Source organism: Toxorhynchites rutilus, chromosome 2 (assembly GCF_029784135.1).
Source record: "Toxorhynchites rutilus septentrionalis strain SRP chromosome 2, ASM2978413v1, whole genome shotgun sequence".
In the NCBI taxonomy this organism is placed as follows: Eukaryota; Metazoa; Arthropoda; class Insecta; order Diptera; family Culicidae; genus Toxorhynchites; species Toxorhynchites rutilus.
Genome location: NC_073745.1, coordinates 121668861 through 121735962, shown reverse-complemented (window position 1 = coordinate 121735962; position 67102 = coordinate 121668861). Strand labels below are relative to the sequence as shown.

Here is a 67102-nt window from a genome sequence, read left to right as displayed (position 1 = left end):
TCTAATCTACCAAACAAGCAAAACACTTTCCGTTTCATTCTTTGCCGCCACACGATCGTGCGAAAAATTTAATGGTGTGGGAGGTTGGTGTAATCTGATGGATTAGCATTATCAAATGTTACTTTGTGTTGCTCCCGTCTTACTTCGCAAAAAAAATAGTCGTTAGTGCTTTTCGTTAAAATCTTGTGAAAAAAATCAACTAAATTGTTTAACGATGCGTGACACACGACACGTTTTCGTGTGCAAACTTACTGTGGCAAAACTACAAAAATAGCGAAAAACAAACAGATTTACATTACTGCCACCTTAAATGCGATTTGACACTAGGAGTTATTATTTTTGAAAACACCTTGAACTGAGGTGCGGACGCGAAGTGAATAATATTACACTGTAATACTTCGGGTATATTCATCGGAATAGAATCAATATGAGAAAAAATCGATAAAGTGTTAAGCTCAACTTATCATATACGTGATATGACGTGCTCCCGTCAAATGGTTAGCGTCACAATTTTCATACGATCTTAAATCGATTTTCAGAAGAATTTTCGAAATATTGAATTTTTTAGAGTGCGTCGGTTTTAATCCCACTACCTGACAAATTTCATTAACATAATGTCAACATTTGGATAGCTTTTGAGGAGGTCAAATTCGATATTTAGAAAATCGATCTATTCCTCTCCGATTTCCGATTTTTCGGATCGTTTCTTTTTATTACAAAAAATCGCGAAAATTGATCTTTTTTTTATCTTTCCAATCTTTTTAATTGTATAAAAAAATGTAAATTTGTTTTTTAGTAAACCTTGATTTCAATCGCACCAAAACAACTTGACAAATTCCATAAATCATGGATCCCTTTCAAGGTTGTCAAATTAGTCAACTTAGTAAAAGCAGTTTGTAAGGTTGGTCATCACAAAACAAATGGTCACATGTTATATTTACACCATCACATTTACTAGACTGACAGTGAAAATTGTGACGAGATGGATGGTGACATCAGGTCCAGCTGAAGCGTTCTTTTCTAGTACTGGGTATTTCGACTAAATGCCAGATGTATGACACGGTTGAATTCAACGGGATTATTGTCAGCGTAGCTGGATGAATATCAGTTGTTAAATTTCTAATCGTTTTCAATTAATTTATTTAATTAAATAATTCCATGACGGTTTAAGACGAATGCCCTAAAAACTACTTTTTTTTCTGGGCTTTCAAGTTTTTCTGGGACCTGTATTCTGAGAATCAAAATGAAATGCCTTTGATATTTGAATAGAAATGTGAAATGTTTCATCCATGTTTAAATAAAATACATTTAAAATTTTTATGATCTATGTCTTTGAAGAAAATCTTCAAAGAGAAATTATGATCATGGTTTGTCCGAAAAATGATCATGGTTTGTCCGGTTTCAGAAATCACTATTTTTGAATGAAAAAATTCGAATTTTCAGGTAGATGTTGCATTTCTCGTTGATTGAGTTTACTGTCATCATATTGATCCATTCGGGGGTCTCCGTAGCCACATTGGTTGCGCGTTCGCTTAGTAAGCGATCGATCGTGAGTTCAAAACTCAGGACCCTCATTGACCATCTTTGTGTTGTTACAGAATAGCTTCGTCCACGCAACAATCATCAGCGATGGAGATCGATCCACGGTCGAAATAAGATCGATTCATCCATACAACTGCTCTGCTCTGCAAGACACATCGGGCTGCTGTTCTATAAATAACTCAACAATGATCAATCAACTGTCTCCGCTGTCCGGTTGTCCAACTGGATAATGGAAGAACAGACAGAATACTCTTACGCCTAAATGGCTTCTGTGTGAATGTACCATATGTAATGGTATAGAAGGAATACTGGCGAACGGCAACTGTGTAATGTGCTAATTATAGATATGATAACCATATGACATGTACACGATTAAAATTCGGCTCTGTTACAGCTGAAATGCTAATGAGCCTTAAAATAAATAAATGGGATAAAAAAAAAATTGATCCATTCATAATTAGAGCTTTCTTCAGAATATTCCCGTTTCTTGGTTTTTTTTCTGGGGTAATCCAACGCTTTTCTTGGTCTTCTAAACATAAGTTTGCGAAGCACTAGCCTTTTTAGCTACGAAACGTTTGAATTTCGTTTCGCAGTCAACATTTTACCATTATTATCGTTAGTAAGTATAGCCATACAATTGTCATTCTGTTCAAACCTATTGAAGATCCGTGGTGGCTTCCAGTTTTTGTAATTCGTTGTCATAGGTTCTTGCATTCTATGCTTTTAATTTTAACCTTCATATAAAGGGTGTGTCACATCAAATTGCATCACGGAAAAAACGCTGTAGAAATTTAATTTTTAGGAATTATATCTTCAGCTTTTGCTCATAATCAGATAAAAGTGTATATATCACGTTGGCCATGCTTCACTGTCAATTTTTCGTAAATTTGGAAAAATGTCGTCGAACGAAAAAGAGCGTCGTGAATTAATCCTGCGCACTCATTTCGAGAATCCGGAGTTGTCACATCGGGACATCGGTAAGATGCTGGGAATCGTCCAATCCACGGTCAGCAGAGTACTAAAACGATACTTCGAGAACCTAACCATCGACCGGAAGGTGAAGAACGGCAAAAATGGATGCTCCGTCAGTGAAAAAGATCACAAGCGCGTAGTTAAGCAGTTTAGACGTGATCCGAGAAGTTCGGTCCGGGATGTCGCCAATAAGCTGAATTTGTCAAGATCATTCGTCCAGCGGACCAAGCAGCGGGAGGGCTTGCGTACATACAAGGTTCAGAAGGCTCCTAACCGCGACGAAAGGCAAAACATGGTGGGGATGACGCGAGCCCGGAAGCTGTACACCGAAATACTGACGAAGCCGCATTGCCTGGTAATGGCCGCAATGCTGGTACGTCAAAGCGGACTTTCGTCAGCTGCCGGGCCTATTGTTCTTCTCCGCAGAGGACAAATTCAGCGTTCCGGAGGAGATTTGCAAGCATAAACTATCCAAGTTTGCCAAAAAGTACATGGTGTGGCAAGCGATCCGCTCTTGCGGAAAGCGGAGCGCCCCTTTCGTGATGACCGGCACGGTAAACGGGCAGGTTTACCTTGAGGAGTGCCTACAGAAGAGCTTACTACCACTATTGAAGCAGCACGAGGGCCCGACCATCTTCTGGCCGGATCTCGCTTCGTGCCACTATTCAAAGGACGTGTTGGAGTGGTACGAAGCCAACGGGGTCACCTTCGTGCCAAAGGAAATGAACCCGCCCAACGCGCCGGAGCTTCGCCCAATAGAGAAATATTGGGCGATTATGAAGCAGGCCCTCCGGAAGAACCCAAAAGTTGTCAAATCGGAGGCGGACTTCAAGAGAAAATGGATTTCTGTTAAAAAAAAACTACAACCTGACGTTGTACAGAACCTTATGGACGGGGTAAAGAGGAAGGTGCGAGTATACGGGCTTAGGCTCGAAGTATGAATAAAAAGAAAATGCCAAAAGTTGTTTAATAGTTTTTATTTTACTGTCTAAAATTTTCAAAAGGATCGGTCTACTGGGCGAATTTCTACAGCGTTTTTTCCGTGATGCAATTTGATGTGACACACCCTTTACTCGCGCATAGGTCTGACAAACCGAGCATCAATGAGGTGGTTGAATTAAATGACTATTTGTACTGAATGAAGTTAAAGAAAAAATATTTTCTGGAGTTTTTCTCGCTCAATTATATCTTTTTCTTTGAATAAATACCACCAACGCCTAAAAATACACAATATCACAGAGACGCGCACAGTCCAGAGTACACAAATTACGATTTTTCGTGCAAGTATAGGAGTGTTAAACAGTGCATTCACACTGCGAAACTCTTTGTTAATCAATAGCAAATTAAAGGGAGTGGTAGTGACTTTTACTTTGACGTTCAATATTATTGTGCAATATATTGTGTTAAGCGAATTATTCCTTATCCGTTCAGTTCGCAAAGTTTTTCGTATTATTTTCTGTTTTGTATGTTATCTATTGCTAAACAAAAAAAAATGGATGAATAAACGATCATTTCAATCGGATATTCTAGTCTAGAGATACGAATCTCGGACGTTTTTTCGAGCTCCGTAAAATAATACAAAGAATATTTTCACCATCCATTATATCATTATTTATTCATCTATCTTTTAAAAATAAAACAAAAATTGAACGGATAAAAATATTCATTACTAGAATAGTTAAGAGCTGATGGAGTGAGGGGGTTCAAAAAAAGTTGGTTACCTGAAACAAAAAATATAGAACAGATTGTGAATCAGTAAAGATGCCACTATCGCATGAACCTCGGACAAGTCAATAACATTTTTTGGACAAAATGGCGGCCTTTTGAAAAACAAAATGCGGTTTAAACCCTTTTTTTTTAATAGTAAAAATTAAAAAAAAATATTTGTTAGAGGTTCATGCGTTAGAGAAACGCATGCAGATTGTATTGATATAAATCAGTTCAGTAGAACTTGAGATATTGTGTACGCCAGTTTAAAAAAAAATGTTTCGAGAAAACATTCGAACATTCGCGTTCGAAGTTCATTGTTATGGCCATACCAGGTTAGATACCGCATCACTAAAATGGCTTTAACTCGGTAAATAATAGGATTTTCGATAAGTCGTGGTGATGTGTTACGACAGGATCAAAGCAGACGGTTGCATTTACTGGCTGGAGAATAACAGAGGGGTAGGGCTTGCGACCCAATATTTATTTTTTATTCAAGCTTCAAGCTTGTATTGAGCAAAACCGTTGTTTGTGCCAACAAAATTAGAAAAGACGAGGAAAGCAGACAACAGCTCGCTAGCTAGAGCGTGTGTTCGCTTCGTTGACTTATTTTTCATATTCCCCTTGGATATAATGATATACACTATGAATAACTCCGTTTGTTTTCGTAATAGTATTGATGTATTAAAATTGTACCTCGCTGTTACTCTAGTTGCTCCTCTGGCCGATACAGCTTGACGAGCACAAATTCGGCCAATCAAAAAGGTGGTATTTAGTGCATTGAGATAATGATTTACATTTCACAATTATTCAATTGTTTATCTAAAAAAGTAATTTTCTTCATTATGATAGAAGCCTAGAAATATTTCTAATCAGTTGATGCAAACAACTTTGCGATCTACTGTACGATAGAATTTAGATTAAGTAAAACTTAGGAACTTAAGAATTAGATATACAATAGATTTTGAGCTGATTATAAGCCACAAGCAGCCCGATCTTCACAAAAATACCTTGTTTTATTGTCCTAAATTACGTTCCAGTAATTAGGACATAAGTGTCGTACTGGTCGGAACTATTTTAATTTGAAAGAGCAGTGACACATAACTTGTAAGGTTATAAAAAATAAACATGATTTTTTTTTTTTGACGCTAGAGATTTATGATCAAAGCGAAACGACCTATACTGCAGCGCTTTTGTCTGTCTTCATCGATTATGCCAAGGCATAAATGGAGTTTTCTTTTGTTTACAACGTGATAATTATAAAATGTGTAAAAGGTGGCTCTGTTATCTTTAACAACAATTTTAACAATTCTATCATCATAATCTTCAACTTTGCCGATCAGAGCAAAACTCCACTAAATTAGGAAACCTGATGGAATCGATAAAATTTATCTCATGAATAGATCTGCAGATATTTGGTCACGAACGGTCAGAACGCTTGAACCAATAAGCAAAACGAAGAATTAAACGATACAATGCGTTTTTTTATATTATATATACTGTTAGTTAAAAAATAGAACGACAACACAACTCTTGTGCATAAAAAAAACAAAACAGCATGAAACGTGTGGTTGAAACCTACTGGACCACAGTGTGTGGTTCTATATGCCCACGGCGTCATCTTTGGAATGTAGATGCAGTGAACGTTCTGAGTCTTTCTGGAGCACCTCTTGTCATTCAAGGTTGCCTGTTCTAATGTCTTGTTCGGTAACAGGTCGTAGTGATTTATTTTATCAATGTTCAGATCAATACGGATACCTGTACTAGCATGAATCGAGCCGTACGATACCGAATGTATACGAACGGATTGAGCAGATAAAACCAAAATGGAATCATCCAAACAAAAATGCTGATAACGTGCGTAACCCAGATTCGATTAACTCATCGTACTCATTATCGATGTAAGTGGATCGAATTTCGCTGCTATTAAATTAAGGTGGTTTTTGATATAGACATTTCTGTATCAAGTTTAAAGTGTGAATTTGCATAACAACAGAGTGCACGGCCTGTGCGATTACGCGGCGAAGTATATAGGGATGACTGGTGTATTTAACGGGGGGCGTGGAGGGGATTTATTTTGCGATCTTTCCGAAGCGGGCTTCTCACGCTTTCTTGCATACCCCATGTTTACCCGCGTTTAATTTGTACTTGAAGCTGGTCAGGAATTGCAATCCAACTGAATGGCCAATATTTTGCATTTATATGGTCGTGACCGAATACCCATTGCAGCACACCGCTTGCGTACTAAATCCGGCCACGCGACCGGCGGTGGACAATGTTCGTCTCTTCCAAATTAATGGACTCGTCTTATTTTGAATGCGTATCGACTAATGAGGCTACAGCTGGCACTGGTAGGATCGTTTAGGATTTAAACACTTTGACGCTTCAACGAGTCGTTGCTATATTTAGTGTTACCATGTTGGCTGGCCCTCAGAATAAATTATTGCTACATTGTGACGATTAGTCCCGGATATTATGCATCAGGAAAGATTATCAGTGGAGAAGGATAATGATTTCATGAAAATAGAAAATATCCGACGATTGTATAACCCTCATTTTTGTTCGAACTTTACGTTTACTTCAAACTTCGTTCAAACTTCATCGTTTTTAACTAGTATACTCTGTTCAACTTCTATAAGACCACCTTGAATATATTTCGTTGTAACACAAACGATAAGAATTTGAACAAGATATTTTCATACATTGTTGAATGCTTAGAATAAAGTATATTTAACGTCAATTTCGTTCGAAAAAGTCGTTAGTTTATTAATTGGGCTTTAACATGAAATTTCAAGCTGCCCAGTTTCTAGAAAACCTTTCCAAAAGTAATATCAATGAAAAATTCAAAACAATCGGCGGATTTACATGTCAATAATTAGTGACCTTGCCATTTTGATTAATAACCTGAAAATTCGTTTTGGCATACTATTTATCAAAGTCTGCAGAACGGGTTTCTCGATATTTTCCCATGTCTCACAAATCGCGGTCTTGAGCTCATCAACCGTGGTGTACCGCTTTCCCTCAGCATAGATTCTGCGTACTAGAATCCCCCAAATATTTTCAACAGGATTCAAGTCTGGAGAGCGAGCCGGCCAGTCTAATAAGTCAAGTTATTGGTCCTCAATTCATTGCTTAGTTTCCTTGCTGGTATGACTAGTGGCACTGTCTTGCTGAAAAGAGTTTTTTTTTGCGACGATATCTACGCTAAAATGCAATCCTTTTTATTCATTTTGGAAGATGTATAGGCTATCTTAAGTTTTCTGGTTGCACAGAATCCCGCCCAAACCATGCACGAGCCTTCACCAAAGTTCATGGTTGAAAAATTCCTCCTTCCATAAACCACGCCAGTACCCGTTGCAACCATCAGGACCATCCAAATTGAACTGTTTTTCGTCACTGAAGTCAACCTAGCAAAAAAGTTATAGGAAGTTGTGTTCATGACACGACCGCATTGTTGACGTAGAACTACGCTGTGGTTTAATTCAAGTCGCTTGTTTATAACTGCGGATATTATTTTATAATGTAACGAAAATTTTGGAATAACCATTCTATCAGTTTAGTCGCTCAGAAATGTTTTTTTTATTGTAGAATCATTTGATGATAATTGATTGATGATTCATTATTGTGCTCGCTGAACAATACTTTGCTCGAGATAAGCGCAGCTGTCATCCTTAGTGGAGAAAGTTTTGCTACTGGCAAGCGAAACCAAATCACATACAAAATTCCAGAACGACATTTACTTTCTTGGTGACTAAATAAACGAATAAACTCTATCTGTTAATCTCAACAACCTTGAAAAGAATAGCACTGCTTCATTATGATCAAAATTAGCGCAAATGCAATCCTAGTTGAAAGCAGCTTTGCGACTTGTACGCGAACCCAAATAAATTATTAACTTAATTAAACTTCTTGAATAACTTGGTATTATTAATATTGGTATAATTTTTTGGTGCACAACCTTAACACCTGCTTCACCATAGCGTCAGTTCAATGCATTGATGACAGAAAACAAACAATATTAACTGCTTGGAAAAAGGCTGAATATTTGCCTCAGCAGAGATTCATTACGAATTCCCTAGCGTAAATATTTCCCTCCCGCTATCTTACCTCCTTGTTTATATTTATCATTACGACTGCATAATTTGCCACACAAAACAATCGGCAATCATAGCATCAAAAAAATGGCGATTGTTGCATCGTTACAGGGCCAATGCACACGGGAGCAAGTACAAACGGGGTTTCAGCGTAGCAAAGATGCACTATGTTTCCGTACGGGTTATGAAGCACGCACGTACGCATACAAATATCCATGTATCGATGGCTTGAAGCAACTAAATATACACACACTTATCTCCGTTTTGCGCTCTTCTCAACAGAAGCCTGTTAATATTGCCAGTCTAGATTAGCTTAGCTACCATCCTTTGTGGAGAGAGTTTTCCTACCGTCATGCGAAACCAAATCACTGACAAAATTCCAGAACATTTATTTTCTTGGTGAGTTGACGATAGCCTAGCTTGATGATTCCCCACACAATTGTGTAGCTCAGAACCTTAATGCAATGGCGTCAGTTTGATGCAATGATTGCAATGCTAGAGACATCAGCGAGTGAGTAATTTGGTCGCGTCCACAGCTCATTCCAAAACGAAGACATGTGATGACGCAAAATAAGTAAGAACAAGCGAATGTCATTGCTTTGAATACAGAACGATACTTAAAGTTTGCCTTCCTTCCTTGCTTGAGACTTTAAACTTCTTCAGTTCATTCGTCTCTATCTTTCAAAAAGACCCTTGGAAAACTTTACTTTATCCATCACATTACTCCTCCCCCAGCAACAATATTGTTCAGTCGATTTCCTCACGAAGAATGAATGTTTGCCTCAGCGAAATCCACTGTTTATACTCTTGGCAAATATTCTCCTTCGAGCTTCTACTTCTTCTTTGTTCGCCGAGACATTACATCTTACGATTTCACCTTCGTTTCTCGTCGATAAGTTGCTCGTTATTGACAGCTATGTTCGGGAAAGCATACAAATGGACAGAACAAATGTATGAGGAAATGGGAATTCTTCCAATTTTCATCAATTTAAACCATATACAGACTATGAGATTGTAATGTATAGCATATCAAACAAATCTTGAAGAATTTCCGATTCGTTTGGTATGTAAATCGCCAAAATCCGTTCGCGGCAAAAATAGTTATTAACGTTAACTTTATTTCATAAAAACGTGATCTGTTTTCTGATTTGGCACCCTTAATGAAAGACGTAGTTCTACGTCAAAAATGCCGTCTTACATTGAAGAACGTTTTATTATGAGATATAAAAAAATGTATTCTTTTGAAAACATTCTTTGTCATAACATACCATGTCCCACTGTTGGTTTATGTGAGCTCTGGCAAAACTCAGACGACTTTCTATCTGAGATGGTATAAGATTAGGAGCTTTAACCATTTTAGCCCTCTTTATGCAAGGACTTTTTACCGAAACTTGACAAATTGTCTCCCGGGAAACATTTAAATTCAAAGATTAATTTATTTACATAAGCGATTTTAATGTATTCGAAGATGTTCTAACTATTTCCCGCTTATCCCGGCCAGAGAGCTTCGATTTACGTGGAGCTCTCTTCTTTTTCTTGTCGTATCTTTCAAGATTTGCCAAATAATTGAGCACAACTAGATGGGATCATCCAATCTTACGAGCAATTTCTCTGATACCAACAATTTCTTGGTGAAATGCATTGATTTGTCCTTTCCTCACTCCGTGAGTACTTTTCCTTTCGGCGTTTTCCAGATTTATTGATCATAACAACTAAAACAGCGGAAGATTTAACAGGTCTCACACAAACTTGACACTTGAGAATGCAGAAACATTTGTTCATATGTGAATCATGCAGTGTACGGTAGTTACCAAGACACTAGAATGTAAATTGGAGCGTTGTTTGTTTACAATGACACAAAGTAGCAAGATCTTTCCCTGGTCCTATAGAAGTTGGACAGAGTGTACTTCTCTTAGTCGGCAAGCGGTATTAACGCATAAATCCTTGCACTACAAACGTAACGATCTCGTTTTTGAAATTTTATTCATACACTCCAGAAATGATGTGATGCAAAAATACAGAAGCTCTTTCCACCAGACGACATGAAAATCGACGCGGTGCCTCCACCGAATAAAATTGCATCACTGTGTGCGATATCTTAATATCCATTCATTTCTTTGTATCAAGCAAAACAGCTGTGGGAAAGACTGCAGAGCTGGAGCGAGACTAGGACTAGAATAATGATGATCTTGGGTTGAATTATAAATGCTTTGAAATCTATCAGTTTATTCGCTTCTAGCCTTGACAAAGGCCAATTTGGAAAACTAAACCGAACTCTCTGCCTTGAGAAAACCCATTTGGAAAGCCTCGCTGCCGTCCGATCGCTAGCTGAATGACTGGTGGATCGTGAATTCTGTGAAATAGCAAATAGCTTGTTTACACTCGATAAATTGAAACCGAGCGGAGCCTACATTGAAATATTTTCTCTATCCACATTGTCCATAGAATTAACGCTGCATTTACTACTTCTATTTTATAAAAACGTGTCCTGTTTTCTGATTAGGCACCATTACTGAAAGAAGTAGTCCTGCGTTAATAAATGAGATTTGTTTCTTAGGCTTACGTTTCTTATGGATTCTTATGGACTCGGAAATTACTGAACCGATCGACGTGAAAATTTGTATGTAAGCGTTCTTGGGGCCGGGGAAGGTTTTTATGATAGTTCGAGATCCCTCCCCTCTCTCTAAGAGGGGGCTGCCATACAAATGAAACACATTTTTTTTCATAACTCGAGAATTAATCAACCAAAGGAAACGAAATTTGGAATATGAACGTTTTAGGATGCAATAAATGTATCTATGGTGGTTTGAATTTCCTCTCCACTCGCTAAAGGGAGGAGGAGGCTGAATAACCCAAGAACTAATCAAGCAAATGAAATCGAACTTGGCATATAGAGGTTTAAGGGATCGATAAACGTTTCTCTGGTGGTTCGACACTCCTCCCCCCTTTCTAGGGGCTGCCATACAAATGAAACACAAATTTCTGCATAACTTGATAATAAATCAGGCAAATGGAACCAAATTTGGCATGTGAAGGTTTTGTTGTGCAATAATTGTTTCTATGGTGGTTAGACACCCCTTCCCAGCTCTTTAAGGGAAGGCTGCCATACAAATGAAAAAAAAAATGCATAACTCAAGAACTAATCAAGCGAACGGAGTCAAATTTGGCATGTGGAGGATTTAGGGGGCAATAATTGTTTCTATGGTGGTTTGACAATCCTACCCCTCTCTAAAAAGAAGGGGGGCTGAATAACTCGAGAATTAATCAAACAAATGGAATCAAACTTGGCATATAAATGTTTTAGAGATCGATAAATGTTTCTATGGTGGTTCGACGCTTCTCCTCCCTTTCTAAAGAGGGACTGCTATACAAATGGAACACAAATTTTTGCAGAACTCAACAACTAATCAAGCAAATTGAACCATGTTTGACATATGGAGGTTTTATGGAGCAATAAATGTTTCTTCTCCCCCTCTCTAAAGGAACGTAACTGCATGACTCGAAAGCTAATCAACAAATGAAGCCAAATTTGGGATGTGAGGGTTTTTTTTTGGTACGAGATTTTTTTCTATGATGGTATGACACCCCTCCCTCGTCTGGGAGGGAGTCCTATGAAAATATTAAACATATTTCAACCAAACATGACAATTGAAAATTTTCCGTAAACTCTGAAGGATAATGGGAGAATTCGGAGAATTTAATTCCCATATGTTCTGCAATTATATAGTGCCAAGAGTTTTTAGTCCATTTGATATTTGCGCTAACGAAATTGATCTTTGTTTGAAACTGGAAATGGATTTTCAGGTGATAAAACGCACTCATAGGACTTCTTCTATCCCCTTCCAACTCACCGGAACTAAGGTCCATCGGAAAATACCGGGCTTTTATAAAGCAGGCACTACGGAAGCATTCCAAGGAAATTCAAATCAGAGGAAGACATGAAGAAAAAGTGGGTTTCCGTACAGAATAAGCTGCAAACGTAAGGTGCGAGCATATGGTATTGAACTTGAATGAATATGCCGAAAGCTTACTAATGAATTATATTTTATTATTTGAAAATATGAAAAAGATCGGTCAACTAGGTAATTTTCTACAGTGTTTTTTCCGTAATGCAATTTGATGTGGGACACCCATTAGTTTAAAATAAAGTAACATCAGATGGGCCATCCAGAAGAGCTTGCAGGGCCACATGTGATCCGCGGGCCGTTAGTTGAATATGACTGTTCTAAATGATAAAAGATGTTACCGTTTAGAAATTAAGTAGTAATAAATTAGTTTATAAAAATAAATAAACATAAATAGGTTAAATTAGAATGTGAAATGTTAGAATTACTCTAGTACATAAGTAAGGTACAATCACACACACACACACACACACTTATACACACTAAATACACAAACCTGGAGTTGAGCGATATACCATAGAACCACAATAGCTGAAATACACATGTATAAGTTTCGAGAAGAGACATACGACGTAAGAGCTTTGGGAAAAGCAAAGCACTACTGGGTCTATAAGAAAAACTCTTTTTCCAACGCACGATGGTCATAGAAAAGTGTCGATACTTTTCTAATTCAAAATAAATTGAAAGCACTTGGAAACTGCAGTTCATACAGAGCAGACCGATAAATCAGGTAAAGAGCATTTTATGATAGAAAAGTTGGACCCAGTGGTAAATTGTGCTTTCCTACCCCAAACAGGACCCAATAACATCGGCACCAATTCAAATAGATTGGCAACAATTGGTGTCATCACTAAGCCAGCGATCAACGAGAGAATAGAAGTTGAGTCGCCAACTCGTTGGAAACTCTACGCGCAACACAGCTCTGGTACCCAACTTGTGACGACGGTCGCCAACACAGTCACAAGTATCCTTCGCTCGATTCTTGCCTGCCAGCCTCGACATACTTCACACGAACACGAACACTGTAAAGGTGGAAACAGAATGCCGCGTTGTGCGTTGCTTTTCATCAGCTGTCATTGCTTGCGTTTTGTACTTAAACATTCGCCCGACGCAGTCTGTTGATTTGCAGTCACAATCTAGCATTCGCGTCACCACTTTTCATGTAAATAAAAACAAAATAAAATTCGTATGAAAATCTTGTTCTTGTTGTGTCCACGGATTAGTTGAATGTTTTTAAAAACAACACATTGGCATATCCGCGCTGGTAGAATTGAGCTTCGTTTACTAGTTTAGGGGAGCGTGAAAGGATAGCTGATTTTCAGTCGAAATGAACACGTTTTCAAAATTAAAATTATGAATGAAAATTAGCTTTTCCATATCAAACTAGTATTCTAAATGAAATGAAAAACATTTTTGTTTGCAGGTGATGAAAATGTTTTATACGAAAATTGTTTATGAAGACAACTCTATATTATGATGAAAAAATTCAGCAACAATGTTGGAATTGTTTAGCCATATGGTTGAATGAAAGTCAGAAATACGTGTTCCAAGTACTCAAATAACATGATATGAAAACTTTCATTCAAATTTTAGAATTTAAAAACCGGTTTCGTGTCTTCTAATCTGATAGAGATTACGCTAACGAGTTTGGGATCCAAATTATAATTTGAAGTTAATTTGATTAATTTAAAGTTACCACCAGACGTCGACACCATGCCACTGTCATCGCGAATTCGGCGCAAGCAGTTTAGAACAAATGTTAGAGTTTAGTACAACGATGCTAATGACGCAACGCATTATTTTGTTCGACTAAATGGAAACACACATATTTAAAATGAAGTGTCAAAGTACAATTGTCGCAACGGGACGCATAGCGCGGCATTCTGGCCCCACCTTAAATTAAAAAAAATTGAAAAAAGGAAAGTCTAGTGTGTATTTAATGGCGAAAAGATTCCTTGATTTGTACACGGATGTAGATTAAGCCGACCTTGAGCCTTCGTGTTTCGAGCTCGAGCTAGCCAGCCAAAAGAGGTCTTGAGAGCCCACTCTCAATGGTCCCCGCGGCTTAGATCAGGGAAAAAAAGCATAAATTCACTTTTTGTTTTCTAAGTAATTCAATATATGGAATCAGGGTAGACATTCGTTTAGTCGCTTCGTAAAATTTCAATAAAAGAAAATTTGTGCGGCAAATTTCGAGTCCAATCGGTAGCTAATATTTAGTATGTCCACCTTCATTTCGGATCACTTTGAAAACTTGATTTGGCATCGAGTCAGACAGCTTATTCAAGAAGCGGAATGTCCTTCTCGGCAAACCATGCCTTCGATTGCTTGGAACCGTGGATCTATGCATAATCCTGCTGAAAAAACGACATCCTCAGTAGCGTTATTCTCAATATGGTCAATCAAAATGTCCTCCAGTAATTGAAGATACTTCTCGGAATTCATTCGGGTGAAAATGGGAAGCTTGCTGTGATAGGAAACGGCTCCCCACACAGTCAAACTTCCGCCCCCAAAGTTTCGCTGCGATCTCACGGCATGCCGTTGACTTAAATTTTACCAATAACAACTGTAACAGTCTGGACCATCCAAATTGAACTTTTTTCGCCGGAAAATACAACATTTCTTCATTCTAGTTTTCATTCCATGTATTGCCGGGCGAAAATGAGATGATGATGATGGTCCCGCCTCTTTCCCCTATAGAGGTTTGAGCAAGACGAGTTATCTAAAAGATAATTTATTTTTCTCAGCATTGAAACCAGTTTAACAAAAGAAAGCGAACTGATTTTATTTACAGATATAAATTCGTATACAGTATTGCAATGTCAAATTTCAAGCCGATACCCAGTCGTGTCCGCCACAGAGCCGATACGGTCCCGACCAGACTCTTGCAGCCAATTGGTCCACCAAAGCACAAGTCCAACCGCCAGCCTTGTTTTGGATTGACAATGAATATCCTCATCCAGAGAAGTCGAGAAATTTTCATTTACGAAAAAATCCTAGACCGGCTCTTAAAAAAAAACTTTTACTGTATATCCTTTATATCTGTAAAACGCGCGCGGCGCTCAAACTTTAGTAGACTACTTTTTTTTTAACTAATACAATACAAATACAAAATACAAAAACAACAAAAAATAAAAATAGTCTATCATCACCAAGATCATGATAGACATAATAGAGACGAATACAAATTGAAAACAAAAAAATATAACATAAATCAAAAATTGTTCAAAATTGTATAAACAATATAATCCGTTTAAAAAAACTTCGTCAGGTTGAACATATTAAAAACAAAAAAAATAATCAAGAAAACTGTTCACATTAAGATATCGGTTCGTATAAAACGTTGTCAGTCAAAAAATATTTGTCATAAAAAAATTGAAAAAAAAAAACTTTCGGCTGTTAGGAAAACACAGCCTTAACGTGTGAAATACAGTTTCTCTTAAATTCCGCTAGTGTTGTTGCACGTTTAATATGTGTTGGCATCGAGTTGAAAAAATTTACTCCTTTAAAATATAGAGAATTTTGTGAAGCACATTTTAAGAAAAGTGGAGTTCTTATTTCCCGTTTCTAGTATTATATCTATGAAAGTCACCTCCTCTTTCAACTCGATCACACCAATATCGAGGCAGCAAACCGTTAACTACTTTAAAAATGAACACCATAGTTAAATAAACAATTCTTTGCTTCACAGATAACCATTGCAAAGCGTCCAGCATCAAATATTAGGAAGTGAACCTGTTGCATTGTAAAATCGAACGCATTATTTTATTCTGCAAGCGCTGTAATCTCGATATTTATGTTTCATTGGCCAAAAACTAATTTTACTGCAAATAGTTAAATCGTTTCTTACTCGACACAAGATTCCATACTTCTTGGCAATTTTCTTCATGATATTGTCAATGTGAGTATTGCTTATGGGTGGCGGTCAGCAATGGTTCTACTTATGGGTGGCGGTCAGTTTCGGCTTCTCTTGAAGTTTCTTCCACATGATGTTTGGTGACTCATTCAAGATGCGCGCAATATGCCTCTTCGTTAATGGAACAACCGATTCTGCTTTAATGTATGAGCAGGACATCGTTTCCTGGTTGCTTCGTGTCTTATTCGACCTTTAAGACGCAAAGTAACTTTGGTGGTTCCATTTGTTGGTCGTTATATCTCATATTTCTGGCACTATTTGAAGAAATTCCATACCACTTTCTCAGATAGACCAATTTTTATTACGATCGAGCGCATAGAAAACTCTTGTTCACTAAATATCTTTATTATTTTCCGCCCCTCTTCAATCAATAGAATACCTTTCGCCATTCCTTTAAATTCTACGTAAATCACAAATCCGACCAACTTCTTACGTTGCACATCTTATATTTATCTTGTAAATTGAACATTCCCAAGTATTTTTGTTCAAAATACACAGATAAAGGCTTGCTGATTATGCGAAAACTCGATTTTATGCCCTGCGGCTAAACGTATGTCTCGGGAAAAAACGACGTTTGAATGTTTATATCCACCGATGCCGCCTTGTGTGTGTGGGATTGTGACGCACGTTCTTTCAATAAAAGTGACTTAAATATACTATCACTACAGCAAATAAGTATCCCGATAAAAAGAACATTCCTAGTTGTTTTGTAAGTGTTTCAAGTTTTTTTCAAGTGCGGCTAAACGAATTCTTATCACTGTAGAAGTCAGAGAAGTAACAAAGAGTAAACATGAGTTTAAACACATCTATTAAATTGTTCACGAAAGTGGGTGTTTAGGTCCAATGGGATTGTTGTCTTCGGTATAGTTTTTCCTTCGCTTACTTGCTCGCTTAAAAACACCAACCTAACTGAATTTAAACTGCAGTTCTATTTACGTTTGCACGTTTCTAATGGAAAAACCGATTTTAGGTTATGGATGTTCTCGACAAATGGAATATGAGCTAAAAAAAACAGCGTCTGAAAATTTATTAGTTTATTAGTTTTAACATTTTAGTGCAATAGCACCCCAGATAATTGAAAAAGAACTATTAAAACATTTTCTTAGGCGTTGAAAAACAATAGTGGCAATAAAAAAACGCAGCTGTTTTTATTATAAAGCATATTTTGAAGATGTACTTTTCTTAATTTAATTTTTTAATTATTTTAGAAATCATCATCGATTGAACAATATTTGAATCGAATTTTTCAAAGGTAAGGAGTATGTACATGTTGCAGAAGTTTTTGATGATAGTGTTTGGAAAACAACAACTAAAATTGACTTTTAGCTAGAATTCCTCAGACTGTTCAACATTTGAAAAATGGTCAACAATTAACTGAATAGAATATCACATTCTTTCACATTGTTTGTTCTATTATACTGAAGATAGTTGAAAATAAAGCAATTCACATGCAGACTGGCTTTATCAAACGGTACTACTAGAGCCAATCTACAATATGAATACTATAGGGTTCAATCTTTTAGATAACTAATAAACATTGCTTCTCGTAACGAATTTATTATATTTCAGTTTGCGATCGCAATCCAATTTTGTATCTATGAAGATTAGGAAGTGTTGTACACATATTTCCGAAACCACATCATATTGGAGTCCTATCTGATAACGGATCGAAATGGGACCCCAGCATTCGATAACCCATAACTCCTATTTTTGTCTGAATTCTACACATTGTTCCCGCCCTGTCACGGCTTTTGCCCAGAAATGGATAATGGATTCATTGGCGCGAGTTGATGGCGGCAAAAGCCTATAATAATCATAATTTCGCTGCTGCCACACTTATGCCGCCTCGTGCTTTGCGTGCACAATATAGGTGGAAAAAAGTTTAAAATGAACTATTTAAAGTGGACTGATCCAAATTGCAGCCAACAAAGGAAATGTCATTATTGGATTGAATTCCCAAAGAACCGTGGAATGTTGTATAACTTGGCCGTATGGGTTTGACAATCGGTAGTCGACTTAGCGGTATATATGTCAGTGAGGCATTATGTTGGTTCAACTTAAGGGCTTGAATTGATATCCATGGAACACGTGTGAGGGTTGTGCTTTAATTTGTGAAACATGTAGATTCTAGCTCATGATTCTCGCGTTGTGAATTTCTACAGCTTAAATTTTGGTCTGATTGGTTTGTCACGTGCCTTTGAGTGAGACATTTCATACAATTCTCATTTGACCTCACCAATGAACGACCAAGCTTACCAAGAATATTGCCAATTGCATACCTCATATCGATCGTTTCACATGGGGAACATTATTAACATAATCCGGCAGTTTCCTAGGTGAATAATGCACATCTGTCGTAACATGTTCCGCGTAGTGCTAAGCGCTCGTTGTGTGTCCAATGCCCATGCGCTAGAATTTTAAACTGGCAAATTACTGAAACCGCGTGGATGGTGATTAATGAAAATTACTATATAACCGCCCCAAATGGTAGACTCGATTCAGCTGCCCACTCCCTGGAACGGGAAAAAAGTAACAACAACCCGGTATCAACAATAAGCAATTTTAAATCAATATCCCCTGAGACTATTTCGATGACTAAACATGTGAATATGTTGAACATGCAGAAGAATGAAAACAGTTTACCATGCCCCGAAGGAAACAGTTGCAAAGCGGGTGAAGGCAAAGGCGAAGAGAACCACAGAAGCAGGAGCAAATAATTAAATGTAGAAGGGTAGAAGTTTTTTTTAAGAATATCATTCTGCAAACGAATCGCTGGAAGGATTTCCTTTTTAACATACGATTGTAGGACAAAGGTCCGTGATAACATTCAATCCCAAAACACAGTATGATGTGAGCATTCTATTACTTGGCCACGTCGAATTGTTCAAATTCGACATTCTTCTTTCTACTTCCATTTGGCTCAGTTTTTTAAATCTAAATATATCGTAACGAAAAGATATTTTTTATTCCAAAAAACAAAACTAACAACAGACTCAATTGTCTCCATAAATTTTCCAATACCTACGACTACTATCGATTGCGTACAAATAAACTAACGCAATCTCCTAAAACGATCAGCGGCAAGTCCGCATAGCATTCGCTTGACACATTTCGCAGACAACCCGTGGTAAATTGATTTTCTACATTCTAGAGCAAACAAACTAGCCTTGATGCTCCACTATCATTTCACTTCCAGGCCGAAATTTGTTTATCATAAAAATAAAATATTTTCTTTGCCATAAACTTTCCGTTTTGCTTTACGACCCGCTGACACGCAAGCATAACCGCATGGTTAATCATTTTTCGTGTGGCCAAAAATGAACCAGCCAAAAACCTGGAAGCCCACAGGACAAGATACGTTGATGTGCAATGTACCATCTACCAGCCATCGGCAAAAAATAATGCAAATGTCTTCTAGGGAGGCACGAATTCCGTTACGCTGGGAGCATAATTGGCGAACACGCTAGCTCTGTTGTCAAGGAGTTGTTACCTCCGACGAGGATAGTTCAGTTCGTCCCGTTTAAGGAAACTATCGAAGTGAGATGCTATAAAAGAGGGTACCGATTCCCTGCTAGTCCTTTAGTTGACGGAAATCGCGCGGTGTGTTAAGATCGAAAAATCGTGGAATCCGGTGGTGTTTTTAAGTGATTTGAGAAACATAAAAAAAGCAGAATCGTTGGAAGAACGATGAAAACTGGATATGGATTGTCCACTGGCGACTCACTTGGATATCTTGGATACTCGGCGAAGCCTTACTCATCTTTGCCATATAGTGGAACCACAAGCAAAGGACATACGTCGTTGACGAGTGGTTTAAAATCTTCGAAATACAGCAACGATAAAGATGCAATTTCTTCACGTGTGAGAAAACCGAAAACGAGGCAAGGATGAGAACATGTGGTTTGTTGTGACTTAAACTCACCCTAACTAACTAACCTTTTGCCCACGGGATTTAGGATTATTCTATTTGCAAACCGGATAATTCTGACCAGCTTCTTACTATATGCCATTCGATAGCTTGGCTCTAACGGATTACCTGCATCTAGGAAAGTAATCTGTAAAATGGTTCACGGGTTTAAAACAAATGGATAATACCTTATTTATAGTTTTAATGTGATCATTGCATTCCGTATTCCGAGAGATGAACAATTTGTGCAAAGTTATTTTGAGAGGGTCATTTTTCAAATTTTTATTTCTGACGACTAGCGCGTGATTCGTAACATATGTCAAAGTAAAAATCATGCACATCATGGACATCATGGACAGATTTACATGTGAGCATCGTAGAAAAATGATTGAACTTTATTATGAAAATTCGAGCTCTGTAGAAAATGTGTCTTGCAAACTTAGACAATTTTATTGAACAACGAAACTCACTTCTGATTGGATACGTCAACAAGCATATTTGTTATATTTGATTTTCTGAGCAGCCAACTTTCAATGCATCCAGAAAAATGCACTGTTTGGTGCACTGTATGAATAAACTACAAAATTTCTCAATCCGACAGTTCTTATAGCAGAAAATCAGTATTACTCAGATCCGATGATCGATTCCTGAGTCAAATCCTGAAATACGAACGCCGAATCATTTTTTGTCACTGCTCAAAATTCGCTGAATAAATATTATTTTAATATTATATGTTTTACGAATTTCCCGATTTATTTCAATAGATTCTTAGACATACAAACCTATCGCAGATCAAATCACATCAAACCTGAGGATAATTTGATGATTATAATTTGAATAAAGGATAATAATGTCGCCAAAGTTGATTCCAATTGAAAAAATTGACTCCAATCGAGCAAACTTATCATTGTAGAACGATTGCGTAATCATTTATTTTTTTCGATCTCACTTCTCACTGTAGTACCAAATAGCTGTTGCCGTTTTTTTTTATTTTTCCTTCGTTCTGAAATGTTTTCCAAAGTATTCTATCATTATAATTTTGGTGAAAATAGACTCAATGATATATAGACGACGCAGAACTGATCAGCCGTTCTTCTGTGATGATGAGTTATACGTACGTGAGAAATCCTCGTTTTAAACACTCTACAAAAAAAATTGCGGAACAGAGTGCGAAGACGAAAATTTTCAATGATTTTTGAAATGCTGTACCTTCGTGAAAAATCAACGCATATCGATGAAATGTGCATCATTTTAAAGCTACTTTCACTTTCAACTTTTTCAACTTTCAGGTATAAAAATTTTTTACGTACATATTTTTATCTTAGAGTGTGTAAGTGTAGTGGGCAACAATATCGGGAGGAAATGAACAGTCGATTTTTCTTTGTTTTTTCAAGAATATTCTGGACTAACAAAATTTTTGCCAACCAACTCAAGCAAATCCAATTAACCTTATCAACCAGATTTCATTTGGTTCCTAGAACGTACCTGTAGGACATTTCCACACAGAAATATTTCAGTTTGAATGAAAAAATACCCCTTCGTCTTTGACAATAAATAATTCAATAAACAACCACAAACCGAAAGGCAGATTTGAAAACTCCAATAAATTCTGCACAAGGATAATTTGTTACTTCGATGAAAAAAAAAAAAAATTTGTTTGCATTGATTTCAAAAAAATGCCAAAAGCAGGATTTTTATAGTGCTTTACAAAATTTACTGTAATTCTGCAAATATCGTAGTAAGTTCTAATGTTTCCAGGCAAATTTTTAGCCTAGTGTATTCCCTAAACATCTATAAACGTTTCATATTGATACGTTAAGCCGTTTTTTCCAGCCGATTTTTCAAAGTTGGGAGTAAATTAAAGAAGCATTCAATCGCAAATCGTATCACAAGTACAAAATTCTACGCGACTCTCAGAATGAACGATTCGTAATTTTCGTTTTTATGAGTTGAGTTTTTGGCCTTTTTTTGAAATCGATGCAAAAAAATTTAAATATTTTTTTTTCGTCAAAGTAACAAATTATTCTTGTGAAGAATTTATTGGAGTTTTCAAAACTGCCTTTCGATTTGAGGTGCGATGGTTGTTTATTGAATTATTTATCATCAAAGACGAAGGGATAATGTTTCATTCAAACTGATATGGAATCAATGAAAGTTGGTTGATAAGGTTAATTGGATTTGCTGTTAAGTTGGTTATCAAAAAATTGTGTTAGTCTTGAAAAAATAAAGAAAAATCGATTTATCATTTCTTCCCTATATTGTTGCCCACTACACCTACACACACCAAGATGAAAATATGTATGTTGAATATTCTAATACCTGAAAGACGTAGCTTCAAAATGATGACAATAGACAAAGTTAACAATAGAAGAAAATTCGGTACATTTTACACTTTTTCTTTTAAAAAAGCGAAAATTCAAGCCAGACCACAGAAATTGTGAGAGGCGTTTATGGTACCCATACTATAAACAGTAAACAGTAAAATACGTGGTAACAGTAACAGTAACAGTAAAATACGTGGAGTTTTATTTTTTCATTGCAATTTATTTCTTTGATTTTTTTATACTTTTTTTTTATTTTTAGTGCAGTTAACTGAACAGAAGAGATGTTGTGTTCCATCAGGACAACGCAGGGCCACACAACTCCGGCAGCTTGATTGTGATGGTTTAATGCTTCGACCATATAGTCCTGCGGACCTGGCACGAAGTGATTATCAATTTTTCTCGCATTGCAAAACATCTTAAGTGATGAGAAATTGGAATCATGAGAAGATTGTAAAAATCTATTGCTAGAATTTTTCGCCAAAAAAGACTAAGACTTCTATTGGAGAAATATAATATTATAAAGTTACCTCTAGAATGGCATCAAATTTTACAACAAAACTGTGCATAAAGGGTGTGTCACATCAAATTGCATCACGGAAAAAACGCTGTAGAAATTCGCCCAGTAGACCGATCCTTTTGAAAATTTTAGACAGTAAAATAAAAACTATTAAACAACTTTTGGCATTTTCTTTTTATTCATACTTCGAGCCCAAGCCCGTATGCTCGCACCTTCCTCTTCACCCCGTCCATAAAGTTCTGTACAACATCAGGTTGTAGTTTTTTTTTAACAGAAATCCATTTTCTCTTGAAGTCCGCCTCCGATTTGACAACTTTTGGGTTCTTCCGGAGGGCCTGCTTCATAATCGCCCAATATTTCTCTATTGGGCGAAGCTCCGGCGCGTTGGGCGGGTTCATTTCCTTTGGCACGAAGGTGACCCCGTTGGCTTCGTACCACTCCAACACGTCCTTTGAATAGTGGCAGGAAGCGAGATCCGGCCAGAAGATGGTCGGACCCTCGTGTTGCTTCAATAGTGGTAGTAAGCGCTTCTGTAGGCACTCCTTAAGGTAAACCTGTCCGTTTACCGTGCCGGTCATCACGAAGGGGGCGCTCCGCTTTCCGCAAGAGCAGATCGCGTACCACACCATATACTTTTTGGCAAACTTGGATAGTTTCTGCTTGCGAATCTCCTCCGGAACGCTGAATTTGTCCTCTGCGGAGAAGAACAACAGGCCCGGCAGCTGACGAAAGTCCGCTTTGACGTAGGTTTCGTCGTCCATTACCAGGCAATGCGGCTTCGTCAGCATTTCGGTGTACAGCTTCCGGGCTCGCGTCTTCCCCACCATGTTTTGCCTTTCGTCGCGGTTAGGAGCCTTCTGAACCTTGTATGTACGCAGGACCTCCCGCTGCTTGGTCCGCTGGACGAATGAACTTGACAAATTCAGCTTATTGGCGACATCCCGGACCGAACTTCTCGGATCACGTCTAAACTGCTTAACTACGCGCTTGTGATCTTTTTCACTGACGGAGCATCCATTTTTGCCGTTCTTCACCTTCCGGTCGATGGTTAGGTTCTCGAAGTATCGTTTTGGTACTCTGCTGACCGTGGATTGGACGATTCCCAGCATCTTACCGATGTCTCGATGTGACAACTCCGGATTCTCGAAATGAGTGCACAGGATTAATTCACGACGCTCTTTTTCGTTCGACAACATTTTTCCAAATTTACGAAAAATTGACAGTGAAGCATGGCCAACGTGATCTATACACTCTTATCTGATTATAAGCGAAAGCTGAAGATATAGTTCCTAAAAATTAAATTTCTACAGCGTTTTTTCCGTGATGCAATTTGATGTGACACACCCTTTATTTGACCAAAAATAATGGAATACTTTTTCCCCAACCTGATATATATGATTCCTAAAACAAAGTTATTTTATTTAATTATTTATTATTTTCAAAGCATTTTTTGGAAAAGGCGTATAAAACTTTTTTTTATCCAAAAACGACGTTTTCGAATATCACTTTTTTTCTTTCTAATAACGTCAATGGTTTCAAGTTTTACCTGACTTGATGCAGTTGAACGTGAATATCACTTTCTTTGGAACGTCTTCAACATTTCTGATAGATATTGAACAGTTATATCATTGTAAATTAGTAAATGAAAATAACTCGAACATTACAATATGAATTTCTTGGATGAGCTTTTGAAATTACATTGCAGTTAGTTTACCTTCTACTAACGTGAACGGTTCGTTTTGTGAGATTGAACTTTTAGCTTCTTGCAATCAAAAATGTAATGAATATCACCTAAATATAGAAAGACAGGAAAAGTTAATCTACCTCGTACTCCTCCATATAAGGCAGCAACTTCTCCTGAGGGTACTGCTTTTGATAAGTTTCCTCGTTCATACTTGGAAAAGACATGAAAGCTTAATATTTCAATTCGCAACCAGTTTCAAAGGTGGAACTATTTCGGGAACTTTGACCTCATTTTTAATTTGTTTTTTTCCGCTGGTAGAACGAGTTAAAAAATTCTTCTCCGATTTCTTCTTTAGTATGATCCAATATCCGCAAATCCGCAAATTTTCAATAAAAACTAAATCATTATATAGAGATAAACGGCATGATTCGCAATTTTTTTAAGATGTATTCATGAAATTTCTTGTACATAACGGTATAACACGGCAAACATACTAAAAGGTTCTATTTACTATAAAAAATACATTAGAAATAATTTTTTTAATATCTCGAGAATGACTGTATTTAGATGTAGATTGATACAGAGCTTTTTTGTTTCAAATCACATCAGGATTCATAATTTATGGCTAAAATTGATTGTTAACATACAAAAATTCCAGGTTTCGAAAATTAATAAAAATTCGATGTTTTACTGTTCGTCAAAAATAGTTTTACCATCTTGTACTCATTTTTTTTATTTTTTTACATGACTTCTATTACATATGAAACAAAATTTAAAAAATTAGAAATACAAATTTTAGATAATGCAAATTGAGGTTTCTTTCGTAAATAAAAAGAGTACTATTTTTTATTCTCAGTATATATTTTTTCACGTTTAAACATCAATACTCTCCATACAACATACACTCCAGCACCAATTCTGATATCCATTTTCGAAGCATGAAGTGAATACACTTTCGATGTCAAGAAACTCACATAATGCAATTTCTTTTGACGAAAGTGAATATTCTTTTCCACAAGTGTATGTAACTGACTTGCCTTGAAAATCTCTTAATTAGCTTAATTAGCTCTTAATTAGCTTTGATTCTTCATTTTGAATCATGGCTGGAAAATCCCATCTGGACCTACAGATTTGTAAGGTTGGAATGATCTCACCGTGTTTTCTACTTTGACTCTCGTGAAAACCAATCCAGCAACTATGTTTGCAACCTTTTTTGCACTTTCAAGTCTTGTGAGACACCTTCGAGAGCATCAGTTATCAGCAATGTTAACATATCTACAGAATCATCTGTAGTTATACACATGTTTCAGATTTTCATACAGATTTACAGATTTTTCAAAATAACGATCCAATTAGTTATGGCTTGATCACAATAATATTTTTTCCCAACTCACCCATTTTTATTCATATTCAAATCAGTCTGAATGAGAATCAATTTGGCATTCATGTGTAGCGTGTAATACTGCTTTCTCATGTTCAATCTAAGGCGAAAAGATGCTAAAGTCTGCGTCATCGGCTAGCTTTACAATGAACAAAAAACACTGTTTATCTTTTTCGCCATTTTGTAAATTGTTGTGGAGTAAAGATTGTCCAATTTGAGCTGAGATAACTGTATGGCTCTCTGTTAGATCGATGTAATGGTGAAAAGAATTTATTTTGTTTTAACAATTTTGAAGGAAAAAGGAAAAAATTGGAAAAACTGAGTCACCACATTTTCTACAGTAATAAACAATTTGAAACTGCTTTCGGGCTTGGTAATCTGATAGAGTTAATACCTTCACACCACCGTTGATATCGGAATTGTACATACATCATCGCAAATTATATATTGAACTAGCTAGCCCGGCAAACTTCGTCCCGTCCATTTACTTGATTAATTCTCTAGTAATGCAGAAATTTGTGTTTTATTTGTATGGCAGCCACCCCTAAGAGAGGGGGGAGGGGTATCTAACCACCATAGAAACATTCATTGCACCCTAAAGTTTCCATATGCCTAATTTGGTTTAATTTGCTTGATTAATTCTCGGGTAATGCAAAAATTTGTGTTTCATTTGTACGGCAGCCCCCTCTAAGAGAGGGGGAAGGAGTATCTTATCACCATAGAAACATTTATTGCATCCTAAAACCTCCACATGCCAAATTTGGTTTCATTTGCTTGATTAATTCTCGAGTAATGCAGAAATTTGTGTTTCATTTGTATGGCAGCCCCCCTTTGAGTGGGGGAAGGACTGTCTAACCATCATAGAAACATTTATTGCACCCTAAAACTTTCACATGCCAACTTTGGTTTCATTTGCTTGGTTAATTTCCGAGTAATGCAGAAATTTGTGTTTCATTTGTATATTGTTTATGCATGTATCACAAAAATAATTAGTTTCTTTCTTTGTTTCTTTGTTTTTAAGAGGCTTTAAACTTTGCAGTTCATTCGCCTCTAAATAATTAGTTTGGCATCTTTCGTTTTTTTATCTTTCTGTTTGAACATACAAAACAATCCTCTTTACATTTATACAGTGCCGCAATACATGGAGTTTCTCATTAATGATTTCCTCGAGTACGGATGACAACTTATGTTTATACTGAGTACTGTTATCCAGTATCCATAGTTGCACCGTTTTGGTTGGTGAATAAGTTCACAAGGCCTTAAAATTCGTTTAGAAAAAGTGTGAATTGATACATTGTTGCATAGATATTGATATTATAGTATACTTCTTTACTGTGGTGGCTGAGAGCAGACAAACGACAACGACAAAGAAAAAAAAATATTATGACTCGTTCGACTGATCTTTTGCAAAGGTCTTATTTAGTCTTGCAACGATGGAGGTACTTTCAATGCTTTTGCTGTTCTGTGCCCAGAATTTTCGTTTAGATCGTCTTCATTTTCTGCTGTATTCGGTGCGGGCTCTTGTATATTGTGTAATTAAGACCAGTAATTTTAACCCTATTGAACGGTTTCCGCACTGTTTCACGAATCAGTTCGAGCCTTTAGTTCCACCAATGAACTTTTTTTGTCGACTCTCTTTATTTGACAATTACTTTTGCAAACAGAGACTATCGTTTTGTTTAATTCATTTGGAGCCTATTCAAGCTGCTTAATCAACCTAATTCTTGTATGAAGAGTATTTATTTAAATTTATTTAGTATTTGAATTAACTAAGACAGCAGCTCTTGGGGAATGATGCTTGTGATCGTACAATAACTTACATGAACCTGTTTGAAAACCTATTACTCTTGCTTTGTGGACTCTTGAATTAGAGCTAAATCCAAAGCGTATTTAATGAACTTCCTAGATAACACACTCGACGCTGCTTTAGCGTGAAGAAGGTTCATTAGCAGAACCTTAGTGTTCCGTATTAGATTCCAACCTTATCCACTCACTTGGTACGTTTAGGAGTATCAGAATCCAATATGTTTGTTGTTTGAAAATTTTCTTCAGTTTTGTGCGTTTTCCAGTATCCGAATTCGCTTTGGATCCAGGGTGATGTTGGCCTTGTGGAAAATTAACCTTCTTTACAAAGCTTAATCGAAGTTCCAAAACCACTTACTTATCTACTCCTTACTCAAAAACGACATCAACCACGAGATGACCCGATGATGACCAATCTATACGACGTCTCAAACGATGCGTGGTACCCTGTAGCATTCATACTTGTTCGAATTAACTGTTCAGATGGACGATTATGTCGATTTTCGAATGAACGAAAAGCGCGATGAGTTTTTTGTACCGAATCATGGGTTTCGTATAAAAAAAACTATACATATAAAAAATTATACAAACTTAAATTAACTCTGAGAACATACGGCACTGATGGGGTCGGCCTGCTTCAATTCTTGTGTTAACTGAATCGTGTATGTATGGAGACCCAAATCTTTCATAAAATTCGATACAGTGTGACTATAGAGATGAAGAGTTCGTCAGAAAGGTGTCCAATTTAGGTGCTAGTGATTTTCCAACTCTTTCCGTAACATCATATTTTCCCCTGATCGCTCGGGCCGAAAAATGTACATATATATCTTACTAGCTGACCCGGCAAACTTCGTCTCGCCCATTTTTTTTTGTAATCAATACCTTCAGACATTCACGTTTTCTTACTAAGCGCAAGTTCATGGGTCCAATGTTCATTGATTGATCTTTTAATCGACCCTGTTGAATTTTCCTTTTACTACAAAATTCCTAGTACTTCTACCAAAACTCATCGTTATAATATCAAATTATTTTCAGACATAATTCTCGTTCAAGATTTTTCAACCACATGCAAATAACATGTTTCTTCGTTACATGGAATAAATGTTTGATACAGAAAAAATTATAAAATAAAGACAACCCTGAATCGGACAATTTTTTCCTCGAGTTTTGCTCTTATCAACACATTCGGCGATACATTTTTATTGGTATAGATAGAAAAAGACATAGGAGTGAGTTTCATCACCTGAAAATCCATTTCCAGTTTCGAACAAAGATCAATTCCGTTAGCGCAAACCTCAAATGGACTAACTACGCTTGTCACTATTTAATTGTGGAACATATGGGAATTCAATTTTCCGAATTTTCCCTTTTTCCTTCAAAGTTTTCCGAAAACTTTCAATTGTCATGTTTGGTTGGAATATTTTTGGTTGAAATATGTGTAATATTTTTATGGAACCCCCTCTCCATTCCAGAAGAGGGAAGGGTATCATACCATCATAGCAACATTAATCATACCCAAAAACCCTCACATCCCAAATTGTGCTTGATTAGTTCTTGAGTTATGCAGAAGTTTGTGTTTCATTTGTATGGCAGCCCCCCTTAGAGATATCAAATTCATTCACAGTAACTTCTTCGTACGACAGGCGTTTCGTCACATGGCACTGAATGATTACCTCTTAGCTTCAAACGAATCACCTTCCAACTTGCTGCCTATAGAATTCAGAAATTTTGCCTTACTTTTTTAAATTTTTTTTAATTTACTTTTTGCTTTTACTTTTATTAGTTTTCAATAACTTTTAAGATATTTTTCATTATCTTCTCCTACACTTCAAGCATATATTCGCTGAACTAAATGTTGGTTTTTTTCATATTTATTCTTTGTATTTTGGTCCACTGCATCGTTTTCTACCTCTTTTATTTTGTTTTTCTGGTATGCTTCACGGCAGGAATCTGCTTAATTCCTCACTACTGGTGTCAAACCATCATAAAAATATTGATTGCACCCTAAAACCTCCACATGCCAAATTTGGTTCCATATGCTTGATTAGTTCTCAAGTTGTGCAGAAAATTGTGTTTCACTCGTATGGCTGCCCCCTTTAGAGAGGAGTGAGGAGTGTCGAACTACCATAGAAACGTTTATCGGTCCCTAAAACCTCTATATGCTAAGTTTGATCCCATTTGTTTGATTAATTCTCTAATTGTTTAGCACTCTCCTCCCCCCTTTTTAGAGAGGGGAAAGGAGTGTCAAACCACGATAAAAACATTTATTGCTCCCGAAAACCTCCATATGCCAAATTTGGTTCCATTTGCTTGATTAGTTCTTGAGTTTTACACACATTTGTGTTTCATTTCTATGGCAGCCCCCCCTTAGAGAGTTGGGAGGAGAGCTGAACACCTTAGAGATGTTTCTTGCCTCCTAAAACCTCAACATGCCAAATTTGGTCCAGTTTGCTTGATTAGTTTTCGAGTTATGCAGAAATTTGTCCTTCATTTGTATGGCAGCCCCTCTCTAAGAGAAGGGAGAGGAGTATCTATCCACCATAGAATCTTTTATTGCACCCTAAAACCTCCACATGCCAAATTTGGTTTCATTTACTTGATTAATTCTCGAGTAATGCAGAAATTTGTGTTTCATTTGTATGACAGCTCCCCATTAGAGAGGGGGGTGGAGTGTCTAACCACCGTAAAACCATTTATTGCACTCTAAAATCTCCACATGCAAAATTTGGTTTATTTTCTTGATTAATTCGTGAGTAGTGCAGAAATTTGTGTTTCATTTGTATGGCAGCCCTCCCGTAGAGAGGGGGATGGAGTGTCTAACCACCATAGAAACATTTATTGTACCCTAAAACCTTTATATGCCTAATTTGGTTTTATTTGCTTGATTAATTCTCGAGTAATGCAGAAATTTGTGTTTCATTTGTATGGCAGCCCCCCCTTAGAGAGGGGGGTGGAGTGTCTAACCACCATAGAATTATTTATTACGCTCTTAAACCTCCATATGCCTAATTTGGTTTCATTTGCTTGAATAATTTTCGAGTAAGGCAGAAATTAGTGCTTCATTTGTATGGCAGCCTCCCCCTCAGAGAGGGGGGAGGGGTAACTAACCTCACTAAGAAACATTTATTGCACCCTAAAATTTCTATATGCCTAATTTGGTTTAATTTGCTTGATTAATTCTCGAGTGATGCAAAAATTTGTGTTTCATTTGTATGGCAGCCCCTCCCTAAGAAAGGTGGAGGGGTATTTAACCACCATAGAAACATTTATTGCAACCTAAAACCTCCACACGGCAAATTTCGTTTCATTTGCTTGATTAATTCTCGAGAAATTTAGAAATTTGTGTTTTATTTGTATGGCTCCCCCCTTAGAGAGGGGGAGGGGTCTCATACTGCCTCAAAAACCTTCCCGGCCCCAAAAACCCCTATATACCAATTTTCATGTCGATCGGTTCAGTAGTTTCGAGTCCATAAAACAAAAAATTTGCGAATGTATGTTACATTAACAAATACTTCGCCATTCGGCCCAAAGACTCATCCACAGTCATGTACGATTTTGATTTAATCTGTTTTATACATTCCTATTGTGCAGTACTTGAAGAGGTGGATGAAGCTCAATTTTATCTGCAAGAAAAAGTAATGACCATGAACAGAGTTTTTGTAAAGCTTAAGATTCTGGAACTCTTCTTAGGTGAAAACATCCAGAAATTGATAGAAGAGTTCTTAAAGCGGCCCATAGACGTTCAATATTATTGATCAATAATATTGAATATCTTGGTTTGTGCAATATAATTGATCGTCTATGGGCAATATTGACATAGTTGCGCGCCATAATACTGAACGTTTATGGGCTTTTAAGTAATATAGAAAGAAGTGGCACGAAGTAACATAGTGGCTTTAGGAAATTTAGGAACGCGTGAGACGAAAGTGACAATAACATAAATAATTGCAGAAGATTTATGTTATTGTCACTTTTGTGACAGGTGACGTAGTTAAACAATAAGAACAATCTCAATATCTAGCGTGATTCCTTCCACTCGTTCCATGTTACAATCTTATTAATTGCACATCCAAGTTGTTCAAAATACTAGAGCATATAATGTATAAGAAAAAGAGTATCATTTTCAAATCGTGCCACTACTTTTTAAGTTACTTAAAAGCCACTTCTCACTGCACGATTTGTTTTCAAATGTCACGTTCCTATAAAAATTATTGGCGCTCCAAATTCAGCAAGATGCTTTTATGATCATCATGCACCAAACAACATCAAAACGCTTCTTGCAACGAATTGTTTTGTACTGCAATCTTAAATTTTCGGGTACCACATTCTAACAGACCGAGCGCTGAATTAGAGATTCGCTTCCTTATGAAGGGTGAATGAACACAGCGCCAGGGAAGCGAACATGTGGCACAAGCCAGGCGCGTATGTTTCACCCCCACACACATGCGTTGTTAATGGTAACTGAACTATGACGTTCTTCGTTGACGGTGGCTAAACAAACTCGAAATTGGTGCTTTACAGAAAGAGGGGATAGTCGTTCGTGGTCATAAGCCCTGCGAAATAAAGTCTAAAGTAATTCATTTAATCATAAGTTCGTGAAATATGAGTGATAAAAAACCACAATCGTTGTAAACTTAACCTCAATTTTCAAATAACAAGATGGAGTTTAACTGATAACATTTCATTTGCAGGAAGCTTTCCGCGTCGGACAAAATTGACACCCCATTATACAAGAAGAAAACCTACGATTTCACAGATTACGCTTACCGCGAAGCGGTCAATCGATTGAAATTTCTTTTGACGGAGGCATACGAACCCACGAAATTCGCCACTTCAGTATACTATCGTGGCGTGGATGACACCAAATCGGAAACATCAGATAATCAATCTGGCATTGAAAGACCATCAATAACTGAGGTTTCAAAATATTTCAATCCTGGCGCTGTTTCGAGATATAATGCCGGAGCAAGTAGTGGACGGCGGTATAGTTTTTTAACTAAGGATCCACCCGGTGGATCGATTTTGAAACCGGCTGTGTCCACAGCTAGCTTGCAGCCGCCACCGTCAGGTGAAAATAAATGAATAAATGTTTAGAAATTCGATGAATTTATAGTTTTGTGTAGTTTGCAGTGTTTCACAGAACTTTGAAGTCGCCCAACCTCCGCCAGAACTTCTCGGTTTTATTGAGAAACAGGAAAACTATATTGAGCAGTTGGAGAGGGAATCCCAGTACTGTAGGGTATGATAGGTTTTTTTTTACTATGCACACTGAAATTATTTTAACCAAATGAAAATCTCATCAAATTAGGAAGAACTCTCCACACTTCTGAAGAAGGTTAAGGATGTCGTTTCGGAGAATGAAGCCCTCACAGATCGTGCTCGATCAAAAGTCTTGTACCAGGTAGATTCATCGGAGAGTGAGGACTTGGATCTGGACCGATTGCGGGAGAAGGCAAAACTCTCCGGACCCAACATTGTGTTTGAGTCGCGGATAAGCGAGTTGGAGGCACAGCTAGCGCAGTCGCAGATAGATTTAAAAAAGCTGTTCACCGAGAACGAAGAAAACAAGCGCAAATTAACGCAGGGCGCGAGCGATGTCAGCTGCTCCGACGTTTACAGGAAACAAGTGGAGAACCTACAAAGGTTGCACCGTCGCAGATTTTTGCAATGAACGATTATTTTTAAGGCTTTCTTATTGTTATGCAGGGACAAACAAAATTTGGAAGAGAACGTACGCAAACTTCAGTTAACTATCGACCAGTTGAAGGATTCCGAGGCCACTAATTACAGCAAGTCGCAACGGAGTCGAGATATGATAGAGCACGTTGCTTTTGAGCGGAATCAGGCGGAGATTGAGATACGTCGGTTAAAGGTAAGTTGAAACATATTTCAGAATTGTTCGAATAGAACCGATGTGGCGAAATTCACGATAGTTTTGAAAAAAGAAATAATATAGCTAATACTGATTTTAATGAATCACAAACTTATCTGGAAATATAAATTTTAAAGTGACAGGAATCTTCCCCCGAGCAGAAGCTTTATAAAATTGTTGTTCCAGGATTTGTATGAATTGCGAAAAAAAAATCGTCCCATGTTTTTATTCACAACACGACACACTATCGACTATCCAAAGAGATATTCATCGCTCGCTGACATGAGCAAGATGGGTCAATCCGCGATGACAGACTTTCATTGACAGGTTTTGATGTTTTATGACGATATCCGTTTAGAGAGGGAAATTATTCTCAATCAGATTAGCAGGCTGACTTTTGATTATTGATCATTTAATTATTAGCAGGCTTAATTATTGTTTAATTATTATTCAATTATTAGAAATATTAGGGTTGTCAGATCATATTTACTTCATGTTATTTGATTGAGGGCTCTTTTGGTTGGCCCATCTGGCCATTTTAAAATATTTTATACTAGCCGTACCCTGCCACGCTTTACTGTGGCACATTGTGGTTGCATGGTTGAGTTGAATTTTTCATTTTTTTATGTTCTAACAGCAATCCTAGATGTGTTTGGTTGTTTTGTACGAGGGCTACCCGATAAGTACTTAGACTTAAAAAAAAACAAAAATTATGGAAAAGTGGCAATTTATTTCTCAATATAGTCTCCTTTTAGCTCGATACACTTGACCCAGCGATGCTCCAACTTCTTTAATCCATCTGGAAAATACGTTTTCTCGAGGTCTGCCTCCGTGGCGGCGATGACTTCCTCATTCGACTCAAATTTCTGCCCGGCAAGTGACTTTTTCAAGTTTGGAAACGAAAAAAGTCGCACGGGGCCAAATCTGGTGAACACGGTGAATGGAGTTGCAGTTCGTGGTGCAATTCGACCAATTTGGCCGTGGCGACGGCGGAATTTCCATTTTTTCCGTTTTTCTAAAATCCGCGGACACGCCCGCTTCCACACACGGTCAAAACAGAACTACGAGTCCGATTCGGCTGAAATTTTGACAGTTGCCGTTTACGGTAATGTACCACACGATAAGTAATTTCTCTTGCGATACTGACACTATCGGGCGATGAGGCTGAGTACTTATCGGACCGCCATCGTATATTGTAGGATAGTTTGAGCTCAATCTGTTCCGAACTTTTCGAGTTTTTGACGCGTACACAAACGAACAGAATATTTTTATACAGCAATTCCATGCCAAACCGATATAGTGGTTCTCAGATTTTCGTGAAAAGTGGTAGTTTTATTTTTTATCGTAAAACATTAGACCCGTATGTTTTTTTTTCAGTAGGGTGACCATTTCCGAAAAATCAACTTTTTCCTCTTTTTTCCAAAAATGACTTTTTTCAAAAATTCATAACTTTTGAGCTACTAAACCGATTCAGATGATCGATACATCAAATTAAAGCCAATCACCTGGTTTGGTTATTATTGATTGTATTCGTTTTTTATTGTTTTCATGGTCTCGGGACCAAAGGCGCTATATTTTTTATTATTTTTTTTCTTGAAAGCTGAGGATTTTTTCACATAACATATGTCGAAACCATAGAGGCGTTTTTTTCGTGTTTGAGTTATGATTTTTCAAAGTTAACCGATGGTTCGAAAAATCTATTTTTTTCCTCTTTTTTCCAACACAAAAATTCATAACTTTCGATCAACAGGACCAATTCAGATGATTGACACATAAAATTAAAGCCAATCAGATAATCTTTTCTGAGAAATATTAGAAAAATGAATTTTGTGTTATCTTTCATTTTTAAGTTATAATTTTTCAATGTTAACATGTTTTCAGTCTTCGTTCAATATTTCTATGCGACTAGACTGGATGTATCCGACTAGAATTCAATTCATTGGCAAATGTGTCATTTTTCCAAAAAATGCTAATTGGCTTTAATTTGATATGTCGATCATCTGAATCGGTTTAGTAGTTCAAAAGTTATGAAGTTTTGAAAAAAAGTCATTTTTGGAAAAAAAAAAAGAGGAAAAAGTACAGAAAAAAAAATACGCATGGCTGCAAAGACCAGGCCATCATCGACGCAGCCATAGTCGGCCAGGCGGTATATAACCAGCGGAACCTAAGTATGGCCTACATCGATTACAGGAAGGCTTATGACTCCATACCTCACTCGTTTCTCGTCCGGGTATTGGAGCTCTACAAAATTGATCCCGTCGTCGTTAGGTTCCTGCAGCATGCGATGAGGCAGTGGAGTACGTCTCTGCACCTCAGTGATGGAGAAAATGTGTTGCAGTCTAGAACGCTGCAGATAAAGAGGGGGATATTCCAAGGCGACTCTTTCAGCCCGCTTTGGTTTTGTCTGGCACTGAACCCCCTCAGTAGGACGCTCAATAGAAACGGTCATGGCTATAAAATAAGGTATGACGACGGCGCCCACGAAGAAGTGACCCATACCTCCTACATGGATGATCTCAAGGTCTACGCTGATTCACGTCAGCGTCTAGGTGTAGCTATCCGGGTTGTCGAAGACATAAGCAGGGACATCTGCATGGAGTTCGGCCTTGACAAGTGCCACTGTGTCCATCTGCTGAAAGGGCAGCTTACCGAATCCGGAGGTTACGAGGTCTATGACGGCGAGTTCATAAGAGACATGGTTCGTGGCGAATCCTATAAATATCTTGGATTCCGACAGCTCACCGGGATTCGCCACTCCGACATCAAGACGGAGCTGCGAGACAAGTTCTTGAGTCGAGTGAACTGTGTCCTGAGGACTTTCCTCAACGCGGGGAACAAGGTACGCGCGATCAACACATTCGCGGTTACCCTGCTGACCTTCAGTTTTGGTGTTGTCAAATGGAGCAAAACTGACCTAGAGGACCTTGAGAGGAGGATGAGGAAAGCATTCAAAGAGGCCGGAATGCACCATCCTCAATCGGCACTGGAGAGAGTTTCACTACCACGCAAAGAAGGGGGACTTGGAATCGTCGACATTTCTGCACTGTGTGTTGCCCAGGTACGACAACTGCGCGAGTACTTCGCAGAACGCGCCAACCAAAACGCGCTATACCGGGCTAACTGCGCCGCCGACAGAGGATACAGCGCTCTGCACTTGGCGCAAGCGGAGTACCAACTCAACTGCAATCTGCAGGCAGTGGAGGAGAAGATTGCAGCTTGGAAGCAGAAGGCAGTGCATGGTGCCCACCCCCATCAACTGGACCGGCCACACGTCGACAAGGCCGCATCTAATCTGTGGCTAACGCATGGTGAACTCTCTTCAGTAGTAGAAGCCGACATGATAGCCATCCAGGACAGGATAATGCCGACGAGAAACTGCAGGCGGTACGTATGGCATCAAGACGTTGATGACATTTGCCGGATGTGCCATCAACCAGGTGAAAACATAGAGCACATTATGGGAGGCTGTCCCGTTTTGGCCAACGCAGCCTACACCGAGCGCCACAACAACGTGGCCCGTATTGTTCATCGACAACTGGCGCTCCAATGTGCTCTGCTGGAAGACAACGTACCAAACTACCGGTACCTGCCTGCACCTGTCCTGGAAAATGACCGTTTCAAGCTGTACTGGGATCGCACTGTTCTGACCGACCTCTCGATCCACCACAACCGCCCAGATATAATGGTTTACGACAAGAGCGACCGCAAAGTCACCATCATCGATGTCGCTATTCCACTGAACCAGAATCTGGAGGAGACCCACGGTCGCAAAATCTGCAAGTACCGACCATTAGCCGTGAAGCTCAAGGAACTGTGGGGGCTAAGGGAAGTCCCAAGAATTGTTCCAGTCGTTCTCTCTGGAACTGGAATTATCCCGAAGACACTTCTGGAAGCGCTAAAGGTGTTGAACATGGAGAAGGAATTGGCCGGCATCCAAAAGTCGGTCATCCTTAGCACCTGCGCGATTGTCCGACAATTTCTCGGTCAGGACTGAAACAGCACGAGCATGCAGATACGTGCATTCCGCAGAGCCTAGTCCCCCTTTGGCATTCAGAAGCCCGGGGGCAGGTGAAAATTCTGGCTAGGTTCGCCTAGTTAAGAAGTGAGATAAGTCTGCCAAAAAAATACGGGTCTAATGTTTTGCGATAAAGAACAAAACTACCACTTCTCACGAAAATCTGAGAACCACTATATCGGTTTGGCACGGAATGATTCCAGAAACGCACTATGGCCATGTGCTCCCGTGGCCGAGTGGTTGGCGTCACACCTAAATTGCGGGGGGTTCGGGTTCGATTCCCGTTCTGGTCGGGGCAATTTTTCGTCAAACAAATTTCCTCCCATTTGCGCTGTAGTCTAGAGCTTGCCACTGAGAATGCATTAAAGGCGTGTTATTATTTTTCTCCAAATTTTTCAATTTTTTATGCCGTAACAACATTCCTTGCAGTAAATTGTATATTGTGCCCAAATTTTTAATTATGAGGGGCTTAGAATAAAAGGGGTGTAAGTGATTGATATGTGCTCCCGTGGCCGAGTGGTTAGCGTCATAACTAACATGCCGGGTGTTCGGGTTCGATTCCCGTTCTGGTCGGGGGAATTTTTCGTCAAAGAAATTTCCTCCGACTTGCACTGTGATCACGCGTATTCTAGAGGTTGCCACTCAGAATGCATTCAAGGCGTGTTATTTGGCATAGAAATCTCAACTAAGTACTAATAAAAAATGACGCAAGTAATACTACGTTGAGACGGCGAAGTTCCTTTAGGAACGTTAGTGCCATTGAAGAAGAAGAAGAAGTGATTGATTTCTCTACATCAACTCTCTCTTTCGGTCATAACTTAACTGCAAACTCATTCCCAGCTGTATTTGACAATGTGGAAGGTAGGTCAGAACCTCATCTATCGACTCTATAGCAAACTCAAATTGGAAAATTTTTGCAGTTGTGTTATCAATTAAAGAAAAAGTTGACGAAGGGAAATCGATCAAGTCACTTACATCCCTTGCACTCATATGTAGAAATGTTCAACGATAGCGCAAATGTAATAAATGTTACTGTTTCGTTATGTAGGCTCTAGTTTGTATGTATCGAAATAAAAATAATGCTCTGGAAAAATTACTATATATATATATATATATATATATATATATATATATATATATATATATATATATATATATATATATATATATATATATATATATATATATATATATATATATATATATATATATATATATATATATATATATATATATATATATATGTTAGGAATAGTTTTAGTACAACACTCATACTACACACACACTTACCTTCGGAAAGCTGCAGTCCCTGATACACGAAAAGAACATCGAAAAGGGAATATAGATGATTAAAGAGGAAATGAAAAGCTATCGAATAAAGAGGAAGAAAATTGTAAGAAGCTACTTGGTAGGAGTGATAAGAAAAGGCTAACATTTCCTGGTTGAATTCTGAGCTGGAAGCACCAATCAATTAGTTTATTCTACAGTGCCATAAAATCAAAGCCTATAGAACAATAGGAAGTGTGAGCTTTATAAGCATTAAAAGAATCAGGTATGATTTCAAATTGTATCAGGAATTTTCAACCAGGTAACCTAGCGTAGCCAGTAGCCATAAATATTCCTCTTTGATAGGGCCCGTTATTTGAATCAAGGGATAAAACTCCGTTGAACAACGTGCTTATAGCACCGAGTACAGCAACCCAGCTTTCTGAAGCTGGCCCGCAGCAAAGCTTTGGCGATCCTGCCACTGCCTACCCGAGAGGACCTCAACCGTCAAGACACCGAGATCCCGACATCGCGTGTATCAGCAGCAGCAGCAGCCAGCCGGCCATCACGACACACTACACACCTACACAGCAGCCGTTGTACAATAGGTAACAATAAGAGGAAAAAATATATACTTACCTGTTTAATATTGGGGAAATTCCGAGCCCTTGACCCGCAAAATCACCTCAAATACAAGGAAAGTCGACCCTGAGAGCTAGCCACGGCAAAAAGAGGCCTTGAGAGCCCAACCTCAACGATCCCCGAGGCTCAGACCAGGGATCGAGGTTTAGAGGGAGGTCCGTCTGATCCCGTATATATAAATTAGTAAGTATTGAAAATAATTTAATGGTGACAGATCCAAACCTATGTCACGTTTCTATGAAATAGAAATACCAAATGCAGCATTCATTCTACGGACAATGTGGATAGAAAAATAATGCAAGAAGCATTTAACAAAATTTAAAACGTTATTTACCTTATTTAGAGTTGTAGTGTTCTATGAATGTGTTCTATTTCTAATTTTTTTGTATTTTGATTCCCAAGACGCATTAATTTTTTTTTTGCATTCAGTTTTAGTATATTTTTATTACAACAAGTAAGGAATACTTCTGTGTCATTTTCATTTCTAATTTCCGCGAAAATCTTCAAAGTTTTCATTTGAACGGTGTCAGCATTGAGAACGACAGGAACAGAGTTACAGTATTAATTTTAGAAAGGTTCACTATCAATCCGTGAGCCATATGAAATGTTCATTGTCGGTTCGATTGCTCGGTCGGGGCCCAACGTGTTAACGTACAGAATGAAAATAAGAGGACTAGGCATTCACAGCATTCACGATTCAACAGTCATTCAACTATCGACCAGACGACAAAGAGGTTTTCTAAATGGCCTTTCTCAAGCCCGAGAGTTTAGTTCGGTTTTATGACTTGTCCTTTTTTATGGCTAGTGACGAATGAACTAAAAGTTTTAAAAGATTTAAAACCTCTATAATTCAAGCCATGATCATCATTATTCAAGTCACAGTAGAGATGGGCGAACGCTCACGAGCCGCTCATTTGACACTAAACTATTGTTTTTAACTTTATTTTTTACGTCTTGCATTCTTTACATATCTGAATAAACCGCTTCTTGGAAAGAGCCGTCGAGCTCAAATGAGCCGGCTCTTTTCATTGAGGGCACGGCTCTGAGCCGCTCACTGAAATGAGCCGTTTTGCCCATCTCTGAGTCACAGTCTCGCTCCAGCTAGCAGTCAGCAGTCTTTCTGAATGCTGATGTCAGACACAGTTGATTTGCTCGATAGAAAGAAAGGATGAAAGATATATATCGCACACAGTGGTGCAATTCTGTTCGGTGGATGCAAGGGTGCGCGTCAATTTTGCAATTATCTGGTGGGGACTGCTTCTGTACTTTTCCATTTTGCTGTACTGTAGATTTTAGAGTGCTATTGTTACGTATACAAAATAGTTTAAAATGCCCAGATGGGCCAAGGTCCAGACTCTCGGAGTTTCTCATTTCTAAACACTCAGCCTTGAGAAAGGTCTTTGGAAAGCCTCGCTACCACTGCCATCTGGTCGTTAGTAGGATGAATGATAAATTATGGATAACTTATTGGTGACTTTTTCCAATCGATCAATTTATTTCCGTGAGTTCGAGCAATGTTTCCGGGCTAAGAGCGGCGTCAACGTGCAGCGCATATCAAACCGAATATAAGGACGATATTTTTCAGCAGTGTGAGCTGCATTCCTGCATTCCTCGGTGCACCTGTATTCCTCGGTGGAAAACTTATTGAAGTTTTGCAGCGGTTGTTGTCGATGCCGCCACCCCACCACACACCCGATTCCGTCCAGATTTTCTGTAGTCGTTCTGAGTGTCCTCTGAAGCGTTATTCGTGGGAGCGTTTAAAATTTAATAATTGAGTAGTCCTACGTTAACAATGCGGTCGTGTTCATTCTTTTTTATCCATCTATTTTTGCGGACCGCGACACCATGATTGACACGTGTTTGCACCCCTCTGAAAAAAAGGTTATGTATCACTGATTTAGACCATTTACAGACTAGGGGATTGTAATGAACAGCGTATCAAACAAAGTTTAGAGAGTTGTCGATTCGATTAGTATGCAAAAAATCAATATCCGTTCGCAGCAAAAAATAGTTTTTTTTCCAAAATATATATTTTATTGAGGCACATATGGCGTTAGCCTGACGGGGCCGGGAGTTCAATATTTTGACAATTTTTGTCTTACGACTATGTTAGTAATATGTAAGCGATTACTCGTGGTTGGCTCGAGGTTAGTATTACAAAGATTCTCATAATTGTGATGTTGCAGTCTCCAGTACTCTGTATGTGTAGCCGACACGGGATATTTCCTATTGGGGTGCAACTGATCATTAATCAGCGACGCCCCCTTAGTCTGTACCTCATATTAATCGTGGTGCATCTCTCTTGACTCAAGGAATCCAGGGTAGAATAGTCACTGGGCGGTGCAATCTTCAGCTCGTGTAGAGTTGTCATGAGCGGTACAACCTTTGGCTCAATGTTCAGTGACCTGCACAACCTTCGACCTGTGTATCTGTAAAGAGTATGTGTATGTATTGCCGCGACTAAGTAAAAGTTTATCGATCGGATAGGAGGGATGTGATACAGGGATACAACGGAGGAAACATCATTAAACGTTGACATCGGCGTTTCTGAGGAACAGGTATGGATGAAGCAGAAGATCAGGATCGCGGCTACCTAAGATATCCCGGACGGGGATAACAGATTGTCTGCCAAGTGCCCTCAATGCTCTGGAAAGCTGAGAGCGGGCAGCATGGAACCGGATACACGACCAGACAACATGCTCGATATCGTGGTAGCCTTCGCCACAATCACAAAGATTGTTTGCTGCGAGCCCAATGCGATAAAGATGCGCGTTTAGGTTGTAGTGATTGGACATGAGCCGAGATATCACGCGAATGAAATCACGACTGACATTCAATCCCTTAAACCAAGCACTCGTCGAAACCTTAGGGATAATCGTGTGTAACCAACGACCGAACTCATCTTCACTCCACATGCGCTGCCAACTAACGAGTGTGTCCTGACGATGAATGTGAAAAAATTCATTATAGGCAATTTGCCTTTCAAAAAGTGTGCCTTCTGAAGCGCCCACCTTAGCTAGCGAGTCCGCTTTCTCATTTCCCGGAATCGAGTAATGAGAGGGAACCCATGCTAAGGTAATCTTGAATAATTTTTCGACCAAAATACTCAATAGATGTCTTATTCTTGTTAGGAAGTAAGATGAGCGTTTATCAACTTCCATTGAACGGATTGCCTCTATTGAGCTGAGACTGTCTGAAAAAATACAATAATGGTCGATGGGCAATGTTTCAATGATCCCTAGTGCGTAGTAAATCGCACCCAGTTCAGCGACATACACGGAACAAGGATCTTTGAGTTTGAAGGAGGCACTGGAATTTTCATTGAAGATGCCGAAGCCAGTGGACCCGTTTATGAATGAACCGTCAGTAATGAACATTTTATCAGATCTAACTTTCGCATATTTTTCCGAAAATATCGACGGAATAACATTGAATCGTAGATGATCTTGGATGCCATGGATTTTTTGTCTCATGGACAGATAAAAAATGACAGAGGACTTGCAAAAATATGGGAAGCAAACTTGGTTGGAGATGCCTGGTGAAGGGTGCACATCGTGGGTAAGATACTCATGGTATAATGACATAAAGCTTGACTGAAAAGTCAGTTGGTGTAGATTTTCGAAGTTATCAATCACCAACGGATTCATGATCTTGCAACGGATGAGAAATCTGTAAGATAATTCTGTGAACCGAAGAGTAAGCGGGGGTACTTCTGCCAAGACTTCAAGCCTCATCGTATGTGTCGAATGCAAACACCCCATGGCTATACGCAACCAACGATATTGTATTCTCTCCAACTTGAGAATATGAATCCTGGCAGCTGATCGGAAGCAAAATCTGCCATATTCTAACACTGATAATATCGTTGTTTTGTACAACTGGAAGAAGTCTCCTGGATGGGCACCCTACCATGTTCCGGTTTTGGAGAAAATTGATTCTTTGCTGGCATTTCTGTTTCAGATACGCAATGTGTCTCCCCCAGGTACATTTGGAATCAATATACACCCAGGTAATTGAAAAACATAGAGTGTTGGATCGTTTTGCCGGATAGTTGAAGCTGGAATTGGGCGGTTTCGTGTTTCCTAGACCAACCGACCATTTCGGTTTTCTACGTAGAGAATTCGATACCCAGCTTGAGTGCCCACGTGGACAGGTTGTTCAGAGTATCTTGCATCGAGTTCCACAGAACGACGGTATTGTTATTCTTGATGGAAATAACTTCATCGTCTGCAAGTTGTCTCAGCGTGCAGTCTCTAGTTAGACAATCATTCTTATCCTTGACGTAAAAACTATACAAGAGGGATTTAAGCAGCAGCCTTGCGGTAGGCCCATAAAACTGTAACGAGAAGATTTCGATCTGCCATGAGAGAAAAACATGTGCTTTTCTGACAGTAAATTGTACAAGAAACTATTCAGAGTTGGTGAAAGTCCACGCTTCTCTGAGAGAATTTCCATGGAAACTGAATCAAATGCCCCTTTGATATCAAGGAAAATAGAAGCCATTTGTTCTTTACGAGCAAATTGCAAATTGCAAATGCAAATTGAATTTCAGATAATAGCAGCGCGAGACAATCATTCGTCCCTTTACCCCGACGGAAGCCAAACTGCGTATTTGACAGCAAATTGTTCGTTTCAACCCACTTGTCCAAACGAAGTAGAATCATTTTCTCTAACAATTTACGAATACAGGATAACATTGCAATCGGCCTATACGAGTTGTGATCGCATGCCGGCTTGTTGGGTTTTCGTATGGCTATCACTCTCACTTGTCTCTCCAGTCATGCGGAACAATATTCAGTTCCAGAAACTTGTGGAACAAGTTCAGCAAACGCTGTTTTGCCAAGTCGGGAAGATTCTTCAACAAGTTTAATTTAATCTTGTCCGTCCCCGGAGCTGAATTGTTACATGAGAGAAGTGCAATTGAGAATTACACCATCGAAAAATTCTCATAATCGCTTTGAATCGGTATATCGCGTACGATGTGTTGTGCAGGGACAGAATCGGGACAAACCTTTCTTGCAAATTCTAAAATCCAACGGGCAGAGTATTCCTCACTTTCGTTTGTATAGTTCCAGCCACGCATTCTCCTAGCCGTATTCCCAACAGTGCTCATAGCGGTCTCCCTTGACAAACCTTTGACGAATTTCCGCCAATATCCACGCTTTTTTGCTTTAATAAAACCTTTTAGCTTGGCTTCTAGAGCTTGGTACTTTCGAAACCATTCCACTAATCCAGTTTTCCTGAATTTTTTGAAAGCGGATAATTTTCAAGGTAGACCTTTGAACACTCCTTGTCCCACCAAAGTGATGGAGGACGACGTCGGAAAGTGGTAGCAGGAACACGTTTCTTTTGAGCTTGAAGTGCGCTTTCGTAAATCAAACTCGATATAAAGTTATACTCTTCGAGTGCATTCATGCATTGAAACAATTGCTTAATATATTATTTCTGCAAGTTTTCTCCAGTCAATATTTTTTGTGAGGTCATACGCAATATCGACTGACTCACGAGAACTTGATTCATTGGCGATCGATAAAATTATTGGCAGGTGATCACTACCGTGGGGATCTTGGATTACCTTCCACGTGCAATCCAGGGATAACGAAGAAGAGCAAAGTGATATGTCTAGCATGCTTGCCCGTGCAGGAGGGTTGGCTATTCTAGTTGCCTCCCCAGTATTCAAAACTGTCAATTTGAAGTTGTCGCACACATCATCGTTGTCGCGGTTGTCATCGTAGAGTGATCCCCATGCTGTTCCATGGGATTTGAGATCACTTAAAATTAGCCGCGGCTCCGGCAATGCCTCGATGATATAAAAAAAACTGATGGCGGCCAACCATAGTTCTTGGAGGAATATATCTGGCAAGCGACAACTTCAATGCCTGTCATCGATGGGAGAGTGACTCTATAGAAGGAGTGGCATTTTTTGATCCCCAATAGTACGCCACCAAACGAGTCATTTCGATCGAGGCGAATAATGTTGAAATCGTGGAAATTCAGTTCGTCGGCTGAAGAAAGCCATGTTTCACAGAGGGAAAATACATCACAGTTAGAACTATGAACTAAAAATTTAAATTGATTTAGTTTAGGGATGATGCTCCTGCAATTCCACTGTATTACAGTGGTCAAATCCTTGACCTCTTGCACTGAATCAGGCATCGAGGGAAATAGTGAGGTGAGGAAATAGTTATTAAAGATAAAATTATTTCATGAAAATGTGATCTGTTTTCTGATTTGGCACACTTACTGAAGACGTAGTCCTACGTCAGAATAGGTGGTGCTTGATTCGGTATTATTTCTAGCTCTCGCCCGACCGAATAATTTTTCGTCATATGATCAACGTAGAAGCTCGACTTAAATCATTTCAGATCGGGTACCTCTGTACATATCAGAACAGCGAAAAGATTTTTCGAGACTCTGTGAACACAAGGCACGTACGATGGGTTTCACATCATAAAGATGGCGTCTCGAATCCAACGAAAACACAGAGAATTTGATGAAACGAATTTGCAGGATAAAATTAATTATCCTAATAGTGTATATCAGATTTTGTCTAGATATATTAGTATACAAAAACTGTCCCGACTCAAATTGCATAATTTTCGAATGGCTGTAACTTTTTGTCCTTTCAGTATTTTGTATTGAAATTTTGGGTGAAATTAATTCAATCACTATTGTGTACATTGTGTACATCGGAAGAACAGCATCAGTGCAAAAGAATTTTGCGCACGTTCCTCGAAAATCCGGAGCTCTCTTATCGTGCCATCAGCAGGAAGCAGAAAATGATACAGTCGTGCAAATTGGTGCAACGAGCGCTTGAACATCGATCGGAAGGAAAAAAGTGTCCAAAATGGATTTCCGTATATCGTAAAGGACCACAAGCGCGCAACTCAAGCTTCTAAGAGAAATCCGAACAGTTCCGTTAGAGATATGTCCAAAAAACTACATATATGTAAGCAGAACTTTCGTGCAAAATATTTAAAAAAAACGTGGAGGATTACACAGGTACAAAGTCCCAAAGTCACCGAAAGGCAATGAACGGCAAAACGATGACAAAATCGTGTGCACAAAAGCTCTACATCCAGATGCTGACAAAACCGCATTGCCTCGTTATGGATGTCAAGACGTATGTCAAAACAGACTGCCAGCAGCTTTCCGGGGCTTCAGTTTTTAACTGCTCATCATAAGTTTGAAGTTCCTGAGGACGTTCGAAAGAAGAAGATGTTGAAATTTGCCAAAAAATGCATGATTTGGCAAGCAATTGTCTCGGAGCAACCCATTCGTGACAATAGTCCGACCTTCTGGTCGGATCTAGCCTCGCAGCATTACTCGAAAGATGTTTTTAAGTGGTACAAGGCTAAGAACGTTAATTTTCGTGTCAAAGCATCTCAATCCCCCGAACACACCTAAACTGCAACAAATTGAAAAGTACTGAGCCATCATGAAGCAGACACTTCATTAGCATCTTAACATATTAGGGACCGCTCACAAGTTTTCTCGTATTTCGCGTTCCGTCTGTTACGGATGGGTCACGAAATAACCCATGTTTTCTACACTAGATGCTTAAATCCTTGGTCTGCCAAGAATAAAGGCCTACCGATGGCTCGCCTTCGTCTCATCCACACCGAAGGAAACGATCTCATTCGTGGAATCCAAACAAATGAAGCGTACAAGTTTGCCCCAAAAATTGTGGTCCCAGGCGTATGTCTTACAGATTTCTTTGCGGTCCTTTATATGTTAACGAAGTGAAATCGGAGGAAGATATGAAGAAAACCTGGGTTTACGCACAAAAAAGGTGGTCCAAACGTTGTACCGTTCTGAATCATATTTCGGACGCTTGAGGCATATGATGCAGAAAACAGATCTAAACTTTTTGCACAGGCATTATTTGGTTGATATTTTTAACAAATTAGTTCAATATGCTTTTAAGCTTTCTACTTTGTTACCTATTTGATTGATAATATTAAAAAATCATCTAATAAAACGCTTTTCAAATGAAGCGAAGAATTTCGCAGTTGACTATAAAATAGTGTAATGTAATTTTCGTTCAAAAAATTACAAAATAAATTGTCCGAAATTTGATTTAGTGTCCGAAATATGATTCGGAACGGCACAAGATATTATGAGCAGTGTGAAGAGGAAGGCTCGTGCTTTGGTATATGGAAAGGAAGTCGAATAAAACAAACATGGTAAAAGTTGAATAATATGTTTTACTTTATTCCCTGAGAATTTGAAGATGATCGATGATGATTTTTCCAAATCTTTTCTCACTATGCAATTTGACTCGGGACAGCCTTTACCAATGAGTACCTATATCTTACAACACTAGTCGATTTTCGATCGAATATTGAACCCTTTTCAAAAATCTTCGTTACAGGACGAGCTGGAACGTCAACATGAGAGAGTTCGCGAGGTTCAACATGAGATGGCTAAGCGGCTCACCGAAGAACGTTCAAATGCCGAGAGACGCTACACGTTCCAGGTGGATCAACTGGGTGGCGATTTGAGCAATCAGTGGGAGCAGGCAACAAAACTTCAGCTAGAAGTGGAACGTATGAAGCGCATCGAGTCCGACTACAAACGGGAACTCTCCCAGAAAAATTCCCAGATGGATGAGTTGAAGCTCGAGTTGAAGAACAAAACTGCAATCTTCATGTCCGACCTCAATCAGGCTAGTGCGGAGAAGCAATCTTTAGAGCAAGAGATAACCTCTTTGAGGTGAGGGCAGCTCTGGTAGCGGGTGACTTCAACAGCTAACCTTTATGTCACGCCTATTTTTTCAGATTGCAACTGGAGCGAGCTGAGCGACAATCGAAAGTGGAGATGTCCCGTTTGAATGCCGAAATAACTTCATTGCGGCAGCGTTTAGATCGAGCAGATGCTGATTTACTTCATTCGAAGCGAGAAAATTTGAAACTTGCAGATGAGGTTGCATCCTTGGAGAAAGAGGTTCAATGAGAGCATATGTTGATATTAGAGTGTTTTTTTTCAAATGAAAACCGTTTCAGCTAACGCTTGGTGCTCTCAACAAGGAAACTCGACCGTCTAAAGAGTTGGCGAAGATCATTTCCGACATGGAAGCCAAGCACAGTAAGTATGCATGTTTTCACTCAGCATAGCTTCAATTTCACCAATTTAGAATGCTTGTTCCCATGGGTAAGCTATTGAAACCCACTAAATGTGCGTATAGGCAAGAGCAACTAATTAACGTTTTTTTCAATCACACACAACTATATATTGTGTTTAGCGCTACTCATAATGTTTGTTCTGCTATGTTTTTCACGAAACCGAGTTTATCTCATAGATGTTGCATTTATCTAGCTTCCACCGAACAATGATTGAACAATTTCGTATACAGCACACCCTGTTCGCCTGTGTGAAAAATGCAAAACGATAAAAGATCAGATACTAACTTCTATTCTAATCTTGCGTTGAGAGAAAACCACACGTTGAAATGAAACAATGAGAAATCTGGCGTTCTCAATAGTTTATCCATGAGCTTTTTTCACCTTCCTCTGTTAACCACTGCTATCCGACGGTATATAGTTGCAAATCTTCAAACTTATTTAAGGGTGTTAATTAGACACGAATAATTGAAACAAGTAATCTACTTAACCTTCCCGTGGTCGACGCCTCCGTAAGAGAGTAACAGTTTGACTAGCAGATTTATAGTACTCGTTGCGCTTTGGAATGGTGTGAAACTTTCGATTAGCTGTATACAATGGCCGCGTCTGATTTTCCGCTAGAACTCAGCTCATTTCAAAGCAGCAAAATAAAACAAAACTTGTCTCTTGTCCACTTTTCTTCTTATAGCATCCACCGTGTCAGAGCTCGAGGGCATGGTTCAAGATCAAAAACAGCTCATGGAAAAACTAACTGCAGAATGCAAAAGCTTAACTCATAAGTTAGAGGACACGACACTGAAGCATAAGTACATATCTTTTGATGTTTCTCTATTTGGTTTGTTTGACGCTTTTGTTTTTGGTTTGAATTCATCCTATTATAAGCGCATTTGAGTTGTGAGTTACTTCGTTAGATGGAATATGCATAGTCGTACATTAAAGAGACGGTAGTTATCTACTAGGAATTCCACTGTATTCCACTAGTCTTAGGTGGATTCGATAAGACGAAGAAAGTTTGGGGGAAGTCTTCTCATTCGCTTAGCTTCCATCAGATGCTGGAAAGTGTCCGAATGTATCTCACAGTAAATTGATATCTGTTTCAATTCGTCATTACCAGAACCCCATTAGTGATGCTTCCAACAAGCCTCTTTGGCTCAGTAGGCAGAGCGCTGGTCTTGTAAACCAGCGGTCGTGAGTTCGATTCTCACAGGAGGCGTAATCGTGTGAAATACTTTTTGGAATCGTTCGTAGGTTATGGCTTACTGTAGAAAAAATTATATTGTATCATTGTAACAAATCATTTCAAACGCCGATATTAGGAGTGAAGATTTTTAGTTGGATGGAATAAGTTTTTTCATATTTTCTTCACCGCTTATATTGACCCAACTTAACCGTTTGAGTGCGAAGCAAATTTTTTTAGCATATGCCAAAAATGCGGATGAGTTTGAGAAAATTTTAAAAAATACTAAAAAGCTTAGATAACTGATAAGGTCACAAATGTTGTATTAATAAGAAAAAACACATAAAAAGTGAGGTTTATAAAATTTACTAACATAAACTCCCTTATCTATACATAAATTATATTTTTAAAATAATGAAAAATAATATTTAAATAATTCCATTCAAAATTATCGTTTGCTGTACAAAGCGCGTGAAGTCCTCTTTGAAAAATGTCCCAGAAAGACGAAATCCTACGTTAAGAGGTGCTAAGTCAAAAATAATAACATAGAACAAGTGGAGCGCTATCGCGCTCCCCCGTATTCAAACTAGGATTGGGTGATCTTGGATCGATTTTCAAAAGATCGATTATTTCCATTTCGATCTCCGATTTTTTGGATCGATTCTTTGTACCCGAAAAAATCGTAAAGATCGATCTATTTCTTCCGATTTTTTCGATCTTAGAGTTTTTTTTCAATGTACATCGATTTAATCTCACCACCTGACAAATTTTATGAACATAATGTCAACATTTGGATAGCTTTCGAGGATGTCAAATTAGTGATAGTGAATATGATTGAGCTATGCAAGATCGATATTTAGAAAATCGATCTTTTTCTCTCCGATTTACGATTTCTCGGATTGATTCTTCCTACTCCAAATAAAATTGCGAAAATCGATCTTATCTTTGCTATTTTCCGATCTTTTTGACCGTAGAAATTTTTTTGTAAATTTGTTTTTTTGTGAACATTGATTCTCTCCAAAATCCACTCATTTCATAAACATTGGATCCTTTGCAAGGTTGTCAAATTAGTGGTCGTAAATTCAGGAGAAGCAGTTTTGTAAGTTTGGTCAATACAAAACAAGTGGTCACAAGTTATATTTACAGCATCACATTCACAAGGCTGACAGTGAAAATTGTGATGAGATGGGATGCTGACATCAGGTCCAGCTGAAGCGTTCTTTTCTAGAACAGGGATTACTAGCAAGATTTCGACTAAATGCCAGGCGTATGATACGATTGAATCGAACGGGATTATTGTCAGCAGAGTTCTGGATGAACAACAGTTGTTGAATTTCTTATGATAATTTCAATTAATTTATTTGATTAAATAATTCCATAACGGTTCAAGATGAATGCTGTGGAAAATACATTTTTCCTAGGCTTTCAAGTTTTTTGTGACTTACATTCTGAGAATCAAACGGAAATGCCTTTGATGTTTGAATAGAAATGTGAGATGTTTATATTTCATGTTTCAGAAAAAGACAATACTTATATAGAACAAGTAATAATTTCCTTATATCCCATCCTTTTCCTGAAAAATTATGTCACCCTTCTAAACTCGAGTCCACCGCGAGTAATCGGTTTCCCACATTACTAACCATAGATTTAAGAAAATTGTTTGTATATATATAGTTTTAAAACATATTTAAGAATTCGGCTCCATTAAACTTACGTAACTGAGCCTGTAAAAATAAACGAATTAAAAAAAATAAAAAGAACAAGTAAATTAAAAAGTAAATATTCACATTGGCATTCGATTTTTCAAAGATCGATTCAGCAAAGATCGATTCTTTGGTACCGATTTAATCAGTGAATCGATCCCTGCGCCGTTTAGAAAATCGATCCATCAAGATCGATCCTTTTCTAAAGATCGCCCAATCCTAATTCAAACGGTTAAACGAAATATCAGGTGTGTTACTATCCGCTTTGTTTTAGCGGTGGTAGGCAAAGAAAACAAACAAAAAAAATCATTCAAATCAGAGATTGAATGTAAATTGTATGTAAATTTAAACAAATTTAGAAATTTGACCATCTTTTTTTTTACACTGTAACACAAAAAAACCCAAAATATGCTTCGAATCAATGAAATAACATTTTACCGAATTATTTCAAAATTATACGCATAGTGCAATTATCTCAATGGTAAAAAAATTGTATCAAAAAAACTTTTGCCAATTACACGACTTATGTATTCGAAAACTATAGAGATGTATCGTGCTTCCTTTGTTACTTTCAGTTCTACTATTGATCCGGTATCGCGGGACGTTGTACTTTGATATTTTTCTGTAAACTAAAAGGGATCGCAAGGGAAAGATCACAAAAAACATATCTGCAATAAAAATCCGATACACTATTGTATTTGTCATCGGATCGGCTTCAAATGTGGTCAATTTTCAATTTCAAATTTCAGTTTTTAAACACGTAATAACATACAATATTTAAATAATTTCACGACGTTGAAACGAACCGAGGTTTTTTTTCAAAATTGATTTCATCTTCTTCTTCGACACAGGCGACGTAATATACCTGTTATTCTATTTACGTTGATATAGACTATCAATTGATTTATTACATTGTTCAAGAGAGCCTCTTTAGCTCAGTAGGCAGAGCGCTAGTCTTGTAAACTAGCGGTCGTGAGTTCGATTCTCACAGGAGGCGCACTTGATGAATTTTTTAGAGAAAATTAAATATGATACAAAAAACACTTCAATACACGAGAATTTCCTTGAACGTGTTCCATGCGTACAAGATTCAAAACAAGCGCAATACGTATGGTGTCAAATATATATATATATATATATATATATATATATATATATATATATATATATATATATATAAATACAATTTAAAGACCGAACTCAAAAAAAACAGACAGAAATGATTATCAAAAATTCATTTTAAGTCGGGTATTTTTGAAGTTCTCTAGAATAAATAATCGCATATTAGCCATGTTTTTGCAAAGTTGGTATATTCAACATCCACTCCTAGACTAAATGCCCGCACTTTGGACTTAACGCTAACCATCAACAACACTTTCGCTATCTTTCTTAGCCACTTTCATCCACTTTTTGTTCAAATACTGGTCGTTTTTGAAGACCTTCTCTGTTTTCCGGAGCTTGTCCTTTATAATAGGCCAGAATTTTTCTATTCGGCGAAATCCTGGCGAGTTCGTCGGATTTGCCTCCTTTGGTACAAAAACACCATCGTTGACTTCGTACTACTTCATCAGATGCCAGATCCGACCAAAACAGAGCGTCACCTTTAGGGGACGGAAGGAAGCACAGCAGGCGCGTCTGGAGGCATTCTTCTTTATAATTTTGGCCGTTGATGGTGCCGGTCGTCATGTACGGGATTTGCCGCACACACAGATCACTTACCATACCAAATACTTCTTGGAAAATTTGTCGACCTTCTTCTTCTGGAACTTCTCCGGAACATCCAGGTAGAACTTGTCGACGAAAAATTCCAAGTCGGCGAACTGCTTGGCGTCCGCTCTAATGTACGTCTCGTCGTCCCTTACGATGCACTTCGGCTGCACCAACCACTCGCGATACACCTTCCAGGCACGGGACTTGGTCACCGTATTCTGTTTATCGGTTCGATTAGACGCCTTCCTCATCTTGAAGACATGAGATCCGGTCCGTTTCATTGTCTGCTGGACGAACCAGACGAAGAATTGACCTTTTTGACCACGTCCTAAATCGAATGGTTCGGATTGCGCTTGAAGTAATCCCTCACCTTCCTTGCCTTCACGAGGTCGAACGCCTTCGCTTTTCTTCCGTTGCCAGCTCGCCGCTGGGTCGTCTGGTTCCCTTTGAACGAATTCACCACACGGAACACGATCGAATGGTCGGTTTTTGCACATGTGAACATTACACTCTAAACTAGTTTTATCCAAAAAATTTCATCGAAATTTACCATGCAATAAAATCTTTTACATAAAAGAATGTGTTGCATTTTTGACGTGAGACTTCGTCTAAATGGAGTATATAGAGGTGAAACATAAACACAAACATGCAGAAAAAAATTAAAGATTCAAATGCTTATAACTCATTTCTTAGTAGATCGGAAAGATGTTCACATCAATTGAAAGGAAATATCTCTACGCATCTATGACCTAAATGTTATTTTTCATGAACAATTGAATAACTGTGAAATGTCAAGCATTATCAAGCATATCTAACTGCCTCGTTTTGATTAGCCCGATTTACGGTTTCCCCAACACAGACTTCAAAATCAATGTACCTAGGAGAATCCGTTCTGTAAATACAGGCAAGCAAGGGGTATTTTTGTTCACACCGAAATTTGTTTCCCTAACACGGACTTCAAAAACAAGTTGCCTGGGAGAATCCACTTTGCAAATACATACAAGTTGTGGGGATTTCCCATCGAAATGTGTTTTCCTAACATGGACTTCAAAATCAATGTGCATGGGGGAATCCGTTTTGTTAATACAGTGGAACCCCGATTATCCGCGAAAGCGAGTTCCAGAGTAATTCTATAGAGCTTCCCAAAATTTGTTAGTGAGACGTAGGCGCTTGTTCTTTTGTTTTGGTCATAGCTTTCATATTATTTGACCACTGGTGCACACGACCTTGTAGATGGATAGTTTAATGTATCTGTATTGATAATACATAGTTTTCATGTTGAAATATCTATATTTCGTGTTTACACTTCATTTGTAGTCGTATACTGCATTATCCGCGATTTTCGTTAGTCGCGGTGACCTAGCCAGACTATTTCGCGGTTAATTGGGGTTCTACTGTATATGCAAGCTACGAGTACTTTTGACATAGAACTACGTCTTTCATTAAGGGTGCGAAATCAGGAAACAGGTCACGTTTTTATGAAATAAAGTTAACGTTAATAACTATTTTTGCCGCGAACGGATTTTAGCGATTTACATACTCAACGAATCGGAAATTCCCTAAGATTTGTTTAATATGATATACATTAGAATCCCCTGGTTTGTAAATGGTTAAAATTCATGAAAACTTTAGGCGTTTCCATTTTTTGCATACATTTGTTCTGTCCATTTGTGTGCTTTCCCGAACAGAGCTGTCAATAACGAGCAACTTATCGACGACCAACGAAGAGAAAATCGTAGGATTTGGAGTCTCCGTGAACAAAGGAAAAGTTGAAGAATGAAGGGGAATATTTGCCTTGAGTATAAACAGTGGATCTCGCTGAGGCAAACTTTCATTCAGCATCGGACTGTTGAGCAATCCAGTTCAATTTGCTTTCGCTGCGCTTCGATCTAAGATTGGACCCCACCAGTGGTAATCCAACTTGGATATCGTCCGTTGCTTTTTCTGTTCGTTATTCGTTATTCGTATCGTGTGTTTTTCTTTCCGCGTCATAAATTGGACGTTTCGCGTAGTGTGTGATGAGCAAGAAGAAGAGGGAGGCAGGCTCTAGCCCTGCAAAAAACGAACGCATTGCCAGGGGCAATGAAATTTCGAGGCAAGCGTCATCTAATGATGTACGCGATGTTGGTGTAGTGAAAAGCGCTCGCAATGAAACGAGCCTTCGCGAGTGTGACACCGCATCGAACAACAGCAAAATAGGCGATTTCGGCGAGTCGGTCGAAAATGTAAACGGCTTCTTTGGTGCCTTTGAGAATGCATCAATGCATTAAACTGACGTTATGGCGAGCAGGCGTTAAGGTTATCCTCCAAAAAATATATTTGGAGAATACCAAGCATCTTGAATGTCTTACTGGAATGTTATAAGTTATTTAGGTTCGCGTGCCAGTCGCAAAACTGCCTTCAACTAGGATTGCATTTGCGCTAATATTGATCATAATGAAGCATTGCTACTGTTTTCGAGGTTGTTGATATTAACAAAATGAGTTCATTTCGCTTGTTTGGTCACCAAGAAAGTAAATGTCGTTCTGGAGTTTTGTATGTGATTAGGTTTCGCTTACCAGTAGCAAAAATTCCTCCACTAAGGGTGACAGCTGCGCTTTTCTCGAGCATGAGAAAGTAATGCAACTTTTGACGTAGGATTACGTCTTTCGGGAACATATTGGGGTACAAATTTAAAATCGAAAATCGAGCACATCGTGAAAATTGTCCAATTTCAAACGCTTATTGCTCAGTCATTTCATGATGGATTGATGAAATTTTTGCGTCAATCGATTTCGGAACTCCATAACAATTTTTTATATTGAATAAAATTATATATGTCATAAAACTAACCTTCGAACAATTAAAAAATCTTAATCCCTATCCTAACGGAAATACCAACTTCTGAGTGGTCAAAATTGACGACACATGCGGCGGTTCCCTAACAGAGACATCAAAACCAAGCTGCCTGGGGGAAATCGACATTGCAAATACATGAAATTAGGGGGAACTTTTGTTCCCACCGAAGTGTGTTCCCTAACAAAGACATCAAAACCAAGGTGCTCGGGGGAAATCGGCATTATAAATATATGCAAGTCATTTTTATATTGCAAGTGAGGTAAGTGATACGATTAATTCTAGCAAATTAAATTTAAATTTGGGACTTTAATGTTGGTTGCTTCGTGAAATTTTATATCAATGACTGATCGTGTATTGTGAAAAATTTAGCACAAGTGTAAGTGTAAAATTGTATAAGGTAGCAGTTGTGTTAAAAATGACTTAATATATGAAACGATTTATTTCAATTTTAATAAATAAATACCAAGGTGTGTTTCCGCTTGTGAACTGGTCGTTCGGTTCAAGCTGTCTGTTTGTTTTGTTCATTTTCACCCAAGGAAAGTTCATACGGTGAGAAAAGTTGGAAAAATTAAGAAATATTCGAAAAAGTGATTTCCCATATGCTCTACATATAGTATTAGGTGTTGTTAGTCCAATTAAAATTCGCATTGGGTTGAATAAACACTCAGGAACTAAAAGTTATGAAATAAAATTACCTTTCCCATTTCAAATATGTTTTCTCTATATTAAAGTAACATGTTTTTACTGATGATAAAAATTGATAATTTTATTCGGTATTTATAATTATCTTATATAACATTAATGAGTTTTTTTTTCTATTTTCATCCATACATAACACTGGAGGCATCTCTTCTGTGACCTGTGAGGGCGGTTTTCATCATATCTCATTCCATTCCATTCCGGTCTCTGCTGTCTGATACGCACTATCTAACGACTAATTACCATCCTTCTGTCATCATCACTCGGTTGTAAACACTGGTGGAGTTAACAAACAATACCCAACAACCAAACAAAACGGCCCTTTTCGGGGCCACCAAATCATTATCATAGAGTTAAATTCTTAAAACATATCCAAAATCAACAGATAGCATAACGGAATCCTACGTCAACTATGCGGTCGTGTCTCAGACACAACCCTCCTGTGACTTTTTTTGTGTCCAGTAATATTAACAAAAGCGTTTATTTTGAGAATAGCGCAAAATGATGAGAAGTATTTGTATTCCTAGTAGTTTCAAGCCACCAATGTATGGTTCTGTATGCATGCTATGGCGAACGCTTGTTTGGCGCTTGGTTTACGTTGTACGAACGATGCCTAGAGGTGCGATTGCTTTGAGGCAATACTAAATAACATGTAGCATGATATTTGATACTTGCAAGTGTTGTCATTGTTGTTGTTTCCATTCGGTGCCAAAGATATATTGATGTAGTTATGAGATGTGGAATAATGGTGCTGGTGCAACATGTATACAATCGACTGTAGCCGAGTCTATGTCAATTGCGAAAAAGGCCACCGGAATAGCGTTCGAGGTAAATTTTCAATGCATTGACATGAAATAAATTGCGACATACGATCAGCTAGTGTATTGTTTTGCGAGGGCAAGAATGAATCATCAATTAATTATCGTCAACTGATTCTACAATGAAAAACCATTTCAAAGATTATTCTACTAAGCAGTTGTTTCGAAAATTTCACAGCATTATAGAATAATATCCGAAGGTATAAACAAGCGACTTATATAAAATAACAGCGTAGTTCTACGTCAACAATGCGGTAGTATCTTGGACACAACCTTCTATAATTTTTTTACTCACTTGTCTTTGTGCAGACCGGAATATGTTTCCCTAACACGTACTTCTAAACTGAGGAGCCTGGGGAAATCGTAATTTCCAATGCCGAATGAACTTACAAATTTAAAGCCCCTATAGTATCAAAAATAGAAATTGAAATTGTTCATTCATGTAAACTGGGGATTCTTCTGTACCCGCCAAATCAGAAAACAGGTCACGTTTTTATGAAATAAAGTTAACGTTAATAACATTTTTTGCCGCGAACGGATTTTGACGATTTACATACCAAATGAATCGGGAATTCCCTATGATTTGTTTTTTATGCTATATATTACAATACCCTGGTGTGTAAATGGTATAAATTGATGAAAGCTAGAAGCATTTCCATTTTCCGACACATTTGTTCAGCTCATTTGTGAGCTTTCGTACCCATGCCATTAATAACGAGCAACTTATCGGTGATCAACAAAGGGGAATGATTTAAAGTCTCCGTGAACAAAGAAAAGAAGATGAACGAAGGGGAATATTTGTATAGAGCAAAAATATTGAATCTCGCTGAGGCAAACTTTCAGTATAACTCTAGGTATGCAATGCACTTCGTTTGTTCTTCGATATTTTGCGTCATCACATGTCTTCGTTTCAGATTGAGCTGTGGACGCGACCAAATTACTTATTCGCTGATTTCTCTGGCATTGCAATCATTACATCAAACTGACGCCATTCAATTATGGTTCTGAACTACACAATTGAATGGGGAATCATCAAACTAGGCTATCATCGGCTCATCAAGAAAATAATTGTTTAGGAATTTTGTTTGTGATTGGGTTTCGAATGACAGTAGCAAAACTATCTCCATCAAGAATGACAGCTAAGCTAATCGAAACCAGAAATATTAATAGAAAGGGCTTCTGTTTAGGCGAGCGCAAAGCGGAGATAAGAGTGTGTATATTTAGTTGCTTCAAGCCATCGATATATTGCTTTGCGTGCAAACGTGCGTGTTTCATAACTGGTACGTACAAATAGCTCTTCTTCGCTACACTGAACCCCCATTTGTATATGGTCCCGTTTGCATTGGCCCTGTCGCGATGCAACAATCACCTAATATTTTGATGCTATGATGGACGATTGTTTGATGGTACAGCCGCTATAATAAATATTAACAAAGAGAGAGGTAGCGGAAGAGGAATATTTGCGCTAGGGTATGAATAATGGATTACTGCTGAGGCAAATATTCAGACCTTTTCTTTATTCGAAGCAGTTAACAAAACTTGTTTTCCGTCATCATAAGGGCTTCGTTTGTGCCTTTGACATTGCATCAATGCATCGAACTTACACTATGGCGAAACAGGCGTTAAGGTTGTGCGCCACATAATTATTTGAGGAATATCAAGCTAAACCATAGCGAATGTCGTGCTAGAATGTTGTGAGTTATTTGGGTTCGCGTGCCAAAACTGCCTTCAACAAGGATAGCATTCACACTAATCTTGATCATAATGAATCAATCCAACTTCTTCGAGGTTATTGAGATTTACAGATTATTTCGTTTATTCAATCACCAAGAAAGTAAATGTCGCTCTAGAATTTTGTATGTGATTGGGTGTCTCTTGCGCTTATCTCGAAAGTAATGCAAGCCTCTCATGCATGATATCAAGCTCTGTATGCATGATATGTTAAACGCTTGTTCGGTGCTGGTTTGTTTTCGTTGTACAAACGATGTCTAGAGGTGCGATTCCACTGAGACAATACTAAATAACATGTAGCATGATATTTGATACTTGCAAGAATTGCCATTGTTGTTATTTCCATTCAATGCCAAAGAAAGATTGATGTATCTGTGAGATGTGGAATAATGGTACTGGCACAACAAGTATATAATCGCATGTAGCCGAGTGTATGTCAATTGCGAAAAAGACCACCGGAATAGCGTTCGAGGTAAATTTTCAATGCATTGACATAAAACAAATTGCGATATGCGATCAGCTCAAACATGCCTGAAACTGAATGCCTAAAGTTCATCAAATCAAGCAAATTCGCGGTTCGATGACTACGTACACATTAGAGATGCAATAATTTCAGAGAAAAAAATAAAATACAATGATCGTTTGACAATTGTTCCGTTCACATATTTGGGTAGTCATAGGCATCATACCAAACGTAAGTGGACAGTCATCACATTTACTTGAAACGAAGAACATAATCTGTATGTACGAATTGATCTTACATGGAAATCAAACTATTTACTTCCAAAGCAACTGTAGTCCCACGTCATCCTTGCGGTAATATCATAGATATAACTCATCCATTTTTTTTCGAGTACAGTCCTTAGAACGAAATAAAAGTCTTCTAAATATGACCTTTGAGCATCAACACTTCACTGCTAGCCGTTTTTTTCATTGCTCATGGGATTTCTTGTATCCTTCGTGCGTAAGGCTAACAACCTCAAACGCTGTAATAGTCACTAATACCGTCGTCTGACCCAGTTCAATGTCCCGCGGCCTTGTTTGATAGATTCAATGAAAACTATAGCTACTGACAATAGAGGTCAATAAGCCTTCCTTCCTCCTTATGGACCTCTTGAATGATACCGAAAGTCTATGTAGCGGCTTTGTTATGTTCCATATAGAACATTATTCAATAACGCTGCATTTTCAGTTCACCGAGTTTTTACGGGGTCTCTGATACGGTCTCATACCACTCGTGATCTTACTCCAGAGCCTTGAACGCTGCTGCAGTGTGTTAACTAAAATCTTCAACTCCATGTTGGTGAAACGGGTTTCCGCTCTACTAGACTATTCAGAAAAAAATATTGTTGAAGCTCTGTGACCGTACTCTAACAACAGTCACTACAGTATACAGTTATCGCAACTCACCGAACTTTCTTCTACTATCGACCATTTCTCTGGGTTCTGAACACTCTTCCTAACGCTTGGTTTTTGGTTCTTATCCTTGCACGTCTATCACCACCACCACCCTGTCCACATGAACATCACTGCCGGTATCATACCAAACACCGTCCAGAAGGCGAAACCTCAAAAAGCGCGTTCGTTTTTCGGGCATTGAGTCCACCAAGCATCAATCGCAGTACCGAGGAGCATCCCACTCCTTCGTTGAACCCGAGTCAACGATACAAGCAGGAAGTGGAAACGACCTCGGAACGTCAGCACTACACAGCAAGTACTCGCCTCTGCTCGCGTCCCTTTGTGGCAGCCACCATCGCCGATGGCAAAGGGACGAACGCGTCGAGCGAAGAGCACGTGGCATGTACAAAACAACACCCTATTAAGATCGATGTGAACGTGAGGATCAGTCCGAAACCAAAAACCACCAGCGACAAGGAGGAGTGCGAAGACTAGAATGTAATGTACATCCATACCATACGCGCGTAATTTATTTAGAACCCATTGCCTTCAGGTATATCCAGAGTTTTTGAAATAACCCACATCATGTGTATTAAGTTTGACGTACGTTTGGTATTGTAGTGTAGTTTCAATTGCATGTTGTAGTCATGAATATTCTTGTAGAAACTCGTTTACATATATATTTCCATAATACCAGAAATGAAAAGAAGGAGTTGAGGCAGACCAATAATGAGCTTATGGATCGGTTGAAACAAGTATGGTTGAACTATAAAGAGATAAGCCCTGCTTTCCAAACCCGGAAATGTAGCACTGAACAGTTGGAATCGGACTCCAATATCTCTTCAACGTCCAATAATGACTCGAAGGTACGTAACAGAACATCAACCGAACTAATATTTTGTTTCTTTTTTCTCTTCGTCTCTCCACGTGGCAAATTGCAGGCAGGAAATGAATATTCTACAAAACAACCTTGAATTCCTTTCTCAACGCATAGAAACTAGTGCTACCACCGCTAACCTAGATAATCAATACGCTTCTACTGACGCTATCACGAACGACAATCGCTACCCAACTGAATATGCTTCCACTATACCTACTCAAAATAATTATAAAGATTATTCTACAACCGATAACAATGCTGCTGTTGAAGTTGCTCAAACCTATTCAAGCCCATCTCCGAATCAGTCTGTTGTAAGAGAAGACAAAAATTATGAAGGTACCGTTCATACTACCACCAACAGTAACCACTATGGAAACACGACACATCAAATTTTGGCTTACATCCGCTTTGCTCAACTTTATTATCTCAGACTGCCTCCGAGGATAGAAGATAAAAATTATTTATTTCATCAGGTCAACATTCGAACATGGCGCATCCATTTTTTCGTTTATTTCGTTTCTTCCTTAAACTCATTTAATTCTTACCCGACGATCGAACTTTATGTTAGAACCTTACTCATCAAACTCCCTCAATTTCTTCGCAGGCCCTAAAACCGCGTCACGACCCGGCAGCAGTACCGCTCAGTATGTGCCCGTTAGATCAATACAACAGGCGGATAGTGGCGTCGTCGCGAGATCTGCCGCACAGCCACCGACAGGCAGGGCCTCTCGACCCGGATCGCAGTCATCTGATAAGCAGTACGCCGGTGGAAGGCAACAGCCACACGGCGAGCTTTCACGAACCAGTTCCGCCAATGACTACAATGAGCCCAAAGGCAACAAGTACTCCGACGAAAAGCGAAGTGATTCACGACTGTCGCGACAATCGATATCCAATGAAGACACTGTGTCAAAACTACAAGGAAAGGAGTCGGAGTTTGGACATACTGACACTGAGCGATCATCCAGGACCGGTGATAACACAATCGCTAAACCAGACGGCACCAGCAGCAGTGGTCGATTATCTCGCGAGTCCGTTATTGGAAGCGACCGAGCGTCTCGACAATCGATCAGACAACAACAGCAACCATATGTCGAACCAGTTCATCCAAATACCCAGTATGAGTCCGAACGCAATGCCGAGGTGGAACAATATCAACCATCCGCGACCGATCAATATCAGCCAGCCGGTGAGGTGTACGATGAAAATGTCGGATATGACCCTGCCCAATACGATCCCTCACAGCAATACGATCAGAGCCAGTACGAGGGATATGCAGACCAGCAGTACGCACCGGAGTCATACGATCAGCAAGGCTACAGTGAGCAACAGTACCAGGATTATCAGCAACCATATGATGCACAGCAGTACCCCCTTGAGCAAGTATATGATGAATCAAACTATCCCACCACAATCACAGAGCCCCGAACACAGCAACCAACACAGCACGTACCAGCCAACGAACCAGTGCCACTGGAACAAGCAGAAAGCAATCGAAATGTGGGGTACTCACGCAACCGAGGACCCTCGGGAGCCTCCAATCCTCAATCCGGAGGAACACCAAACGGATCTAAGCAGCCACAGCATAAACAGCCAGCAAGCGGCGCCACTAAATAGAAACTACTGTCGCAATAGTTTACCCCGCCAGCTACCACAAAGCTGTGATTTCCAATCCATAGATTCTTACCCTAGTCTCAGCATCAGTAGTCCCAGTTTGTTTGATACTAGTCCGGAGTCTAGTCTAACGCCATCTCCTTCGACTACTGTTCTTAACAACTATAGTGCTGCTAGTCCTAATCCTCCATAGTGATGTTCTTCATAGTCTTTTCAAAATCACGCGCTCAAAAACGGCTGCAAATTTTTCCAAACGCACCAAAAATTTCATTGTTTTCATGATAGTTTTTTGTTTGAAAGATGTCATATTGTTTGCACGAGAGGAAATAAAAATTGAACTAAATCTAAAAATTTCATTGTCTTGTTGAGATTTGTATGCCAAATCACCCATCGGAATCATTGCGAAATCGCAACTAGAACTGGAATCGAATCCGAAACTCCACTCATGATCTGGATGACCATGTATTTTGTTTTGTACGTTATGTTGGCAGCACTGTTAATGATACACAAACATTTAGAGCCCCCGCATACTACAGACTTTCTGTCAACTAGAGGTGTGCAAATCAGCTCATCATGATGAACAGCTCTGATCATATCAGCTCATCTAAATGAGCTGTTCTTTATGAACAGCTCTTCAGCTCAGTTGTCAGTGCCGACTTTCAATTTGGGTCCCAAACTCGATAGCCACGAAGCCAGTTTGAAAATGTTAAAATTCAAATGAAACTTTTCACACCATATTATTAATTACTTGGAACACGTATTCCAGACTATTATTTACAACAGACTCGGCGAGTACAACATTTCCGACATTTTTACTGAGGCTTTACATTACAATAGAAAGTTTTCTTCAAAAAAAAAAAAAATCTTATGAGATTTTTGCACCGCCTGCAAACAAAGTGTTTTTCATTGAAATAGAATACTCATTTGATACACAGAAGTTAATTTTCATTAATAATTTGAATTTTAAAAACGTGTTCATTCTGCCTGAGAGCCAATTATTATTTTTGGCGCCCCCTAAACTGGTAAACAAAGCTCAATGCCGTCAACGCGAATATAACAGTTGAAAAGACGAGGGACAAATGAAACTAAACTGATGTCTTAACACGAAGAGCGAGAGACGGTCAGTTCATTTGAATCTTACAGCTCACACACTCTCTTCAATTCTACAGCTCTTTTCTCTCCTTCATCATCATCAAAGTGAGCTGAAGAGCTGTTTGATTTTTTTTTGCGAGCTGTTCCGCGTCAACTCACTTCAAAGAGTCGATTCTTCGGAACAGCTCATGAGCGGATGGCACATCTCTACTGTCAACCAACAGTTTGGTCGGATCGGCCTTCTGGTGCAAAAACCGACCCAACTGAATCGGCGTAATGTGCGTACATGCATACCTCTCCGTACTGATTAATACTTATGACAGACATACAGCTGTACTACCGTTGTACTTCGAAAATTATATGTCTGTCACCATGTACAGCGCTAGAACCATGCAAGCAACTCGGTACAATCGCTGTACCTGTACCGACCTATTTTACCGCTGTACATGGCTACAGTTGTACTGCGCGCAGCGCCATAGACGGTTAGTGGTGGGTAGCATGAACAAACCGAATCAAAACACTTGGTATACATTCTTTTCATTGACTTTCTCTTGAGTTAATAACTCAGATTGGAAACATATTTGTTGTGTTTGATAGTTTAGACGCTAAATAAAAACCTTTTTGACGTAGGACTACGTCTTTCATTTCTATACCGGGTGTAAAATCAAAGTTTCGAAAACTAAAGCGTTACGCCGGAGAACGAGATTTTGAGCGTTAATAGCTCCTAAACAACTGAACGAAATGGTATGATAAACACTTCGTTCGAAAGATAAAATGTCTACGCGTTATATACTTGTTACTTTCTCATCCAAAAAACTGTTTCAATAGCCTTAAAATTGCTTTCAAAACAGGCTATTGAAATCACCAATCGGTATATAAAGCGAGCGCTGCTCGTAAACCCACTCAGTTATAATTGAACAGCGATTGGAGCATGTTGTCGCTGTTGTGGTGAAGCTAACTTCGTTTATCTTGAAAGCGCTGATGCACGGTATAACCAAGAGCCTGTTTGTGCACCTTAGGCCAGAAGGGAATCCATCAGGACGAGAGTGATGCCACGGTTCCGCTTGAAACATCGGAGCAGCCGCCACACACACATACACGCGCGGAACCCTCGTTGCTCTCATCTTTGCTGAAAAATAATCTACCAGTTCCCCTGGGAATTGAAAAATACATTGATGTGAAAGAGTTTATTTTAATGTTTTCTATCCATACAACACTGCAACCAAATACATTTGGTTTTGTGATTTTTCAATCAATCGCAATTGACAAGAAAGCTTCTGAATATTATTTTCCCCCCTCAGTAGATAATTCTGGTATCCAATATTGGATGCATAACATGAAAAACGGAAAATGTTTCACATCGCCAAAATCATGTAATTTTCGAGCGATTATTTGCTTCCTACTCATATAATGCTGCGACCAAATACATTTCGTTTTGGATTTTTCAATCAAGTGCGATCAAAGAAAGACCACGTCTTTCGGCAATTTATTAAAGGTGCAATGAATCCTAAGAAGTAATTCCCGTTCTACGCGCACTGGCAAACGATGTTTGCTCAAAAATTTCTCAAATGATAAATGGGTGTTGTGAGAAAGGGTTCCCGGAATAAATCGCCACAGAAAACGACTGCAACAGAAACCACCGCTTATAAAATGTGTAGTAGGCTATAAATATTGTGGCGCGGTATTGTATTTCAAAACAAGAATTAACCGGGCAAACGTATCGCCCCAGGCAAACGTAACGCCCCGGGCAGACGTATACCGTCCGACGCTCGCTAGAGCTCGGTCGGACATTGCTAAAGGATCGTATCCTATGTTTCAAACTAACCGGGCAATCAGTGGATCCCAGGTTTGCGTGCGAGACACCGCCGCTTCCGACGGCGGGTCGGCGGTGGACTCGGATTGCGTCATCTTGGCGGCATGGGCCGCCTCGATTCCTTATCCTCGCCAAATGGGGACTTCGTCCCCATTACATTGTCCTCAGAATAAATTTCGAAAAACGAGAACAAGAGAATAAATTTATAATAGAAATGTGAGGCACATGATGTTTTTCCCGCGCCAAATATTTCTAGCCTACTACACTTTTTCTAAGCGGTTGTTTCTGTTGCAGTTGTTTACTGTGGCGATTTATTCCGGTCACCGTGAGAAAGGATGAGCGAACGCAAAAAATATGTAGACTGATTCGATGCAACAGTTATTTTGTATTTTGTTATTTTTGAAATGGAATACAAATCATATCACAATACAAGCAATGTATTATGTATTATACAACTTTCGTGTGATTGCTTTTTTTGCTGAATATTGTGCCTTCAACGTAACGCTCTCGTTTTCGAAGTCTCCCAGATATTCATTTATTCATTCATTCAGAATTGATTCAGAACCAACTAAAAACAAATGATCACTAAATCAAAGATAGTCCTACGTCACCCTTGCGGTTATGCCACAGATATAACCCACTTCCTGTTTTCATTGAAATATTGGTGAAAATACATTGCAATAAATTCAAATTTCTGATAGTCAGTTTGACATGTGGTACAATGTACAACCAAAGTATGTCTGTCATGGTACGAGAGTACCTGCACAACGCTGTACTCTTACAGCGTTAGTACAGCTGTATGTCTGTCCCTGGTATTATACTTATGACAGACATACAGCTGTACTTGCGTTGTACTTCGAAAATTGTATGTCTGTCACCATGTACAGCGCTAGAACCATGCAAGCAACTCGGTACAATCGCTGTACCTGTACCGACCTGTTTTACCGCTGTACATGGCTA

At 38.6% G+C, this 67102-nt stretch overlaps 1 protein-coding gene and 2 non-coding genes across 6 annotated transcripts; all 3 read left to right on the top strand.

The window, feature by feature from the left end:
* Positions 1–19731: 19731 nt before the first annotated feature.
* Positions 19732–63554, top strand: LOC129769456 (leucine zipper protein 1). Of its 4 annotated transcripts, none has more exons than XM_055771743.1 (11): positions 19732–20017; positions 32444–32820; positions 32876–32991; positions 33061–33395; positions 33459–33624; positions 47922–48262; positions 48328–48493; positions 48553–48634; positions 49358–49475; positions 61441–61609; positions 62228–63554. In XM_055771743.1, the coding sequence occupies exons 1-11, from the start codon at positions 19824–19826 to the stop codon at positions 63428–63430; spliced, it is 3267 nt and encodes a 1088-aa protein (XP_055627718.1). In that variant the 5' UTR covers positions 19732–19823; the 3' UTR covers positions 63431–63554. The 4 variants fall into 4 exon arrangements, with proteins under 4 accessions (XP_055627718.1, XP_055627719.1, XP_055627720.1 ...); XM_055771744.1 differs by lacking the exon at positions 61441–61609 and adding an exon at positions 61685–61959 and having other exon boundaries at positions 62228–63374; XM_055771745.1 differs by lacking the exon at positions 19732–20017 and adding an exon at positions 32261–32380.
* Positions 49810–49882, top strand: Trnat-ugu (transfer RNA threonine (anticodon UGU)). The gene has a single exon. It is a non-coding gene; the product is annotated as a tRNA-Thr (tRNA).
* Positions 52474–52546, top strand: Trnat-ugu (transfer RNA threonine (anticodon UGU)). The gene has a single exon. It is a non-coding gene; the product is annotated as a tRNA-Thr (tRNA).
* Positions 63555–67102: the final 3548 nt, after the last annotated feature.

Excerpts from the sequence above, each read along its gene's own strand:
- LOC129769456 (XM_055771743.1), top strand. The coding sequence starts at position 19,824 with ATGAAAACTGGATATGGATTGTCCACTGGCGACTCACTTGGATATCTT. Across the intron at positions 33,625-47,921 it reads TTGAGATACGTCGGTTAAAG|GACGAGCTGGAACGTCAACA; the intron begins GTAAGTTGAAAC and ends TCTTCGTTACAG. Across the intron at positions 61,610-62,227 it reads CGTCCAATAATGACTCGAAG|GCCCTAAAACCGCGTCACGA; the intron begins GTACGTAACAGA and ends ATTTCTTCGCAG.